At 35.5% G+C, this 72,089-nt stretch overlaps 1 protein-coding gene and 1 non-coding gene across 7 annotated transcripts; both read left to right on the forward strand.

Moving 5' to 3' along the window:
• The first annotated feature begins 12,506 nt into the window (after positions 1-12,506).
• On the forward strand, positions 12,507-24,928 carry LOC108486230 (cleavage stimulating factor 64-like). Of its 6 annotated transcripts, XM_053029769.1 has the most exons (11): positions 12,507-12,893; positions 13,068-13,146; positions 13,990-14,164; positions 20,588-20,624; positions 20,723-20,952; positions 21,034-21,111; positions 22,067-22,102; positions 22,190-22,678; positions 23,115-23,366; positions 24,438-24,608; positions 24,708-24,928. In XM_053029769.1, exons 1-10 carry the CDS (start codon positions 12,863-12,865, stop codon positions 24,585-24,587), a joined length of 1,557 nt encoding a protein of 518 aa, XP_052885729.1. In that variant the 5' UTR covers positions 12,507-12,862; the 3' UTR covers positions 24,588-24,608; positions 24,708-24,928. The 6 variants fall into 6 exon arrangements, with proteins under 6 accessions (XP_052885729.1, XP_017645650.1, XP_017645652.1 ...); XM_017790161.2 differs by having other exon boundaries at positions 24,438-24,928; XM_017790163.2 differs by having other exon boundaries at positions 20,735-20,952; positions 24,438-24,928.
• Positions 24,929-46,246: 21,318 nt separating this feature from the next.
• LOC128294705 (small nucleolar RNA R71) lies at positions 46,247-46,353 on the forward strand. Its single transcript, XR_008285012.1, has one exon. It is a non-coding gene; the product is annotated as a small nucleolar RNA R71 (small nucleolar RNA).
• Positions 46,354-72,089: the final 25,736 nt, after the last annotated feature.

Here is a 72,089-nt window from a genome sequence, read left to right on the forward strand (position 1 = left end):
CACAATTTGGCACACAGTCTACGACAAGGCTATGTGACCTTATTTTGATTTGCACACGAGTGGGCACATGATCTGCGACACGGCCGTGTGACTCAAATTTTGAATTGTACATGGTTTGGCCACACGACCATGTTTTTTAGCCACAGGGTCTGGGCTCTGTCACACGGCTGTGTGACCCTTATTTCTAAAATGTTTCAATTTTTTCTCTGTTTTTCTATTTTGTTTTAAATTGGTCCCGAATTGTTTCCAAACTATTTTTAAAGTCCTGTAACCTTAATTTAAGTCATATAAGCGTATGTATGCTATGCTTAATGTGTGGAGTGAGTATATATTTAAATTAATATTTGAATGGTTTTGCAATGTCATTTGATTGAATGTATGCCGTAATACCCAGTAACATTGATCTAGTAACGGAGACAGGTTAGGGGTGTTATAGAGTTGGTATCGAATATTTGATTGCTTCACCACCCAAAAGGTTGGTTCAATCCTACTCGAATACACAACAATATGGATGATCGGGAGAGGATTAATCAACCCAAGTTATGTAGCTATTGCAGGAACTTAGGGCATACTAGGGCAACATGTCAACTGCTGGGGGCTACATTGAGGTCTTCATCTTTCCACCAATGCTGTAACACCCCTAACTTGTATCTGTCACTGGAACAGGGTTAAAGGGCATTACCAGGGTTTACGAATCAGTCAGACAGAAATTTCAAACGTTTCATTACATATCAATATTCATAATAAGACCAATCAAAATCATATATATTTTCCCTTAAACGAGCCTTCGGGGCTGTAAATACGCGTTAGAAACAAGTCAGGACTAGATTGGAAACTCAGAGAATTTTTCAGAAATATTTAAAATTTTCAACACTGTAGGGGCTACACGGCCGTGTGACTCACACGGTCAGGAGACATGCCCGTGTCTCAGGCAGTATGGGAATTCAAAACAGGGACACACGGCCGTGTCCAGCCCGTGTCTATGCTCATGTAGCTCTCTGACTAGGGTCACATGGCCAAGCCTACACGCCCATCTGTTAGGCCATGTGAGCATGCTGACTTGTGAAATTTAAAAGATACAGGGGACACATGGCCAATTCACCTGGTCGTGTGTCACACACGGCTGAGACAGACGTCCATGTCTCTACCTGTGTGGACGAAAATAGGCCATTTTCTCAACCACATTTTTCACCAAAATTGACACCAACCTATCCTCAACAAATTACACATCAACAAGCCATAACAAGGCATTCAACACAAGCTAAAATCAAGTCTTAAGCATATATTATTACCACATACAACCAATTTACCCATAGGTATCTCTAATGACAACTTGGAAATATGTCCACTAATATTCAAACTTACCTAATTAATTTAGCTAACTAAGTTACCAAAGTTCACTATAACTCAATTAAATTCATACATATATCACTTATACTAATATCATAATCATATCTTACTTTCATACTAATATGTATGTTGGTTATATAAACAAAATATTGTTCATAATATTTACTTAAGCTAAACTTTGACTAAGTCCATACAAAAGCCTATACATGCCATATAAACTGTATTTAATGTTTCAAAAACTATCGAGATAAGTTGGATAGTGTGATTAGAGTGCTGATCTGATCGCTCAACCTTCCGATAATCTACAAAGACATTGAACTATACAAATAAGCTTAATGAAGCTTAGTAAGTTCTACGGGTTAAACAAAATCTTACTGAACCTACTATAACAAGTCAAATAAATAAAATCATTCATGTCAATTCCCTGTCTGATGCGAACCCGGTCGCATCATGTTATGACGCAGCTCGATGCCATCGAGATTGGCCTAAACTTTAGGGGCCCAAGTGCAAGATGAAACATCTCATAGGCCTGATTGATTATTGGGCCAATGTTTTAAGGACTTTTTAATTTAATAAAGTTTTATTTAAATTAATAAGTTTGCATATTTTAATTTTAACTTGCACTTTGTGTGTTCTGCATTTAACAAAGTAATGCATTATGTAACTTTAATGGTAGTTAAGTATGCATCATAAATAATGACTTGCATTATGTAACTCCCATGTTAGTTTAAGTATGCATTATTAAATTAAGTCTTGCATTAAATAACTCATCTGTTTATTTAGTTTGCATTTTAAACCATGCATTTAAGCATCTTAGTTAATTGAGTTGTTAGAAAACTTTCGATATTTTTGATGAATGTTTATAACATTTGTGAGTTATTCAACTCTCTTATTTCGTTTAAGACTCAAGCTGACTTATCTAGCATTGCTAGTGGCGTCTACCTTGTTTCTTTCGAACTTATCACTCATTCCGAGTGTGGCATTCTACCAAATTTATACCTTTGGTTCCTACCTTTTTAGGTAACGGTTCAAGGTCCACCTTAATCAATTTATAAGTCTCGGGTCAATACTCTACATAGTATTGGTTCATTCTTGTCCTTAAGTTCATCTATCCATCCTATCCAACACCTTAACTACTTTGTTTCTTCGTTAACCACTTTCATCATCATTCACTTAGCCCTTTGAACCCTTTTTGTTTAAAAAAAAAAACACTTAGACAAATCCATCCTTTGCTTAAACTAAAGAACGATACTTCTCCATTTTACAATCGGGCAACATAAATGACTCGAATCATCACCAAGGCAAGTTTGTATCACTGTCATTCACAACTTCAACTGATAAATACATCTATATTCAAATCAATAAAAAATAAATAACATGTCTTTCAAATTCAATAAATAAATCACTTTACAGAAATATTTACATTCGAAGAACGACTTATGGATTTAAGCATATCATCAACAGAAGCTCATAAGAGCTGGTCCTTTCAAATACACCAATAGAAGCTCGAAAGCTGAACAGAAGCTCGTAAGAGCTAAACAGAAGTCTTAAGAGTTGATTCACCCAATTACGCCAAACAGAAATTAAAATACGAAAGTTTGCAACAAATGCTGAACTCCAATTTACTTGGGAAAAATTTCGTCGTCTCCTTCCAATACCATCATACAACAAATTACGAATGTACTCAACTCTCGCGTTCTATTCAAACCAAAATCCAATTCAATATTATAATTTCAACAATAATTCATTTCCAAAAATAGAATAAATACATAATACCATTCATAAATTTATAAAAATATTAAATTTTTTAACTGTACGAACTTACTTGGACTCAATTGTAGTAACTGTAGAAGTTCAGGGACTATTCCGCTATTTTTCCTTTTTCACGAGTATCTACGGGATCTTGATCTAAAATATAAAAATTACTCATTTATTAGCATATTTTCATTTCCAATTCATTTCACAATTAATACCTTTTATTTTTTAAATTTACGCAATTACCCCAAACTTTTACAATTTTTGCAATTTAATCCTTTAATTAGTTAATCTATCGATTAACTAATTTTCTTAATCAATAATCTATCCAAATATTCTAGGCCTTCATACAGCCCTAATAAATCCAAAATTCACTATCAAACCTTAATATTTTAACCTTTTCACAATTTAATCCTAAAATCAATATTTAACAAAAATCACTTTATAAAATCATCATACAACAAAATCAAAGCTCTAAATCTATGTTATTCATCATAAACATCTAATATTTATCAATGAAAACTTTCAAAATTTTTAATAAAATCAAAAACAAATGTATAGTTTAGTTGGACCTAATTGTAACAATCTCGAAATATAAAAATTACAATAAACGGGTAAGAATTGAACTCACATGAAGTAAAATTTGAAAATTGAAGAAGAAATGTCTAGAAAACTATCCAAATCTAATTTCTTTTATTCTGATTTTATCAAATTTACAATTTTATCATTGAATGGCCTTATTTTATTTTTTTCTCTTATGGCACTTCATCACTTTATTTTAGGTTTAATTGCTTCTTAAGTCCTCCCTCATTTATTAATCAAGCCATTTAATCACTTAAATATTACAATTAACAAGTTTTGCACATTTTTTAATTTATTCATTTTTAATTAATTAATTATCAAAACGTTGACTTTTTTCAACGAAACTTTAATACTACCTTAATGACACTCTGTAAATATTTATAAAAATATTTATGGTTCGGTTTATAAAAACGAGGTCTCGATAGCTCACTTTCTAAAATCACTTGACCTAATAAATCATTATAAAACACAAATTACTAATTCAAAAACCTTTTTAAAACTATATTTGACTCCTAAATATTAAATAATAAAATTTACAAGCTTACTCTCCGGATTTGGTGGCCTCGAAGCACTATTTCTGACATCACTGAAAAATCAGGCTGTTACAAATGCACTGATAAGTGTGGGATCCAATTTACAGCCCCTGAGCATACGAGACGTATGTAAGAATCCAACATCTTACAAATGATCATGAATTGCATTGGGTGCGCTTTTTGAAAATTTGTGTATGAACCCCTTCAAATCCAGATCATCCACCTATTATATGAAAAAAATAATTTAAAAAATTTAAAATTAACTTAATTAAAATTAATAAAAATAATTTTTTTCTTTACCATTGCCAATTGTGCGGCGGAAATATGCTTGTCATCGAAATGAATAAAAGAACTTACCATTTGTGAAAATTAATCAAAATGAATAATTTACGAAATAATAAAGTAAAACTAGAATATTTTTATACATATTTATTGGAATATTTTGAATAGAATTTGAGAGAATAGAAAGAATGGAGAGAATTGAATTTGAGTGAAAATAGCGGAAAATAGTCTCGGTATGTATAGAAAAAAGTTACCATTAAACCATTTATAATTTTACCGTTGGTCTAATTTGAAATTTGACTGTTGGGAATTTACAGTTGAAAGAAAGCGCACGTTCACCTGCCAATTAAGAGGAAAATGCATCTAGTTGGGCACATTTTCCTGCCAACTGTGCAGAAAGCGCATCCAACTAGACATATTTTTAGTCACTCTCTATCTCTCCAAAATGTACCTAAAAAAATAACTATTAATTAAATTAAATCTATTAATCGAATTAAGGCTGCCTTTGGTTCACCATTTAACGTCAGTGAGGTGTAGTTAGGCTACCAACCTCACTGGCAACTTGTTTGGTTAAGCATTTTAGTGCAACCAAAATCAATTTTCACTGCACTGATATCCCAAAAACCAACTGGAGCTGAAAGCATCAATAAGTTCACTGGTGCAGCAGAGGTATTACTTTTATTTATTAATTTACCATTTTATCCTTGAAATTTTCTTTATCAATCTTATTTTTTTCAGATTTGGTAGCGAAATTCTACTGATAACGGGGAAGAAATACCTCTGCTTCAAGCTGTGTCAACTCCTCCTCAATCTGTGTCAACTCCTCCTCAATCGACGACCGATAAGCTTGTGATTGTAAGTGTTAAGCTCAAATTTATCCTTTTGGTTTCTTCTTGGTGCTTTCAGTGTGTCGTTTCTTTTCATTCTTTCATTTATTTACCCTTTTTTATGTTTTTATTTCTACTGGAATATTGGGGGTCTATACCTAACATTGAGATTTCTACTTGTATGGGTTGGAAGCTGAGATTTCTACTTGTATGGGTCTGTACTTAACATTGAGATTTCTACTTGTATAGGTACCAAACCCCCACTGTCTCCCAATCTGCTTTCCCCCTATGGCTTATGCCTTTAAGTAAAAATCCCTCATTTTTTCCATTCTTAAGACAGACTTCATTCATTGACCCAACTTTATCATCTTTCTTTGACCATGGCATTGGTTAGTTCTTCTTTCTTTTCATTTATTTTTTTAATTGATTTCTCCATTTGCAATATGATTTTTGTTCATAGTTTCTTTTCTGCTGTTTCTTTTGTTCCAAACTTTGGGTTTTCTTCATTTCTTTGTTGATCCAACAATTGGTGTAACTTTCTGCTTATTCTAAGGCTGAGGTTAATTGGATCCTTGGGAAGTACTTAATTAGTGATGGATTTTTTTATTAATGAGCTAATACTGCTGAAAAAATTGACTGTTAGATGTTTGACAAAGAATGGAGACTTGAATTTATGGGAATAAAGACAAAGAAGATTGATTGTAGTTTGCCAACATTAATAGCAAATTAGCAATTATAGCTTTTAATCCTTTAGGTGTTTCATCTTTCGCTTAGGCAGTAGTGTTGTTGAGGCTTAAGGTGTTGCGTATGTATAACTTTTTGTTTAATCTCCCGTTTTGGGGTTTTAATAAAAATTTTAATTTGCCAAAAAAAATCAAGGTTTTTGCTTCCATTATAAATTAATGCAATTTTGAAACTTTAAGGAATACTCTTGTTGTCTATTACAGGGCTAGAAATCAATAGAGACTTTTGGAACTCCCCTTTTCTGATTTTGAGAAACTATCGATATCTGAATCGTCCCAAAGAGGTATTTCTTTTCCCGATTAAATTCTGTTAAGAATAGATTGCATGTTCATTCTTGGACTTTATGCTAAGTGTCTAGCTTAAAGTTGATGTTGAAACAAAAACAGACTCCAAGTATATAATGTAATTAAGCCTATGTCCATTGGATCATTACAAGCAATAAGTTATAAGCATGAATAACTAGAGTTTCGAACCCCATCTCTTGGCCTAGGCACTGTGTTCACCGTAAAAACCCATTTCATGGTGAATCACAGAGGCAGTAGTCATGTTTCTGGTGTGTGAGTTAGTAGTGGTTCACTTACTGGTATCACTATTTGTTCATAACTACATCTTTCTACTGATGATATATTTTCTAAAGTTTGTCATACTTGGCTTATATCTTATAATCCATCAATATATCAACATGTTTCTTGGGCTAGTTTGGAGCTAAATGAACTCAGGTAACTAGATTGGTAAGATTAATGGACTTTGTTAGTTGCTTTTCTTAAAACATAATGCAAAAGGAATATTAATAGAGGGGACAACGTGAGGAACTAAACTTGATTCTTCTTTTACCTAGAGCTGTTAATTTAGAGTTTGCACTATGATTTACTTGTAACACTGCATAAATTTTAGGTATCATCCTTCTAAGGTTTTGCTATCATTAAAGAAAAAACTTCTTTTAGGAATTTTATGGCTCTTGATCAGGACTACCAGAAAAATAAAAGAGGGGGGGATACTATAACATTCAAAGAGAAAGCAATGGGCAGATAAAACAAGATTGCTATAATTAATGGTCATATTGAGAATCCAAATCCTGAGTTGATTCCGGTGACGCGAGCCAACCAGCAAATGGCTACAATTAAAGGGAATATAGAGAATCCAGATCCTAATTTTATCACTACAGAATGATGATCAGGGGTGAAACCCTAAAATCTAATCGAAGTAGCTGATAGGAATAGATAGGAAGTTGTTCAGTTTTTTATTTAAGAACATCAGAAATCAACTCTGCTACATGAAAATTGAATTAAATATGAAATGAAAATTGATTGTAGAGATTTTAGATAAACAACTAATCTAATCTATTCTAATCTAATATAATCTAGTCTAATCTCATCTAATCTAATCTAATGATTGTAGCTTAAGAATTGAATTGAATATTCCAGGTTTCAATTAATAAACAATCCCAACATTGTATCTTCCTCTGCTAAATGATCAAGAAAATAATAAAGGGATCAAGAAAATAACCTATTTACCATGGAATATTCCATGAAAATAATAAACAATCTCAAAGATTGTACTTAAACCATCTTTCTTTTGATACAATATAAATTTTTTCATTACAATTTATATTAAATATAGAATGTTGAAATAAATTTATAAACAATAGTTATATTAGCTCATGAAAATATGATTGCATCACCAACTATAATTGCAACTATAATCATAATTAGCATGCTAATAATAAATTATTAGAGTAAATGTAATAATTTTAATTTTAATGTATGTCCTCTATTGTTTCATTATTAAAAAGAGAGATTTATGTTTTTTATTATACTTCTATTTTATTTGGTAAAAAATAAAGACTAAACTAATTAAAATAATAAAAACAAAAAATTAAATCGATCCAAAATTTAAGATTACTCAAAGAATGAGTTAATTGCACTAGAAATCTTTAGACCATAACATTTATTTTAAGTTGGTCCTCAAATTTTAAAATATTCTAATTACATGTTTAAATTATTTATATTATATAAATCAAATCTTTTCGCTACCAAAATTCAATGTGACATAATTTAAAATAAAAGCTTTAAAGAAGATTGATATTGTAAAAGTGAATGTTATGAAAATCTTGATTACGAGGTTTTTGAAGTTTTTACTGAAAGCATATTTCACTCTCTTTTCTTAACTTCATTTTTAGTTATAAATTTTAAAAATTAAGCAACATTTTACTTTTATGTCATATGATTTTTCATGTCATTTAATGATTAAATTAAAAATAAAAAAATGAAAATACCTAATTGATATAACATAAATAGTTTGAGAATGTAATTAAAATTTTTTGGAATTTAAGAATCAATTTAAAGAATGCTTTGGTGCAATTAGGTCTTTAAAGAAAATTGTTTGAAACCCTATATGTTAAATACTATATTTTAACTTTCTTTTTTTGTCTGAAACCCTCATGTATCTAGTAAATTGAATCAAGTTGAACCTTTAAACGAGATAAATATTTTTTTCTACAGTCTCCACCTATCTCCCAAATACCAATCACCCATTAAATAATAAATTCAATTATCAGCTCAATAGCAATTGACACTTAAAAATAGCCGTCAAATAGATTATAGGTCATAGCTCATAATCAGTTATCTGTTGGTTATCACAGTTGTTTCAAGAAAAGAAATCAAGACTTTATCTTTGGTTATAGTTTTATCACATTGGTGTATTGGACAAAGCAATTCTTGATGACTAGTGTTGCTAAGAAAAACATAAGGAATGAAGTTTGCTTATACTTTTGAAAAGATAGTCATAATCAATTATCATTTCTATATCCTCGTTATTGTTTACCATGGATCTTTGAGAATTTTTTCTTTAGTGTTCATCTTATGGCTTTCATCTTTTTGTGATGTGTTATTCTTAATTTATTATGAAACTATATTATTTTATCTAATTATATATTTATGGTTTTATGTCTGTTGACATTTAAAATCAAAATAATAATAATAGATGGTAAAGACACGAAAATTTGTGGAGGGAGATAGTACCTTAGCAACAAAAGCTATTTGGGATGATGAGCTGACGTTGATATTTTGTGAACTTTGCGTGAATGAAGTCAATGCTGGTAATGGACCGAAAACTCATCTAAACTCAAAAGGATGGGAAAATCTCATTGCCCTTTTTCAAGCAAAAACACAAAAAAATTATGGAAAATCTCAATTGAAAAATAAGTGAGATACATTAAAAAAGGAATGGAGGTTATGGAGGGAGTTGCTTAAGGAATCTACAGGTATTGGATGGTGTCCATCTAAAAAGAAGGTCGATGCTACCGAAGAATGGTGGGCTGAAAAAATAAAGGTTTGTGTTAACTTTATCATTATTTTAATGCATAAAGTTTATTGAAATTAATAATTTACAAATATAAAAATCTGAGTATAACATTTAACATTTAACATGTTTTGTAAGAAAATCCTGATTTTAAAGGATTTAAGAAGAAATGAATTGAATCACGATTGAATGATTTAATGTGGCAAATGTTTGGTGGCATTGTAGCCACTGGAGAGAATGCATGGGCATCTTCGTCTGGTGTTCTTCCAAGTGGGGTTCCTATGGGAGATGATAAGATGATACACCTAATGAGGGATTTGGTGATTCAGATGAAAATAGTAATGAGAATGAATGTATCCCTTCTAATGAGGTACTATCAAACCCTTCTCATGAAATTCCTAATCGAAGAACGGAAACACTTGGGGTTGTACATGGTAAAGGAAAAAAATCAAGTTCAAGTAGAAAATCATCAAGAAATTCATTAGCTACTAATATTAAGAAATTGTGTGAGAGTATGGCTAGTCTAAGGAAGTCAGTGAATGAAATTATTTTTCCTCACTCTCAATATACTATTTCAAATGCAATGGATGCTTTGCGTGATTTGGGAGATGAAATTCCAAAAAAAGATGAAATGTACTATTTTGCCATCAAAATGTTCCAAATACCGGTGAAACGAGAAGTGTTTTTGAACTTAGATCCAGATGTTAGGGTTTTGGTGGCTTCGACGTGAGTATGCTAAACAAAATCCAATTGCATCGTTTTCATCCTTGGTAGCAACATCCTCATTTCCCTTCCAACCGTACCATCCACCACCTCCACCATAAAGCTTCTTAGAATTATTATTCTAATATAACTATACTACTTTTTTATATGTAAAACTAATGTATGATCTACTTTTTTATATGCAAAACTAATGTATGATCAACTTTTTTATATATAAACCTACTGTATAATCTACTTTTTTATATGTAAAACTAATGTATGATATTTTTTATGTTTGGTATTTTTATGCTATGCTTTTATTCAATTTTTGTGTTGTATAGAATGTCACAAGTTATTAATTTATTTTCATTTGATTACTTTTTTAGGTTATGGATGAATTTAACAATATGTATAATAGTTTTTATATGAATTATGATACCCCTAAATTAAGTGAAGAAGCTTAACTAAGAATAGCCACAATTGTTATACAAGTTGAGCACAGCAGTTATCATGAAGAGGAAGAACAAGTGTTAAGCAATGTATTGGTACACCATGAAACTTATTTCACTATGCAATTGTGTATGGATTCAAATTATACAGGTCAAATGTGGGTGGACGAAGTATTAAATGGGCATGATGATCGTTGCATGAATAGTTTTAGGATGCCAAAAAATATATTTCACAGCTTGTTGCATGATTTGCAAACAAATTATGGCTTAAAGTATGGGAAGGTATCTGCGATGGAGAAGTTAGCATTATCATTGTATATTCTTGGAAATAGAGAATCAAATTCAAATGCAGCAGAACGATTTCAACGATCTGGGGAAACTGTTACTCAATTTTTTACTGATATGTTGTATATATTTGCTCGAATGGGAATAGACACGATTAAACTCACTGAAGATCAATTCGAGGAAGTACCGAACCATATTCGACATGATACATGATATTGGCCTCACTTAAGGTAAAATTTACACAATCTTTATATTTTTAAAATATAAATTATTTCTAACTTTTATCTCATTACTTGTATTTATTTTAAAGGATTGTATTGGGACTATAGATGGAACACACATAAAAGCATGCATTTCGTCTTCTTGTCAAATACCTTATATCAGACGGAAAGGTGAACCAACTCAAAATATTATGGCAGTTTGTGACTTCAACATGTGCTTTATTTTTGCATTTCCAGGTTGGGAAGGAACAACACATAACAGTAGAATTTTTTTGCAAGCACTTAGAAAATAAGTGTTAAAGTTTCTACACCCTCCACCAGGTTGAACTTTAATTTTTTAATTAATCTTTACATAAAAATAATATTAAAATTTTTAATTTATTTTTAAACTTGATATTATGTTTTACTTTTTTGTAGGAAAATATTATCTTGTGGATTCAAGATACCCACAAATGGTAGGTTTACTAGGTCCATATAGGGGGGAACGATATCATTTACCTGACTTTCGTCAAGGTAATCATCGAGCATCTGGAATAAAAGAAATCTTTAATCATGCCCATTCTTTGTTACGCTCTATGATTGAACGAACATTTGGAGTGTGGAAAAAAATGGCCAATATTAAGAGATATTCTGAGCTATTCATTCGACAAGCAAGTTTTAATAGTTATTGCAATAATGGTTTTGCATAATTACATTCGAAGACATGCTTGGTCAAATGATGAGGATTTTCGACAATTTGAGAATATACTCGACATGCCAATCTCTTTAGGCCATTTTGATAGAGGTGAATCGAGTTTCTCTAACAGTGAAAGTGACCTTAAAATTGCAATGTTAAGGAAAACCATTGCAAATAGTTTAATGAATCAATATTTGTAAAAACAATTTTGTATCATAACCTAATTTCTAGTAATAATGAAACTTGTTATGTCTTATGTTACTATTTTTTTAATTAAAAATCATTCGTTTAGATACTTCAAAATTTGATCCAAGTATAATATTACTATTTACAAAAATAATATTTATTATTGTTATAAAAGAATATTTAACTATAAAAATAAAAAATAATTATCATTTTATCTAATAAATAATATAAATTGATTATATAATTCATTAAAATATTTATAATAAAATATTAGAAGATAAATTTTAATATTTTAGTAAATAAATTTATAAATTCATATATTTTAATAATTTTATATAAATAAAATAATTTAAAACTTCTATTATATATCAATTCTAATATGAGTCCTTAATAGTTATTTTTTATTTTCACCTCAACGCTACAGCTGTGTTTGAATTCAAACACATACTCTATCATTGTTACTAATCTCACCACTACAATATCTAATCTCATTAACACTATTATTTTTAACCTCGCTAAAGATAAACACGTTATCTATTCAAACTAAGCCTAAATTAATCGAGAAATTTTTACACCCTTGAAATGGGCGGAAGGGTAACTCTGCTTTTGAGTATGTCTAATTTTGAGAATTGAAAAAACGACTAGTTTGAAAAAACGGAAAAGCAAAATCCCCAAACTTATATTAGCGGAAGAGATTGTTTCTATCATTCAGATTTGGATAGGAAAAAGAGTAAAAACAACAGAAAATCTTCGTTTCTTTCCTTGCACTGAGAAAATAATAAATCCTTGCAGAAAACCCAATTGACCGCTGGAACCATCGAATTCGAAATACACTTGTATCTGTTCTTTTTTATCTCTTCATATAATTGGACTGAAATAAGCAGAAGAAAAAAGCGATGCGGAGTAAGAAGAAGATGAAGCTTCAGCTTTGCTTCACCTTCTCCTCCTATTGATTTTCGCCCCCCTTTTCATGGCCTCATCTCAACATCGCTGCGTTTTTGGTCTCTCCCTCTCTCCCCGATTTTCTTCTGATTTCTTAGATTGTTTTCTCTTTAATTGCCGAGGAAAATATGTTTCCATTTATTAATTGTTAGCATCTTTTGTCTTCTTTTTGCTTAATGGATTAATGAAGTTCCTGAATTTTGCTATTTCTTTTGTGTCATTTTTGGTGTCAGTGGGGAATATACCATATGATGCTACTGAAGAACAGCTTATAGAAATCTGCAGGGAGGTTGGCCCTGTTGTTTCCTTCAGGTTTGCGTTTTTGTTTTACAAAATTCCAACATTTAATTTAATTCTTGGGGTTTTGAAAGTTCAGTTTGCTTAAATTGATTGCAGTATCTTGTAATGTTTGTAACTATGCCAGAAAAGAATATGTACTGAATTCAATTTTTTTTCAATCAACTGTGTTGCATAATTGATTTCGCTGCTTTAGTTGCATATTTGACACTGATGGTTGGGAAAGGTATAATGGTTATGGAATTATGACGATATGATTGTAGAAAATTTAAAACTTTTTAATCTTGACACTTAGGATAGGATTTATATTGTCAGGGAACCCGGAGTAACGCTAACACAGTCATTCAGTAAACGTGCTGATGTAGATAGATGTTCACCACTCCCTTGTAAAAATAATTTGGGTGCATGAACTAGGAAATATCTCTGTTTCTTTTATTAACTTGTGATGAGAAGGAATTTTGGAAATTCTAAAGTTGAAACTAAGAATTTTGACCTGAATCATCCTTGGATCGACATGCTTCTTAACATTTGCATTAATTGCTGGTCCAGATTAAATGTTAAGGTTAGAAAAGTTACCTTTATGATTGTTGATGGTTCAAAACACATAGGTCCACTGAAAGTGGCTGGGCATATGATACCTTAGAATTTATACCTTTGACCAATATAAAGTTTAAGGGCATGAAAGTTCAGAAGTTAGAGCACAAATCAATTTGATTGTTTTTAATCTGCGTTTTTGTCCTCAGTTAACTACATATTTATGTGCTTTGTTTTTTCTATGGTTGAAGTTCCAGCTATGCTTTGTTTTTCTAAGATTTTCTTTATTAGCGTCTTTCATTTTTTAATTTCCCTCCATTTTAGACTGGTGATTGATAGAGAAACTGGCAAACCAAAAGGCTACGGGTTCTTTGAATACAAGGATGAGGAGACAGCTTTAAGTGCTCGACGGAATCTTCAAGGTTATGAGATCAATGGCCGGCAATTACGAGTTGATTTTGCTGAAAATGACAAAGGCTCTGAACGAAATCGGGAACAGGTGAACTATCCCTGGAACCTTTATTCTTCTCTGTATCTTTTGTTTTTTTGGAAAGAATCATGAATTTGTCTCTGTTGTAGGTTCGTTTGTTGCACTTCCATTGTTCTTAATGTGATCAGATGAACATTGGTTTATGATAGCATTAGGACAATATAGATAGCTTTTTAATATTTTTTATTTTATGTGATGATTTTCATTGATGATCTGATTTAATTTAAGCCTAGAACTGCCCAATTTACCTTCTCCCTAATCAACTTGTGTTTGTGTTTTATCCAGACTGTAGAATTTCAATTATCGTGGATTTATCTGTGTGATTTTTTATGCTAAAGCGTAGCTTTTGCTTTATGAACATTACAGTAATCTGTTGAAAGATAAAAGAGTATATATGCTCTTGCTATAAATTATTCAATACTGTTCATGTCAGATTACAGTTTTCTAATTAAGAATATTTGAGTGTATCAGATAGGATTCTGTAAATATTTTATTCGTAACTTTAAGGCTATTTTTTAGGGACAGCATCTTTAGAATTAGTCTGTTTCCTAAGTTAGGCTCATTATGTGTATAAATATTTATGAAATTTATTGTGAATAAACAAAATTGAAATAGCCTGTTTTTAACATGGTATTAGAGCCTTTTTAGCCCGATTTCTGAGATTTTTTTTTCTTTGTCTGGCAATTTTTTTACTCCCAATCAACCCTCAAGACTGTAGAATTTGTTCAAAAGAAACATGACTGAAACTGTCAAGACCAGTAACACTGGGTATATCTCAGAAGTCTCTATGAACAACTCAGACCCAACAAGTGAGTTTCAGAACATTCAAGTAGCTTACAGGTTAAATGGGAAGAATTAACTGAAGTGGTCTCAACTGGTTCGCATGTTCTTGAAGGGAAGAGGAAAGCTGAGTCACTTACTCGAAATTGGACCTAAAGAAGGAGATCTTAAGTTTGATGTTTGAGATGAACAAGACTCTATGGTAATGTCTTGGTTATGGAACTCTATGATGCCAGAAATCAATGATACATGCATGTTTCTTAACAAATCCAAAGAAATATGGGAAGCTGTGAAGCAGACTTATTCTAAAGTTTGAGATGCTGCTCAAATCTATGAAATCAAGACTAAGATTTCATCTACCAAGCAAGGAAGTCGATCAATCACGAGTATTCCAATCATTGCAAAGTTTATGGCAAGAGATGGATCATTACCATGCATTCAGATGAAGTGCAAGAAGATGCAGCACTCATGAAAAGGTTCGTTGAAAAGGATCGAATTTATGATTTTCTTGCTGGACTAAATGTTGAGTTTGATGCAGTAAGAGTTCAAATACTTGGAAAAGAAGAACTACCATAACTAAATGAGACAATTGCGATTGTTCGTGTTGAGGAAGGAAGAAGAAGAGTTATGGTTGAGAATAGTCAAGTGGATAGTTCAGCCTTGGTTACAAAAGCTGTAAATGAGAGGAGATTTGGCTTGGAGCAGCCAACTAGCGAAGATAGTAGACAGACAGAACGTACAAAGCCTATTAACAGGGATTCCGTATGGTGCACCTACCGTAAAAAACCTTGTCACACTAAAGAAAGATGCTAGAAATTCTATGGGAAGCCACAGACAATAAACAAAAAATTTTCAGAAAAAGGTGGACAACCAAAGGGACAAGGGCGAGCAAATACAGCAAGACAGTTGGATGGAAAAAATAATTCTCAAGAATCACCTGTTAAATTCAATAAAGAAGAAATTGAGAGGTTAAAGAATTTGCTGGGATCATTGGAGAAATCTTCTTCAACAGATACTTGTAGTTTGGTTTTTCAGGTATAGCCTCTTCTCAAAATTCTAAAGTCTCGGATATACTTACCAAAAGTTCTTGGGTCATTGACTTAGGAGCTACAGACCACATGACCCAGTTCTCACAAAAAATTGTTTCATATACACCTTGCCCTAGTAGTAGAAAGATAACAGTAGCCGATGGTTCTGTGATTACAGTGGCTGGTTAGGGTGATATTGTTATAAACAAAACCCTTACTCTTAAAAACGTCCTTCGTGTTCCAAAATTATTTACCAATTTTTTATCCATCCAAAGAATTACCAAAGACTCTAACTGTAGTGTCGTTTTCTATCACAATCGATGTCTTTTTCAGGAACAGAATACGAGGAGGATGATTGGACATGCTAAGGAAGTAAATGGCCTATACTATCTTGAAGAATCCAGTGGAGAAGTTAGTGCGCTGAATTCCTCACCATTATCTTTCATATCCGAATCTATTTAAACCAATAAAGACCAAATTTGGCTCCATCACTTTCGCCTTGGTCATCCATCGTTTAGAGTCCTTAAAATTATGTTTCATTCATTGTTCAAAGGATTAACTGTTGAAAAATTCTATTGTAATGTCTGTGAACTTGCAAAACATAAACGTACCTCTTTTTTGGTAAGCAATAAAAGAACATCCGCTCCTTTTAATCTTATTCATAGTGATGTTTGGGGACCATCCACTATTTCAAATATTTCTGGGGCTCGGTGGTTTGTATCCTTTATTGATGATTGTACCCGTGTGTCTATTTCTTTTAAAACAAAAATTTGATGTAAGGTCTGTCTTTCCAACCTTTTACAACATGATCAAAACCCAATTTGGAGCTGAAATAAAAAGGTTTAAGTCAGACAATGCCAAGGACTATTTCAATCAATTTCTCTCACCATATTTCCAAGAAAGAGGCATTATACATGAGTCATCTTGTGTTAGCACACCCCAACAAAATGGTGTTGCCGAAAGAAAGAATGGTCACATTTTAGCTATTACAAGAGCCCTCTTGTTCTAAAAAAATGTCTCTAAACAATAATGGGGGGAGGCTATTTTAACTGCTACTCATATGATAAATAGATTGCCTATAAAAGTCCTTGAATCTCAAAGTCCTATGCAAGTTCTAGCTAAATTCTTTCCTGATTTCAATACTTCAAGTAACTTTACTTCCAAAATATTTGGTTGTGTTGCCTTTGTACATGTACATTCTCAAAATAGAGGAAAATTTGATCTACAAGCTGTCAAGTGTGTCTTTCTCGGTTATTCTTCCACTCAAAAGGGGTACAAATGCTATCATCCAGCCACAAAAAAACTTTATGTATTAACGGATGTTACTTTTGTAGAACAAGAGAATTTCTTTACCCGTCCTTATCTTCAGGGGGAGATCTTATTTCCAGCTCCTGTCCAGCAACCAAACACTCACATTCCAGCTCCTGTCCAACAACCAAACACTCACATTCCAGCTCCTGTCCAGCAATCAAACACTCACATTCCATCTCTTGTCCAGCAACCAAACACTCCCACTCAGTCCTTGCCTGCTAACCAACCTGCTTGACTCAAAACTATGGCCCCTATGCAACTTGAAACAGAGCCTAATACACCCAAATCACAAAGAGGAATTCAGGACACTACTCGTCCTTTATTGGTTGGCACCGGTGCAAGTTCAATCATCTTCTTCTTCTATATGACCTGAGGTAATTGCTGAACGTACTTTGAATATTAATACTGAAACTACTGAAAATTTAGATGATTTTCCCGTTGTTATTAGAAAAGTGACTAGAGCCTGTACAAAACATCCCTTGTACTTGTTCATGTCTTACTAAAATTTGTCCCATAACCACAAAGCCTTTCTTACTAGCCTAAATTCTATCCCCATTCCCAAAACTGTATCCAAGGCATTAGAAGATGAGAATTTGAAAAATGCCATGAAGGTTGAAATGGAAGCTCTTGAAAGAAATAGGACATGGGACTTGGTGAAATTACCGAGAAGAAAGAAACCAATGGGATGTCGCTGGGTGTATACAGTGAAATATAAGTTAGATGGTTCTTTGGAGATGTACAAAGCAAGATTGGTTGCTAAAGGGTACACTCAAATGTATGGAATAGACTACCTTGAGACATTTGCCCCTGTTGCAAAGATGAACACTGTGAGAGTGTTGTTGTCACTAGCTACCAACCGAGGGTGGAAATTACAGCAATTTGACATCAAAAATGTCTTTTTACATGGTGATCTTGAGGAAGAATTCTATATGGATGTTCCACCCGGATTCGGTCCAAATATAGGACAGGTAGTTTGCAGACTAAAAAAGGCTTTGTACGGACTAAAACAGTCCCCGAGGGCTTGGTTTGGAAGATTTACCAAAGTAATGCTAAAGTTGGGGTATAAACAGAGTCAAGGAGATCACACTCTGTTTGTAAAACACTCATTTTCAGGGGGAGTGACTGCTTTATTAGTCTATGTAGATGACATTATAGTGACTGGTGGTGATTTGGAAGGAATGAAGAATTTAAAAAAATACCTAGTAAAAGAATTTGAAGTCAAAGAGCTCGGTAAGTTAAAATATTTCCTTGGTATTGAAGTGGCACACTCTCAGGAAGGAATCTTCATATCTCAGCAAAAATACATCGTTGATTTGTTGACAGAGACGGGCAAGTTGGGATGTAAACCAACAGAGACACCCAAAGAGGTGAACCACAGACTTGGAGATGCACTAGAATATGCAGCAGTTGATAAAAGTTCATATCAAAGACTTGTGGGAAAGCTCATTTTGTTGTCTCATACTAGGCCGGATATTGCCTATGCAGTCGGTGTTGTAAGTCAGTTTTTGCACAACCCAAAGAATCACATCTTAGAGCTGTATATCAGATTCTATAGTACTTAAAGGGCATGCCAGGTAAAGGAATCCTATTTAAAAAGGGGGAGAATTTAACCCTTGAAGCCTATACTGATGCAGATTATGCAGGGTCTATGGTTGATAGAAGATCAACCTCGGGCTATTGCACTTTCTTAGGAGGCAACATTGTGACTTGGATGAGTAAAAAACAGAATGTTGTGGCTAGATCTAGTGCAGAAGCTGAATTCAGGGCGATGGCTCTTGGAATTTGTGAGTTATTATGGCTAAAAATTATTTTGGAAGATTTGAAGATCAAGTGGGAAGGTCCAATGAAGTTGTATTGTGATAATAAGTCTGCTATCAATATTGCATATAATCTAGTTCAACATGATCGTACGAAGCACGTTGAGGTTGACAGACATTTTATAAAGGAAAAACTAGATAGTGGCTTAATTTGCACTCCATTTGTGTCCACTGATGGCCAATTAGCAGACATACTTACTAAAGGATTGTCTGGGAAGTTGTTTCAGAAACTAGTAAGCAAGCTAAGAATGGATGATATCCACTTCCCAGCTTGAGGGGGAGTGTCAGATTACAGTTTCCTAATTAAAAGGAATATTTGAGTGTATCAGATAGGATTCTGTAAATATTCTATCCCTAACTTTAAAGCTGTTTTTAGGGACAGCATTCCTAGAATTAGTCTGTTTCCTAGTATAAAGTTTCCTAAGTTAGGCTCACAATGCGTATAAATATTTATGAAATTTATTATGAATAAACAGAATTGAAATAGCTTGTTTTTAACAGTTCAGTTTTAAATTACAAGGTTTTGGATTTTTAATTTCCTGTAAGATTTTTATTTTACTAGGGAATATTCCAATTTTTAAACATGCTATTAGCAATTGCACTCATAAGAAAAACTGCTTCAAACTTGGTATGCCCACATCATTGTCCCTTCTCAGGAGAAAGTGATAGAAAGGACAATTGAAATTGATGTAATTCTCCAACATCAACATCCCTTTTGAAAGAAAGAAAGAATAATCATCATCTCTAGGGGGCCTTTTATTTTTAACTCTTATGCAGGGTAAGTGGAAAATGAAAATTATGATAAGAGTTATTTTTGTCTATGTTACTTGGACTCGGGTTTGAGTGTGAAATTTGGATATGTACCCAACACGGGTATGTTCAATCGTTTTCAAAATTTTTTTTATGTACTTAGATGGTCTTTAGAAGGCCATATTCTCATATCTATGTTTGGATATGTGTTAGTCATGGGGTGTTGAACATAGGTACTTCAGTATATAGTAGAAATTGTATCACATGCATAAAGTATGCATAATACAATTAAAATGTAAATATTATACTAAAATAAAAGTTCCATTTAGTGGTAAAGATAATATTTTATTAATGTAAATGCATGGGTTCAAATTCAACCACATGCAATTTTTTATTTGTTTTTTAAGAGACTAACATATCCTCAAATATTATAACTTATTTTAATTATGAAAAGGCATTCACGAAATTCCCCAAACCGAGTTGGTGCTTGATTAACTTGTGACACCAACTCAGCCAGGGGCTTAAATTATAGTGTATATATATATATATAATATTAGACCAGTGAAAATGTTTGCTAATGTGACTGCTGGCCCAGTGAAATTTTATCATTTGGCTTGAACCATTATATTGGAGGATAAGCCTGCTGCATACTTCATGCTTGTAAAAAATCTGTGTTCTGTAACCTTGGTGATTCTTGAGGCTTATTTCATTGCAATAAAAGCAAATCAGTGGATTTTGTTTTATAGCAGGGTCGTGGTGGACCTGGAATAGCAGCAAATATTGGTTAGTATTTATGTTTCTTTGGGCCATACCTCCCCCCCCTCCCCCTCCCTTTTTATTTTTCTTCCCTTAACTGAGACTTGTAGATCCTCAAAAACAAGTTGGTGGTCCAGCAATCCAGGGTGAATCTGTCCAGCACCAGCCTATTGGTCTCCATTTGTCTATTACTGCTGCAGCTCTCATGGCTGGTGCTCTTGGTGGCACGCAGGCTGGTCTGCAGCCTAATCAAAATGTTTTGCCAAACCAGTCTGCACCAGCCAGTGACCCCTTAACACTCCATCTTGCGAAAATGTCCAGGAGCCAGCTGAATGAAATTATGTCCGAGTTGAAGGTATGCTTTGACCAATATATACTGTTTACCAAGATCCATTTTGTTAATAATTTAATGGTATTTTATGTCTTTTCTTGACAGAAAATGGCTACACAAAATAAGGAACTAGCCTGTGAGCTGTTGCTTTCAAAACCCGAGTTGCTGAAAGCTATTTTTCAGGTTTGCTTCATTGTTGGAATTTAAAAAAAAAAAAAAAAGAAAAAGAAAATGCGAAGAGATAGTCTTTGTTCTAGTATAATTTCCATCTCATAATTTTCAACCTTTGTCCACTTTCTTTAAAAGCTCTAAATTCCAAAAAGAAATGAATTTATTGCTCAAAAATCAAGCCTTCTTAATTACAATCGATAAACCCTTTAATCTCTTTTAGGTTTTTATCTTAATTCTCCTCCACTAAATCTTATATCCCAGTCACAACTGGATTGAGGTCCTTTCTAACCTGACATGGAACTTACAATTTCCGTATAACGAGATGCCTCCCTAGTTCTTTTATCATGACAACAATCATCTGATTTGTCTTCCTTGTCAAGTGGAGAGAGTACTTGTTCTTTCTTATGTTTATTTTCCAAGCTTAAAAATACTATGAACAGAATAATGCTTCTTTCGTTCTTTATCTGGACTTCGCTATTTTTATGTGGGAAACAGATGATTTATCTTTGTAAGTGTATGCAATAATGTGTTTACAATGGTAGTTTCTTTTCTTCCTCAGCATACAACTAGGTTTCAGACTTGTATATTCTTGCATGCAACTACTGTGCAATTTTAGTTTCTTTTGCAGACTGTAACTTGTCTGCATTTGGTTGAATTATTAAATGTAAAGGTTAGAAAATTGAAGTAGTTTTGTTAATAAAACAATGATTTAATATATAAAAAATTGAATAATATTAATTTAGCACCATAGTCTTTGATTTGTGCCCTTTGTTTTAGACTCAGTTTGTAGCAGAATTAATTGAGAAATTATTAACTTTTTTAACAAAAAAAGGCATTTGTTAGAAAGTCAATCAAAATAAAAAGGTATTATTTGTCTTTACCAAGTTTTACACCCTTAACTTTAAGACACTTTTATCTGTAGGGAAAAATAAAGATCTGGTCTTACATCTTTCTCTTTGCATTTCAGGCACAAATAATGCTAGGAATGGTCACCACAGAAGTGGTTCGTTTCATTGTCTCAAAAATTTTTTGTTAGCTTGTTCATATAAAGTTCATATAATGTATAATATATGTATTGTTGTATTTACAGTTGCAGATGCCAAACATTCAACAGCCTCCTGGTCAACTAGCAGAGATTTCTATACAAGATGGTCAGCATAGTAAGCAGCCAATACCACAAACTCTACATCAGAAAGCTCAGACTGGCTTGATCCCTAAAGTACTAGAAGGTCAAATGTCTGCTATGCCTCTTAATTCTTTAGCTGACAACCAATTTTCTGCAACTGTGCAATCAACTTTACATCCTCAAACGCAGCTTCCACAATATTCCTGCAATCATGTTCTACCACCAGCTGCTGCACAGTCTTTTGTTCCCAAACTTCCTTCGCAAAACCCCCTTGTCAGACCACAAATTCAGGTGTCAAAATCCTCATCTTTGAACCAGCATCTGCAGACATCATTGTTACACTCGGGACAGCTTGCAACTGCTAATTTAAGTCACAACAATCTAATGGTATTGCCAAATGCGATCATGCAGTCAACTCCTTTGCCTACTCCCTTACCAGATTCTAGATTTCAGGTACAATCTTTTACCAACTTAAATGGTTTATGTTAATTATATGTTTGCATCTTAGATTGTGTTCTCCTTTGTTACTTTAGATCTAGGCTATGTTCTTTTGAGAAAAATCTTCAAATCATTGGATTTGAAATTCTAAGAATTTGCGGTACTGTAAATTTTAAGATCTCTCTTTTCTTCTTTTAGAGTAGCATGTTTTTAATAGTTAACAAGAAGAATTAGTTATTTTGATTGTTTTAAAATTCAAATAGTTAATAAGAAGAATTAGTTCTCTTTTTAGGGTAGCATGTTTTTGAGTAGTTAACTAGAAGAATTAGTTATTTCCATTGTTCTAAAATTCAATTAGTTAATAAGATTCTCACTCTCAATGTCGTATAAAAATGGTTGGTTGCTTTTAGTATCCTAGAATGTTGCATTAACTTTTTTTTTTTAATTACAGTCTGGTCCATCAATAACACCAGTCTTTGCAGAGAAGTCAAGTGCGGTTCACTGTCCTTCAGAAGCAATAAATAGGCCATCAAAAATGGTAAAATTAGATGATGGAAGAAGCAGCTCTTCCTCAACAGGGGCTTTGAATATGTCCAATGCAAGTGGTTCTCGAATATCAAAAACATTTGGTGTTGATTCAACACTTTTCAATAAAATAACTAGATCAGAAGAGGTGCAATATGCTGAGAATCCTGTTTCTCAGGTATAATCAGTGATAGCAGAAGTTACAACAATGCAGACTGTATTGTGAGTTCCTTTTTTATTTATTATTGCTTAAACCTAAAATGGCAGGTCATTCTTGAGGGTTAAGTGGAAGGGTTGGTATTGGTTTCATGCAAAAGAAATATAGTTTCTCAAATTATAACTTCTCCTTGATTTAGTTTGTTATCAGGGCTAGATGCATGCGTTGCATTCCTGATGTCTATTTAATCATTTGCTGAACTGCAAACATGAAGCGAATAAAAATTAACCATCCCAAACGTATTGATTAAGTGAATTTAATCAAGTTAATGATTGCATAAAAATCGTTAAGGTTGTAATTTAAATGTGGTCCTATGTTAAACTATTTCCTCTGATCTCATTGTTCGAAAGACTTAAATCTTTGCTGTTTTAATTATGCCTAAATAGATGGAAAGTGAAGTTTATACAAGTTTAAACTTGTTATCAAATGTATGGTTTTTGTAGTACTTTCAATTTCAGACCATTAGGTCCGATGTGTTTTGTCTGGTTAACCAACTTTAATATTATTATCTGTCTCAGTTTCTTGTAACTGTAAATCTCTTGACTTTTAGAGAGATGTAGAAGTAGGTTAAGAAAAATAGTTTATCAATGCTTTCTTGTGTCTTATCATCTTTCACTGTTGACTAAATAAGATATGACAGACCTAGGACTTCTGTCTATATATGTTGCCGCAAATGGATTCTAAGGTTACAGTTTGATCCTTCAAGGACTTTATAAAGCCTTTGCATCTTCTGCAATAGTAACTTTCTATGTTCATGCCATATATTCACGAGTACTAGGACCTGTTAACATATCTAATGACCAAATTGTCAAGAACAAGCACTAGTCACCACAACAGTTTTGTGGTACGGAAGTAATGCTATGCATATCTGTATCTGAAAAACATGGCATACTTTTAATAAAATTTGCACGATTTTGTGCAAGTCATAGTTCAATATGGTTGATTTGATAATAAATCGCACAATTCATGTTGAACTAACCAATGCTATTGTAGTATGACATGATCTCACATCCTGTTGTTGCTCTTTGTCAGCCACAACTCGCACCTGATATGGAGTCTGTTTTACTACAGCAAGTGCTAAGCCTAACACCAGAGCAGTTGAGTTCATTGCCACCTGGACAACGCCAACAAGTCATTCAACTTCAACAGGCATTGCGACAAGATCAGATGCAGGCATCATAGCCAGCAGACTTCCAATGCAAGGTGTTGTCTTCCATCATCTTTTAACTTACTGGAAGGAGTAGCACTCTGCTGTCTATTCATTGTTTTCTGAATGCGTGTAAAATTATTTTATTTTTGCAGAAGAATACAGTTCTAGATTTGTTAATCAAATGAGCATAGACCATGAATGTAACATTTATAAGCTTGTTACGAGAATATAGGAATAGGAGAAAAAAGAAGCAAAAGAATTTTGTATTATGTTCTCGTTGTTTGTTTTTGGAGCCATTTGGCTTTACCTTTTGCCTAACTTGGGACCTGTGGACTTAGGTAGTTAGCTATGTATCAACTAAAAATTTTCGGAATTTTAGTTCAATTTTGGTTTATTCTGTATGCATGTTTGATTCTCCCGGGTTCAAGTATGTGTCTGGAATGTTATTTGGCTTCTACGTATTGCCCGACTTTTAGTTAACTACACCATAAATTCCTAAAACTTTTTATTCAAATTAGTCTTCGTTTTAATGTTCGAAATACCTGATATTAGGTTTCTATGTTTGCAACAAATATAATTAATTTCAATTTGAAGGATTTAGCAACTTATCATGACCTTGGAAGAGTCAAATTTAATTTTCAACATAGCCTTTCGATATTGTATAATTTGATATTTTCTAGGTAAGTTAAAAAGTGTGGCATGATGTCTATTTTCGTTTATTCATGTTAGTCTTGTGTTAATCCGGATTAATTGCTTTGGTCAAGGATTTGTGGTTAATACTAATCAAGAGCATATTGGATAAATATCACTTGGGGTGATGGATTTTCCTTAACAACTAATAGGTGTTTATTTGTGATATATTTTGAGTCCTTTTGCTCGTGTTTTAGTGTTATTTTAATATTTAGTATTTAGGTTGTAACGTAATAAATATTGTTGTTTGATTTTTTTTTAACAGTATAGAAGGTTGCCAAAATTTTTTGGAAAAATCAATTAAGTTCTTCCAGATTATTTGATGTGGCACAATGGTTGGTTAATATTTTTTATTTCACGGGAAATTCCACGTGGATTTTTATTACAGTTGTTTAAAAAATTAAATCATGTTATATTTCAAACAAAAAAAACCCTTCAACCGCGTCGGGTAAAATCAGATTGAACCGACAAAATCTAAAAGTTGCGACACATTTCTATCAAAGAAATCGAACAGACTTATTGTATTCAAACCCCGATACGAATCGAACCTAGAACATAACCCATTCTATGAATCGAAACCTAATTAGAAAACTCCTTTGATTCGAAACCCAAAAATCCTAATCCCAAAATCAAGTTGTTCCTTCCAAAACCTAGAACGATAATTGATTGTTTGAATCGGACCCTAGTTTCTGAAACCCAAACAGCTAACTCCTTATTGAAATCAAAACCCTAATTCTCTAAACCTCCAAACCCCTTTCCTATTTTGAAGAAGTCGCAGGGTCGAAGCAAAATCGAATTGGCAGTGTTTGCTGTGGTTAAGTGGCTATGATAGCAACAAGATAAGCCTTTTTAAACAACTTAAAAGATTAAGATGCCTTCTGTTATGTCCGTTTCCAACAGACTTATAGTCCCAGCTTCTGCAAGTGGCTATACGCGGATCGTATCTATATGTTAAAGTTTAGTTTGTTTTAGTATATTCCAAAAGAACCAGTAGATTCTCTTCTTTAGATATATGGGAAAATAATATTAAAATAATCATTATTATATTATTTGAAACCGCCATAGTTTGTCTTTTTGTGTGTATGATAAACATGAAATTTTTATTATTTAATTTGAGAAATACTATAATATAATAATGAAGTATGTATTTTATCATGTTTGTTGCAGAATGATGGGGGATATAGGAAAAATATATGTATTAAGATATTTCTTTTGTGGGAACTTTGGTATAAATCCTAAATGGGATGATGTAGGAGGGACCATAGACAAAATTCCAAGTTGACCCTGATTTGTTATGTTATTGGGGCATAATAAATAATGTAAAAGACTTGGGTTATGGGGGAAAATTTTGTATTTACTATGAGGTCCCAAATGTAGTCTTTAATGGAAATACCTTAGTCCTAGTTCATGTTGGCAACTGTGAGGCAAATGTCAAACATTTTAGAACATAGATTTGATTTAAATCTTTGTGGCAGATAGTATTGATGATGTTGATGAGAAGTACCTGCAGGAATTAATATAGAAGTTTGTGGGGGTAGTGGGAATATTGATGAGGGAATTAATACAGAGGTTGGTGGGGGTAATAGATTTAATAAAGTTTAGGGACAGGTGGTGGTGAGGGAATAATGATGAGGTGGGTCAAGGAATTAATATTGATGTGGGTTAGGGAAGGGTAGCTGTTGGCATTGTTGAAGATGCAGGTGAAGAGGTGTGGGAAGACTGTTGAAAATAAGGTATTGATTTTGAAGCTAAGAGTGAAGAAACAGGTGCCGATAATGATGAAGGGGATAGGGTTGTGGGAGATGATTTTTTAGGGAAAGATATTGAAAATGTTCATGAGGGCAAGGTTGATGGGCATGAAAGTGAGTACATGGACTCATTAGATCCAAGAGAAGATAGGGACAATGAGAAGAGTGATGATTAACTGAGGACACCATACGATGGGTAGAACTCTATAGGACATATGTATGACTCTAAATGTGTAATCCCTATATGGGAAATAAGGCTTAGGTTCCTAAATATATTTAAGGATGCTGTCAAGAAATATGCCTTTGCTAAGCGAGTGTAGCTAAGGTTCACAAAGAATGAACCAGGAAGAACAAGGGTATGTTGGAACCAAGGGTGCCCTTGGAAGTTTATGCTAGTTATGTCAGTAGGGCATAATTGTGATATTGTCGAAACATACACTCCTGTTTGTAAGTGTTATAGGATAAGTAAAAACACTTTGTTGTCTTTAGATTAGTAAATATTAAATAATATTTATAGACTCATTCGTCGGATTTGTGTTCTTGAAATCACTATTTTCAACACAACATAAAATGGGTTAATACAACTCTCTCCCCTTAAAAAATTTCGTCATCGAAATTTTTACTTGAGATTAAGTTTGGATATAACGATTTCATTCATTTTTTAGTTTCCCAAGTAACTTTCTTGCTACTGTGTCAATGCCACAGTATTTTTACTAATGGTATACGTATATTTATCAGTTCTTTAACTTCTCGAGCCAGAATTTTAATCGGTTTTTCATGCATGGTCTGTAATATAGTTCTTAAGTGTTGAACGTGTAACAACCCGTATTCAGTGAAATCGGAATAGTGATTTTAGGATCACAAATTCAAGATCGAAAAATTTATTTTACTATTATTTTATTTCCTACAGCATGATAGTAATACCATATAAAAATTTCATTAAAGAAATTTTATCGTTTGCATGCTCAATTTGATGAAAAAGACTAAATCGCGTGAAGCGTAAAAGTTGAGTTCTATTAGCTAAATGTATTAAATAGCTATAGAGCCTTAAAGTTTAAGTTCTTATATGGTAATTAGACTATAAATAGAGATAGTGGATGCACACAGCTTGGTATAAGTGTAATTAGAAATGTTTTTAAAGGTTAATTAAGTAATTTGCAAAATAAAGATAAAACTAATAAAATAAAATAAGCCATCATCTTTATTTTCATCTCTTACAACTGAAATTAAGAAAGTATGGAAGCCATGGGAGCTTGAAGGGTAACACCCCATACCCGTAACCTACGCCGGGGCAGAGTACGAGGCATTACTTAACTTGATTTCATGCATGCAAACAATCTCAAGTCACCGAGACTCGGTCCAAATCAAGTTTTTTTCAAATTATACTTTAAACTTATTATTATGGGCCTAAGAGCCTTAAATCGACCGTTGAAAACTATCCGAGACGATTTCAGGTCATTACACTAACCTTAAGAAATTTGTCTTTAAAATAGGGCACACGCCCATGTGGACGGGTAACACGCCTGTGTGACTATTTCGACATGGTCGTGCTGTTGGCTTGTGTGGCTCACATGGCTTAAGCACCCTGGGACACACCCGTGTAGGACTAATTTCTAATTCACACCTACAGGGATTTTCATACGGCCAGACACACGCCCGTGTCCCTCACACAGCTACGATACGCCTATGTCCTAGCTCGTGTATGAAAACATAGACATTTTGTTTCTGACGTCAGCATGCTCAAAATGTCACATGGCTGAGGCACACGTCCGTGTGCTAGGCCGTGTCCTTTACATGGCTGAGACACACATCCGTATCTTTGCCCATGTGTTTATTACCATGCATAGTGACTTGAAATTTTTACGTGCAAGGGACACACGACCAGACAACACGCCCATGGGGTAGACCGTGTGTCACACACGGCCTAGACACACGTCCGTGTGCCTACCCGTGTGGACAATATAAAGCTATTTACCAAGCCTCATTGCCACCTTTACATAAGTGGTTCTATACAAATACCAACCAATACCAAAACAAGCATAATTCCTATAACCAAATCAGCCACAATAGACATTCATTCAACCATGGTAATGCATCTTTTATAAATTCAAAATGAATGGTAGCCATCATTCAAGGCTTAATACAAGTTGAAGGGTTTCCGACCCAAGCCAATACATATGGCCAATCCTCAATGACACAAAATAATAAAGCCTAAGTCCTATACATGCCATATTCAAAAATATAAATCCAACTATACCGAATGCTTCGGTTGATAGTGTGATCAATATCTCTGACTTCTGGTGATCCTTGGGATAGATAGGCAGCATTGTAAGGAAATGGAAAGGAAAGGGAGTAAGCATAAAAGCTTAGTAAGTTGCATATAAACAAATGTACAACAACAATATATCGATAATCAACATGCTCATAATACCAAGGTATGTATGGACATAACTTACTCATCACCATTCATACAAGTCACATATTATACAATGAGCTCATATCTCATACGTACCAATTAGGTACCTGTGCCACTCACAACACGGTTGTAATTTCCTCATTAGATTAAGAACATAACTTTCACCATTGAACCATTCGGAATACTACCGGATATTCATTAAACCTCAAACATGGGTAAGGTGCCAATGCCATGTCCCAGACACTGTCTCACACTGGCTCATATCTCAAGTCGATGCCATGTCCCAGACATGGTCTTACACTGACTATCATCTCGTAGCCGATGCATGTCCCAAATATGTCTTACACTGGCTTACTTCTCGAGGCCGATGCATGTCCCAGACATGTTTTACACTAGCCCTTGTCTCAATGCCGATGCCATGTCCCATACATGGTCTTACACTGGCTCTTATAATGTAGTTGTATTATTTAAATACAACTTACTTCGGATTACAAAATGTGGCGACTAGTCGATTTAGTCGGTTTGCTTGGCTTTCCCCTGATCTAGGTTTGGATTTGGCAATTCTTGATCTAAAATTGCAAAACGCACTAATTCAATCACTAAATAAAATTAAGAAATTAAAAATTCACATCTTCAGTAAAATAACCATTTTGCCCTTAGACTTTGGCAAAATGACCATTTTACCTCTATGTTCAAAAATCAATTTTTATCTAATTTCTTCACTTTTTAAGTCTAGCTGAACTCTTTTTACTCTTATAGCAACTCCAAATTCCCACTATTTCACACATTTACCATCTATTTTACAACTAATGCAATGCAGTCCTTTTAGGTGTTTTCATGCCAACACATTTCACAAAAGTTGTTTATAAGACACTCTAGACTTATTTTCTTCCATAAAAACTCAGCAAACATCACAAGTCCTTTCATGAAAAAACCTTAAACTCTTAATCATTTTACAAGATAGTCCCTTCATTTGAAAGCTCATGCTTCAAGAGTCTGAAAAATACAAAAATCTTCAACAAAGGGTATGGAAATCACTTACTTGTGAGTGCTTCAAGTTGCTAAAAAAATTTCAAGCTTTCAAACCCCTAATTTTGCTAAAAATTTGGTAGAGAAGAAGGTGGGAAAAGATGATATATTTTCCCTTTATTTTATTTTTAATCTAGTCAAAATTGGTCACCAACTCACCTAATTTTGACAATTTTGTCTCTTCTTTGACTCTATGGTCGGCTATGCCTTTTTCCAAGGGTCTATTTGCCTTTTAAAGACCCCTAATTTTGGTTCTCTAAATATTTAACACCTTTAGCTATCAATTCAAGACTTTTGCACTTTATGCGATTTAGTCATTTTTCATAATTGGGCTCATAAACGCTAAAATTAATCCACCAAATTTTTCATGCACTCCTATGATCATACTATGACTCTAAAATAATAATAAAATAATTTCTATGACTTTGGATTTGTGGTCCTGAGACCACTATTCTGATTAGCCCCAAAATCATGCTGTTACATTTTCCCCCTTAGGGATTTTCGTCCTAAAAAATCTTACCAGTGAATAAGTTCGAGTACTGATCTCTCATAGTCTCCTCTTGTTTCCATATGGCTTCCTCGACTTCATGTCTATGCCACAAAATTTTCACAAGCGTTATACTCTTATTTCTCAACTGTTTGACTTCTCGGGCTAAAATCTTGACCAGCTCTTCACCATAAGTAATGTTCGGATGAATCTCAACCTCTGATGGCGCAATCACATGCGACGGGTCTAATCTATATCGACGTAGCATGGATACATAAAACACATTGTGAATATTTTTCAATTCCGGTGGAAAATCTAATGGGTAGGCAACTGGCCCTATTCTTTCAGTAACCACACAAGGTCCTATAAAACGATGATTCAACTTGCCTTTCTTACCAAATCTGAGGACTTTCCTCACCAGAGATACTTTTAAAAATACTTTATCACCGACTTGAAACTTAATTTCCTTTCGTTTCAAATCTGCGTATGATTTTTGTCTATCTGAGGTGGCCTTCAAGTAGTCACGAATCACTTTAACTTTCTTTACAGTCTCTTTGACTAAATCGACCTCGTGAATCTGACTCTCTCTAAGCTCAGTCCAATATAAGGGCGTTCGACACTTTCACCCATACAAAGCCACACAAGACGCCATTTTCAAATTTGTCTGATAACTGTTGTTATAAGAAAATTCAACCAATGGCAAGTATCTTTCCTAACTTCCCTGAAACTCGAGAACACAACACTGCAACATGTCCTCTAAAATCTGAATCACTTTGTTTGACTTTTCGTCAGTTTGTGCGTGAAATGAATTGCTAAAGCTCAACTTGGTTCCCAATGCTTTTTGTAACTTCTTTCAAAACCTCGAGGTAAACCTCAGGTCTCGATCTGAGATAATCAAAAATGGCACTTCATGAAGCCTCACAATCTCAAAAACGTACAAGTCAGCTAGTCTCTCAAGGGAGTAGTCGGTACGTACTGGTATAAAATGTGCCTACTTAGTTAGCCTATCCATAACCACCCATACTGTATTCTTTTTCTTCGGGGTTACTGGCAAACCAGTCACAAAATCCATAGTGATATGATCCCACTTCCACTCGGGGACCATGATAGGCTGAAGTAGACTCGAAGGTACTTGGTGTTCAGCCTTCAGTTGCTGACACACTAGGCACTTAAACACAAACTCTGAAATATCTATTTTCATACTCGACCACCAGTACATTTTCTTCAGGTCGTACATTTTCACACTACCTGGGTGGACAGAAAAACGACCACTATGTGCCTCTCTTAGAATCTTCTGAATAAACTCATTGTCCTTGGGTACACAAATTTTTTCTTTAAACATTATACATCCATCGGTACCAATACAAAAATCTAATTCAATTCCCGACTCACACTAAATTCTCTTGGCTTGCAATTTCTCATCACCTTTTTGAGCTTCACGGATCTCTTGAAGAAACGTCGATCTAGCTCCCAACTCTGCTAGAACCGAACCATCATCAGACAAAGCCATATTAGCATTCATTGCTCTCAGCGCAAATAATAATTTTCTACTCAATGCATCGACGACGGCGTTTGCCTTTCCCAGATGGTAATCTATTACCAACTCGTAATCCTTTAACAGCTCTAACCATCAGCGTTGCCACAAATTTAATTCCTTTTGAGTCATCAAGTAATTTAAGCTCTTATGGTCGGTGAATACCCGACATTTCTTGTCATATAAATGGTGTCTTCAAATTTTTAGCGCGAACACAACGGCTGCTAGCTTTAAATCGTGTGTCGAGTAGTTCTTCTCATGTGGCTTTAGTTGCCTTGAAGCGTAAGCTATGGCCTTACCTTTTTGCATAAGCACGCACCCCAAACTATTTAAGAAGGCATCGCTATATATCACAAACTCTTTATCCGACTCTGGCTGTAATAACACCGGGGCTTCGGTCAATAAAGCCTTCAGTTTCTCTAAACTTTTTTGGCACTTTTCTGTCCATTCAAACTTGACATCTTTTTGCAGCAGTTTTGTTATCGGCGTAGCTATCATAGAGAATCCGTTTAAAAACCATCTGTAGTACCCAGCTAAACCCAAAAAAGCTTCGGACCTCAGTCACATTCCTCAGCGGTTTCCACTCTACAATAGCCGAGATCTTACTTGGGTCAACTCGGATCATCTCCCGACGCAATGTGTCTTAGGAATCCGACCTGCTTAAGCCAAAATTCACTCTTACTGATCTTGGCATATAATTGCTTGTCTCTTAAGGTTTGCAACATAACTCTCAGATGCTCCGCATGCTTGCTCTCATCACTCGAATAAACCAATATGTCATCAATAAAGACGACGACAAACTTATCTAGATACGGTCAGAAAATGAGGTTCATTAAATCCATAAACACCGCCGGGGCAATAGTTAGACCAAAGGGCATGACGAGAACTCATAATGTCCGTATCTTGTTTGAAACGCAGTCTTTGGCACATCTTTGTAACACCCCAAACCCGTGACCGTCACCGGATTTGACCACGAGGTGTTACCGGGCTTACTTTACTTATTCCTCTCTTGGAAATTTTTTTTTTGTTTTCCTTTTTCTGTTCCAGGCAGGCTAGTTAACTGCGTTACTGTCACCTTAAAAATAATATCTCGAGTTCCAGAACTCGAAAATGAGTTCCGTCAATTTTTCCTGAAACTAGACTCATATATCCATCCATGGATTTATTTCTAGAATTTTTGGTCGGGCCAATTGGTACAGTTTATTAGTTAAAGTCACCCCTGTTTCAGGGTTCGACTACACTGACCTTTACGCATTACGACCTGGATATCATCTCGTACAGAGCTCTAATGCTCATTCCGTTTGTTTCTAATGAAACTAGACTCAAAGGGGAATCTATGCATATAAGGAATGACTTCTAATTGTTTCTGGATAATTTATGGTAAATTTTCCAAGTCGGAGCAGGGGATCCAGAAACCGTTCTGGCCCTGTTTCATGAAAACCTGAATATCTCTTAAAATACAGCTCATACGGTCGTTTCGTTTCGTCCATATGAAAATAGATTCATCAAGGTTCAATTTCATAATTTATTCACTATTTAATTCTACTTCTACTATTTTTAGTGATTTTTCCATCTCACCTCACTGCTGCTGGCAGCATCTGGTACTAAAGCAAACAATGACTATTTCATAATTCTTCCATGGCCAACTATTTCATCATACATAATACAAACTATGGCCACCTTATCAAAATTAAGGTTTCTAAGGCTCGTGCCTATAGGTTTTAGATTCACACTCAACCGACCACATAGGCCATCTTTGCATGGCTTAAAGTTTACAACCCGAGATTCAACAAAACAAAATAGCCTATACATGCCAAATGTTCTCCTAGTTCAACTACGAAGACAATACCAAAAGATTTCCAGCCGGTGTGATGACTTCAACGACAGCCCGAGCACGCAAACGATCTGAGTCCAAGAGACCTAAAATGGGTGACAAGAAAACACCGAGTGAGTTTATAACTCAGTAAGTCATAAGCATTTCACAACCATCCGTTACTAAAATTATCATAAAATGAAATAATGAAACAAGGCCCATTGTTCCAAATGCATACCGAACTATACCATAGTTCCTTAGACCTTCGGATCAATCTCATACCAAGTCATACATTTACATTTCATATACTATTCAATAGGATATTTGAAGCAATTTCCATACATCATTTCATTTCCGCAACAATCATGCAATTGAAATCATCACATAGATTTAAAACTTACCGACTCAACTCCGAGCATGAACATAGTATCTATTAGCCACGAACTCAAGGTACTTACTCTTTCCGCTGTCCATACTCAACTCGATGAAGACACACCCTCCATATAATTGTTCGATCGGAGATATATATATATAGAGTACGCACACACAAGTGCTTAATACTCGATTTCGCACACTTAGTGCCATGTGATTTAAGCCCGCACACATAGTGCCATACCCTTCGAGCTCGCACACCCAAGGTCAGTATATTTCCAGCATGCACACTTAGTACCATATATTTCCAGCATGCACACTTAGTGCCATATATTTCCAGCATGCACACTTAGTGCCATATATTTCCAGCATGCACACTTAGTGCCAATCTCGTCACCGCATACACACGTATTGCCCAAGACACTTAGTGCCGAAAGCAAACTTTCTACACATTTCACTATTTCTTTTACATTCAACAATGTCATCATTCCATACACATACATTTTCATTTACATATCATCTCATTAAACACAATTGCATAGATATTATGATCATTTAAAACAATGCCAAATATATGCTTAATGACTTACCTTGTGTTGGGTAAAATGGTTCCAACTCGGCTATTCGATGTTCTTTCCTTTGCTTTTGCTTGATTCTCCCCCTCTAGCTTCTTGAGCTAATCAATAAATTAACTAGTTTAACCGTCTTGCCAAATATTTATACATATATACATGACATCAACAATACTATCATCATTAATTCATCAATTCACAAAGTTTTATTTCACGAACATTTGACCCATTTTTACCCCATGTGGCCGAATGCTACATTCATTACCCAACTAGCCATTCAACAATTTTCAGCCTCATTACCACCCTTTTTATGTCTAATCGTCTAAATGAGATCATAAACATGCCTAACTATAGCCGAATGTGCAACATTAATCTAGCGTTTCCATTGCATTTAACACTTAACATTTACCTCATCTAGGCCAAATTTTGCTAGCACACAAGCCTTTGGCCAAATGTCCTTGACCTCTAGTCACCCAAAATTTCTTTGTTCTTTAAAATTCATCCAAGACTACATTCGGCACTTCCAACTAATAATTTAGGTGCTCTCAAGCTCATTCACAAGTACTATTATATATCACATTAAGCATTAAATCATTTTGCAACATAAATTTTATAGCATGGCGAATACTCATGCACATACACACATAACAACAAGAACTCAATGGCACAAAAATCTCCTTTTGTTAAACATTCGAACTCACTCATCTCCATGCTTTCATCACAACAACATCAAAACACTAATTAGGAAATACAACATTCTTGGCGAAATTTAACTCACCTAACAACTTAGTTTCGATCCAAGATTCAAGGAAAAATTTGAACCAATCCTCCAAACTATGCATGCATTTTCAAGAGTGGCATAAAACATACCTTCTTGTATCAAAACACCTTAGTCTAGTAAGCTCCCATGGCTGGTTTTCTCAAGCTTCCCCCTTTCTTCTTAGTACATTCGCCATGCAAAGAAAAATGAGAGAATGGACACTTTTTTTTCTTTTCAAGTCATGGCAATTGTAACAAAATGAGAAAGGATGAACAACAAAATTTTTCTCCTTTCTTTTCCTCAACTCACGGCAACAAGGGGGGCATCCACACTCTTTTTTTCATCATTTTCCTTTTTTTCATTTCTTTATTTTCCTTCCATAATGCACTAGGCCAACATGTCTAGGACATGTTTTCTTTGCCCATCATCATGTCATGGCCAGCCACTAACCTTAGGAAATGGGTTATTTGACATGCAACTCCACCCTTGTGTTAACATGCACTAATAAGCCATTTAAAATTAGCCTATCATATTTCACCATGTTTCACATTGATCCCTATTTAATAATTTCTCATAAAATTGGTAAAATTAGAGAATGAAACTTCCACATATGCATGCACACACATAGTAAGCATAGAATATAACAATTAATTATTTTTATGACTCGGTTTAGTGGTCTCGAAACCACTTTCCGACTAGGGTCAATTTAGGGCTGTCACAATCTTGCTCTTTCACTCTTAACTGGTAGTATCCGGATCTCAGGTAAATCTTGAAAAATATAGTGGCTCCCTTTAACTGATCAAACAGGTTATCGATCCTTGGCAAAGGATACTTGTTCTTCACTGTTACCTTATTGAGCTGTCTATAGTTGATACATAACCTCATCAACCCATCTTTCTTTTTCACGAAGAGTACCGGAGCATCTCACGGGAAAAAACTTGGTCTCGTAAAGCCCTTGTCCGTTAGCTCTTGCAACTACGCTTTCAACTCTTTAAACTCCGTTGGAGCCATCTTATACAGAGCAATCAAGATGGGTGTCGTACCGGGGGCCAATTCAATTCCAAACTCAACTTTCCTTACTGGAGGTAATCTGGGTAATTCTTTCGGAAACACGTCTGTAAACTCACAAACTATCGGCACTGATTCAATCTTCAACTCAGACACTTGAGTATTCAACATAAAAGCTAGGTAAGCCTCATATCCTTTCCTCAAATATTTCTCGGTAGTCAAAGACGATATTACTACAAGCAGATTATCTGACTCATCTGGTCCAGCTCAAAGAATATTCCCGTCTTTACATCTCAACTCAATAACTTTTCTCCTACAGTCCACTACAACACTATGAGCAGTCAACCAGTTCATCCCAAAGATTATATCAAATTCATTAAACGGCAATAACATCAAGTTAACTGGAAAACAATAACCCCTAATTGTCAAAAGACAATTTCTACATACTTGATCGACTAGCACATATCTGCCTAAAGGATTGGACATTTTTATTACAAACTCAGTGGACTCTACTAGCATACTAATACGAGGTAACAAATCCATACAAATATAAGAGTGAGTAGATCCCGAGTCAATTAAAGCAACAACATGTATTTCATGGATAGAAAAGGTACTCGTGATCACGTCGGGGGACTCTGCCTCTTCCAGAGCTCGAATAGCATAAGTCCTTACAGGCGCTCTGCCCTCGGACCTCACCGCAGCATCTTTTGGCGTCCCTCTACTGCTAGCCCCACTTGCGGGGTTCTTTTGTGGTCTACCCCTCAAGGGAGTGCTACTTGCTTTCACATCTTGTTTTCTCTCTCTCTCATCCAATTCAGGACAATCACGGATGAAGTGTTCCAATGATCTGCACTTGAAACAGCCCCTCTCATTCCCTCGGCACTTGCCAAAATGATGCCTACCACATTGCGAGCATTTTGGCCTATTTGGCCAAGTGCTACCAACGCTTGCGACCGAAGTGGTCTGGGCTCTAGAAGTTGTGTTCTACCAGTTCTTGTTCCTATTCGAATACACCACCAAAGCATTTGATCGGTAGTGAACTCTCTCGATCTTTTAGATGAGGAATAATGTGATTTCCCCATCTATCTTTTTTTTGAATCCCGTGACTCAAAAGTCACTTTCCTCCTTTCTTTAATCAATCCTTCGGCCTTGCAAGCTCTTTCAACAAGTTCTACAAATTTTCGCAGCTCTAAGATGCCAACAAACACTCGAATATCTTCATTGAGGCCGTCCTCAAACCTCCTACACATGGTGGTTTCTGTAGATACGCACTTCCGCGCATACTTGCTAAGCCTTACAAACTCAAGTTCATATTCCGTCACTAACATTCGGCCTTGCTTTAGCTCTAGAAATTATTTCTTCTTTTGGTCTATGAATCTTTGGCTAATATACTTTTTTTGGAATTCCTCCAGAAAGAATTCCCACATGATTCTCTCTCTTGGTACAACGGACACTAGAGTGTTTCACCACTGATAAGTCGAATCTCGTAGAAATGACACTGTGCATTTCACGCACTCTTCAGGTGTGCATGATAGTTCATCAAATACCCTAATGGTATTTTCTAGCCAAAACTCTGCTCTCTCCGGGTCATCATCTATGCTAGCTTAGAATTCCTCAGCCCATTGTTTTTAGATCTTGTCTACCAGAGGCTTCGCTCTTCTAAACATGTCTACGCCTTGCGGAGCTACAGGGGTATACTGAGGAATCGGTGGAGGTGGGGGAGGTGGAGTGTTCGGATTCGCACGAACAAACTCCATGTACCAAGCATCCATCATTCAGAGGTAGGTTTTTCTAGCCCCTCTACCTTGGCCTATATTCACGGGCTTACTCTCAATTGGCGCAGTCCCTTCTGTGGGAGTCGGCGCATTACTTTCCACGTCATCTGCCGTGCCTCTATCAGGATTCATTTACTATATAAAAACATAATTTATAATCATCAGAAATCGCCACACTATCAATATACACTTATGGCATGTATAGCTAGACTCGTACTCCTCCTTCTAGGTTAGTCCTAGAACTGACTAAACCATAGCTCTGATACCACTAAATGTAACACTCCAACCCAGTAACCCACGCCGGGGCAGAGTATGAGGCATTACCTAACTTAATCTCATGCATACAAACAATCTCAAGTTACCGAAACTCTGTCCAAATTAAAACCTTTTCAATTTCTACTTTAAACTTCTTAGTATGGGCCTACAAGCCTCAAATCGACCGTTGAAAACTATTCGGGACAATTCTGGGTCATTACACCAACCTTAAGAAATTTTCCTTTAAAACAGGACACACGTCCGTGTGGAAGGGTAACACGCCCGTGTGACTGTTTCGACATGGTCGTGCTGTTGGCCCGTGTGGCTCACACGGTCTAAGCACCCTAGGACACACCCATGTTCACATCCGCATAGAATTAATTTCTAATTCACACCTACAGGGGTTTTCACATGGCCAGACACGTCCGTGTCAATGGATAGTGTCCCTCACACGACTACGACATGCTTGTGTCCTAGCCTGTGTACAAAAACATAGACATTTTATTTCTGACGTCAGCATGCTCAAAATGTCACATGGCTGAGGCACACGTCCGTGTGCTAGGCCGTGTCCTTCACACGGCTGAGACACACATCTGTATCTTTGCCCATGTGTTTATTACCATGCATAGTGACTTAAAATTTTTACGTGTAGGGGACACACGACCAGACAACACGCCCATGGGGTAGACCGTGTGTCACACACGGCCTAGACACACGTTCGTGTGCCTACCCGTGTGGACAATATAAAGCTATTTACCAAGCCTCATTGCCACCTTTACATAAGTGGTTCTATACAAATACCAACCAATACCAAAACAAGCATAATTCCTATAACCAAATCAGCCACAATAGACATTCATTCAACCATGGTAATGCATCTTTTATAAATTCAAAATGAATGGTAGCCATCATTCAAGGCTTAATACAAGTTGAAGGGTTTCCGACCCAAGCCAATACATATGGCCAATCCTCAATGACATAAAATAATAAAGCCGAAGTCCTATACATGCCATATTCAAAAATATAAATTCAACTATGCCGAATGCTTCGTTTGATAGTGTGATCGATATATCTGACTTCCGATGATCCTTGAGCTAGATAGGTGGCACTGTAAGGAAATGGAAAAGAAAGGGAGTAAGCATAAAAGCTTAGAAAGTTGCATATAAACAAATGTACAACAACAATATATCGATAATCAACATGCTCATAATACCAAGGTAAGTATAGACATAACTTACTGATCACCATCCATACAAGTCACATATTATACAATGAGCTCATATCTCATACGTACCAATTAGGTACCTGTGCCACTCACAACATAGTTGTACTTTCCTCATTAGATTAATAACATAACATTCACCGTTGAACCATTCGAAATACTACCGAATATTCATTAAACCTCAAACATGGGTAAAATGCTGATGCCATGTCCCAGACACGGTCTTACACTGGCTCACATCTCAAGTCGATGCCATGTCCCAGACATGGTCTTACATTGACTATCATCTTGTAGCCGATGCATGTCCCAGACATGTTTTATACTAGCCCTTGTCTCAATGCCGATGCCATGTCCCAGACATGATCTTACACTGGCTCTCATAATGTGGCTGATGCATGTCCCAGACATGTCTTACACTAGCTCACACACGAATGACCCAAATGTCATGGCATGAATATCCGATTTACTTCTTAAGGTTCCAACGAAAATTCTACTATCTCATTTATCATTAAACATTCTCAATTTCAAATCAAGCAATTTATGCCATAATATTTCAAGCACATATAATAACAATGTAGTTGTATTATTTACATACAACTTACCTCTGATTACAAAATGTGGCGACTAGTCGATTTAGCCGGTTTGCTTGGCTTTCCCCTGATCTAGGTTTGGATTTGGAAATTCTTGATCTAAAATTGCAAAGCGCACTTATTTAATCGCTAAATAAAATTAAGCAATTAAAAATTCACATCTTCGATAAAATGACCATTTTGCCCCTAGACTTTGGCAAAATGACCATTTTACCCCTATGTTTGAAAATCAATTTTTATCGAATTTCTTTGTTTCTTAAGTCTAGATGAACTCTTTTTGCTCTTATAGCAACTCAAATTCCCACTATTTCATACATTTACCACCTATTTTACAACTAATGGAATGTAGTCCTTTTCGGTGTTTTCATGCCAACACCTTTCACAAAAGTTGTTTATAAGACACCCTAGACTCATTTTCTTCCATAAAAACTCAGCAAACATTGCAAATCCTTTCATGTCAAAACCCTAAACTCTTAATTATTTTGCAAGATAGTCCCCTTATTTGAAAGCTCATGCTTCAAGGGTCTCAAAAATGCAAAAATATTCAACAAAGGGTATGTAAATCACTTACTTGTGAGTGCTTCAAGTTGTTGAAAAATTTAAAGCTTTCAAACCCCTAATTTTGCTGAAAATTTGGTGGAGAAGAAGGTGGGAAAAAGATGACATCTTGTCCCCTTATTTTATTTTTAATCTAGTTAAAATTGGTCACCAACTCACCTAATTTTGACAATTTTGTCTCCTCTTTGACTCTATGGCCGGATATGCCTTCTTCCAAGGGTCTATTTGCCTTTTAAAGACCCCTAATTTTGGTTCTCTAGCTATTTAACACCTTTAGCTATCAATTCAAGACTTTTGCACTTTATGCGATTTGGTCCTTTTTCACAATTAGGCTCATAAACGCTAAAATTAATCCACTAAAATTTTCAAGCACTCCTATGATCATACTATGACTCTAAAATAATAATAAAATAATTTCTATGACTTCAAATTTATGGTCCAGTGACCACTATTCTGATTAGCCCCAAAATCGGGCTGTTACATGAAGTTTTGGCAAAAAAAATTACCTTGCATTAGTACGAATTTTTGTCCTGTTTTTAATTATTTCTATATTTTCAAGATGTAGCTTAATCTAGTTAGTCCGGGGACTATAATCCATCAGAGTTTTACCATTAATGAATATACATGAGTTTTGATGTTGGATAATAGAAAATGAATATTGGTTGTTAGATAAATAACTTTTGTTAAAAGATTTTTGATAAAATTGTCAATTAGGGACTAAATTGAAAAATAGAAATTTTACATTGTTACTTTATGAAATAAATGAAATATAGGGCTTGCTAGGGACCTAATTGATACTCGGTTATAATGGGTTGTGGTGGAATTTCATGAATTTCCATTTTTATAAGCTAGGGACTAAATTGCAAAGGAATTAATAATATAGGGGCAAAATGGTAATTTTCCAAAATATATTTTTAGGCTAAATTGAATAATTATATATTAAATTGAGTTAAATTTATCCGTATAAATCAAGACAGACATTGTACGACTTTAGATCAGGGCAAAGAGAAAGTCTCGGATTAATCACCTCTGTATCTGCATATACTCGTCGAGGTAAGTTCGTATAATTAAATCGTGTTTCTATGTTTAAATTGAATTATACATGTGTTATGAAATGTCATATATATATATATATATATATCGATTGCATATCGAACAATGTACGATGATTACTGAACCCCATTTGAACTTTAAGAAGTCGTAGGATTCAAATGATATGTAATTAGGGTTTACGTGATTTGAGTACTGGTCCTAAACGTCCTACCGATGGCTAAGGTCCTGCATGTGTTGCAGATACTCTATAGCAAACTCAACTTCCCACTCAGGCGGTAAACCCGACAATTTCGCAGGAAATACATATGTGAATTTGCAAACTATCCATACTCGACCAACTTTCATTTCATATACTTTAGAGACTAGAATATAAGCTAAAAATGCATCACAACCTTTTCAGATCAATTTTTTTGCAAACACTGCTAAAATCATACTTGATGCACAATCAAGTTTATTGGATTTAATAGAAATCAATTCACCATTCCGACATCTCAAATTAATTCATTTCTGTCTACAATTCACTACAGCATCGTGTACTGTCAGCCAATCCATTCCCAAAATAAAGTTAAATTCATTAAAAGGCAATAACATCAAATCAACGAAAAACTTGTAGCCCTGAATTTTCAATGGTCATTGTTTGCAAACTAGATCAACTATGACACTTTGACCTAATGAGTTCGTTACTTTAATGACACAGTCAGTTGACTCAACTAGTAAAGTCTTTTCCGTTATTAACATAGTGCGTATATATGAATATGTCGACCCAGGGTTAATTAATGCATACACAATAACATGAAAGATAGAAATTGTACCAGCAATAAAATTAAAAGTCGGGGTCTCCTCGTGTTCACGAATTGCATAAGCTTTGGCAGGAGCTCGAGCTTCAAATCAAACTATTGTATCTTTGGTTCTGATTGTACTAACTTTTGTTGATCCACTATTTCCTGGTCGTCTGTCTTTCATAGGAGTAACAACAGGATTTACATTCTAGTCTCCATTCAAATCAGCTCAATTCGGGTAGTCTTTCATATATTGATCAAGAGATCCACAAACAAAATAGGACCCACCTTTCAATCTACATAACCTAGAATGATTCTGGACTCAATGGCTGCATTCAAGTCTAATAATATTCCAAACATTACCTACACTAGCTATTGAAGTTGTTAATGGTCTCATATTAATATGTTTTGATCTATCTTTTCCAGAAAACCCTGATGGTGTTGAAAAATGACTACTAGATTCTTTCGTTTTCTCCAATGGGGAAGTATAAAACGCTCTGGATGTATACTTTTTCTTTTCATAACCCTGATGGTGTTGAAAAATGAGTTTTCTTTTCATTCAGTTTCTTGTGGTTGTATACTTTTTCTATTTTTCTGAGCTCGATTAGATAAAACTACGAACTCATGGATTTCTATTGCACCAACCAACATATTGATCTCATCGTTTAATCCATCTTCAAAATGGAGACACATTTCTTTTTCAGTAGACACAATCTCACAAGCATGTTTACTGAGTTGTACAAACACACGCTCGTATTCAACAACTGATCTAAATAACGTATACAACCTGTTCATTTGCCACAACAGTTAGAGTCGACCACCAATGAAAATTCTCATCTTTTAATAGATATTGCATACCTCAGATGATTCTCGAGAAGACATAACATCTCATCTAAAACTCTCTGTGTGTGTTCTAACTAGTATTTGGCTTTAGCTGGACCATCACTCACTTTATCGTAAAACTCTTCGGCCCCACATTTTTGAACTTTATCAATAAAAATCCTATGGATATTCTATCGTATAGGGCTTTGAGGACGGGGAGGTTGTTGAGCCACGAGATTAACTCTCATATAAGCAGTAAACATGTTATTCATCATACGGAGAAAGACACCTTGAGCTTCCTCCCTGGGCCTTTGAAACTTAGGCAAATTTTAAGCAGCTCATTAATCGATGGCTAGACTATAAATCTATACCTCGTCAGAATCTGCTCGATTGGATTTAGTTGACATATTTTATGTATACAAAAACAAGTCAACTGATAAGGAGTCATCACGCTATCATAAGTTATAAAGTGGCATGTATTACTAGACTCAATACATGCTACGTTCAATCTTAGAACTGACTAAACTGTAGCTTTGATACCACTAAATGTAACACCCTATACCTGGTTCAGTCACCTAACCCAAGCTATAAGGTATTACAATTGTAAAACATCAACATTATTCACTATCTCAATATAAATGATCAAACATTTCATAACATAATATAATCATAATCATTTAATGATAATCCACCATAATCGAGCCTTAATCGAGTAATAAAATAACTTGAGAATAAATCTGGACTAATCCAAAACTTTTACAAAAATTCAGGTAAAAAGTGTAAACAAGGGTCACACGGTAGTGTGGTCAGGCCGTGTGACAAGGCGAAGGCCGTGTCGTCCCATATCATGGTCATGTGCCTAGGTAGTGTAACTAACTATTACCGTGTGGACAAACCTGCACCAAAATTAAATACACCACATGGCCGTGTCATGTAACCCTATAAGACACACGATCATGTGGCAGACCGTGTCTTAGGCTGTGTGTGTATGAAAGTACCTTCTAAACAAGAAATTTCAACCTAAATTACTTATACCATAAGTCATGCAATTGTTAGCCAACAAACCTACAAAAAATGTACCAAAACATGCAAAAACATACCAAATAACAGTGCACCTAGGTGTCTAATCAATATGCCCTCATTGGTACCACAATTCAAACATAAGCATCAACCAACCAAACCTAAACAAAACTAACTTTAACCACTGAATTTTTAGAAGACACTGTTTGCAACCTGGATCAACTATGACACTTTGACCTAATAGGTTCGTTACTTTAAGGACATAATCAGTTGACTCAACTGGCAACCTCTTTTCCATTATTAACGTAGTGGGTATATATGAAAGTGTCAACCCAGGGTCAATTAATACATACACAATAACATCAAAGATAAAAAAGTTATCAGCAATAACATTAGGAGTTGAGGCCTCCTCGCGTGCATGAATTGCATAAGCTTTGGCTGGAGCTTGAGCTTTAAATCGAACTACTGTATCTTTGGTTCCACTTCTACTAACTTATGTTATGCCACTATTTCCCAATTTTCAGCCTCCCATAAGATACTTAATAAAAATATTTAAGGGTTCGGTTTACAGAAATGAGTCCCTATACCTCATATTTTAAAACCACTTTACTTTAGGGACAAACCACTTATACTTAACTATTCGTCCAATTATAAAAATTATCATATTAAATTCCTATATAATACTATATTAGACTCATAAATATTAAATAATCATATTTACGGACCCACTCGTCAGATTTGTGGTCCTAAAACCATTGTTTTTGATACCATTTAAAACAGGTTGTTACACTGCTCCTACTTTGGTTTTAGTTATGCATACAGTAGATGGGAAATTTTCAAACTTATGACTATATCCAAAGAAAACACATGAAATATTCTCAAATTGATTCAGCTGTTGTCCTGCCATGTTAGTATTGAAACCATTATTAGTAAAATTCTTCAGCATATTATTCATAGAAAATACTTGAGCTACTAATGAAGTGAATACATCAAATTCATGTACTCCTGCTACTCTTTTTCCAGTGGCTGATCAATTGGTCGACCATTAATAATTGTTTCTAGAAATTCTCTTAAGAATCTCATAAGCCTCATTATATGATTTTGAAAGAAGGGCTCCATTTGTAGACGCGTATTTTAGTGTGTGTGTTAAGATTGTTGTAGAAAGTCTCCAATTGGATACAGTACAGAGTACCATGATGTGGACACTTCCATAACGACTCCTTGAAATGTTCCGATGCCTCATATAAGAATTCATCATCGTATTGTTGCAACATAGTAATTTCATTCCTAAGCTTGACATTCTTACTTGATGGAAAATATTTCATCAGGAATCGTTCAGCCAATTCCTACCAAGTACTTATTGAACCAGACGGTAAAGAATTTAGCCATGCTCATTCTTTGTCCCTTAATGAGAATGGAAATAGTTTCAACCTAAATGCATCTTCTATGACTCCTGTCAATTTAAATGAATCACTCACCTCCATAAACAATCGAAGGTGAAGGTGTGGATCTTCAGTGGGTGTCGCATTAAATTGTCCCACCATTTGAAGCATTTGAAACATTACTAGTTTCAATTCAAACTGTTGTGCCTTAATCTTGGGTCCTATAATCCCTGGATTGAACTCATGAAAGAGTGGCACAATGTATTGATGTATAGTAAGGTCTTTGTCATCAACAACAAGGATTTGATTTCGAGTATTACTCGCTACATTTTCTCTTTAATTAGGATTCATATCTGCAGTTTGTATCTGGGTTGCTTGTCTTCTTCTTTGTTGAAAGGCGCATTCTATTTCAAGGTCAATTGATAATATATCAATGATTCAGTTTATGTTCATAAAAACATGAAAAATAAAACAAATAAATAAAAATAAAAATAAAAATAAAAATAAAAATAAACCGAATTGTAAAATAAAATTCACAAATAATGAGTAAACAATAAAAATCCTCGACAACGACACCAAAAACTTGGTTCCCGAAAATGTGAAAGTATAACAATCAGTAACAAGTAATAAAGTGATAAGTATCAAATTATCATCTCCACAGGGATTGTATATGAAAGGTAAAATATTTATAAAATTAGTAAATACAATTTGGTAAAGGGAAATAATAAGAGGTGATTTGAATCTACTATCACTAAATTAATTCTAAAAAATTATCAAGGCAAACAAAATATGATCGCAAAACTAAAAATAACAATCACAAGATTTACAACTATGACATGAAAAAGCCAGATTACTTACTTTTCCTTTAATTAATAGTATTTAAAACTATGTTGACAATGTTATGGTAAATCCGTTGGCAAATCAATCGAACATGCACCATTCAAATATTTTTTCCACTAATTACCATCTTGTTTGGATGAAATAATTAATTCAAATGTTTTCAAACACTTTATAATACAAGAATAACATACACGATTTTATTTGAACGAGTAAACAAATGATGCATAGAACATATCAACAAAGTAGAAGTAATATTAAACAAAGAAATGCAATTAATCTAGCATCAACCAAAATTAAGCCATAATATTTTAATTGAAAACAAAAGAATAAAAAGCAATCATGTTTATCAACTTAACAAAAGTAAAGAGAAAAAGAGAGACGCTAGAGCCAATTGTGTGGATTTATTGACACTATCGTGTTTATAAACTTGTTGAAGACCTTTAGCATCTAATCTCCCTTTGTATATTTGTTCATTATCATCCATGTTGATTTTCTATTTGAAGACCCACTTGCACCCTATGGGTTTAATCCCTTCAAGTGGGTTAACTAATATCCATACCTGGTTTTCTGACATGGAACCATCTCAGACTTCATGGCCTCAAGCCATTTATCAGAATCTGGGCTCCCCAATGTTTCTTGATAGGTCTTAGACTCATCTTGATCTATAAGTAGATTATCACCATGTGTTGTAATAAGAAATCCATATCTCATAGGTACATGGCGTTCCCTTAAAGATCTTCGTGGTTGTTGTGTTTCGAGAATAATTGATTGTTCCGCAATAGTTTGTGGAACCTGTTGTTATTTATTATTTGGTTTAGTGATATACTATTCTTCTCGAATTTCTCTGAGTTTAATTTTTCTACCACTTCCTTTTTTAGAGACAAGTTGTAACAACCCATTTTCAGTGAAATCAGAATAGTGGTTTGGGGACCACAAATCTGAGCCAGAAAAAAATTATTTTAATATTATTGCATGGTTTTCATTATGATAGGAATGTTGTATGAAAATTCTGATAAGAAAATTTTACCGATTATGTGTTTAATTATGGAAAGGACCAAATTGCATAAAATGAAAAAGTTGAGTTCTAGTAGCTAAAAGGATCAATTAGCTATGGAGTTCAAAATAAGAGGTCCTTATATGGAAATTAGACCATTAAATAAAAGTTAGTAGATATTTTTGGTGATTCATCCATGGAAAATTAGAAAAAGGCAAGGACTAAATTGGAAACAAAAATAATTAAAAGATGATAAATGAATTAAGAAGAAATAATATCATTTTATACCATCTTATTCCCCAAAATATAAATGGAAACCCTAGGAAAGAGAAAGCAAGTTGGGTAAGTATTCTTGTCCCATTTTTAATAATTTTTATATTTTTGAGATCGGGATAGCTTAATCTATCTATTTTGGGTATTAATTTGAAAAGATATCAAAGTATAAAAATTTTTCCATGGATAAATATGCTAAAATTTTGAAATTTATGGTAGAAAATGAAAGGTTGTTAATAAATAAACAGCTTTTACAAATAGAATTTTCATGAAATTGTGATCTAGGGACTAAATTGAAAAATTGTAAAAACCCATGGAAAAATTTTGATTTTTAAGAAATTTATGGACTGTTATTAAGACACGTAAAAATTGGTTAGGCTTAGAATAAGGATTAAATTGCATGAATTTTATTTTCCGAGCCTAGAGACAAAATTGAAATTTATGAAAAGTGTAGGGGAAAAATGGTAATTTTTGCCTAGGATGTGAATTGAATGTAATTGAATATGAAATGTAAAAAATTGATGATTAAATTCATTTATATAGATCCAGATAACTCAAATTCGAAGCTAGATCGAGGAAAAGAAAAAGTTTCGGATTAGTAGATATTCATACACAAACAAGTGTTGAGGTAAGTTCATGTAACTTATTTATGTATGTTAATATGTTTGAATTCAATGTTGTATTTGGGTGAATTATATAAGTTTTTAAAGTATGAAATAAATCACATGCTCGATATTGCTTGATAAATGAAAAGTTCCATTTGAATAATGAAATTCGGTGGATATATGATTTCCAATATTGAATGTGGTCCTGCATATGTTACGAGCAGAATATAGCTCAGACGAGCAATCCTGTTATAGCCCTCTCGAGCATCCTGTTATATAGTTCCTACGAGCATCCTGATTAGTAGTGATTTTTCATGTGTTGTACATTACCGTAGCTCTTTGTGAGCATCCTGTTACATGATTCGACCAGTTGTGATCCAACATATAATACGAACACAAACGCAGCTCTACGTGAGCGTCCTAGTATAGGCTCTTATGAGCTTCCTGACATGGCTTGCTTGAACTCTCTGTTATCTTATCTGGTGCTCATTGATAATAACTCTTCAGAGTTACCTGATAAGCTCTATGAGCTCCCTGATTAATACTGTTATGAGTTTTCTATTTATCCCGTATAAGTGTAACATCCCGAATTAGGGCGTCGGAACAGTGGTTTCGAGACCACAAATCTGAGATGGTAATAATTATTTTATGATTATTATAAGGTCTATGATATGTCTCTATGCTCGTGTGAAAATTTCATGAGGAAATTTTATGTGAAAAGTGCTTAATTAAACTTTAAGGACTAAATCAAATAATTTGTAAAACTTGTGTTCTAGAAGCAATTTGCATGAAATTAAATTAGAATATTAATTAGGGGTCCTTAAAGAGTAATTTGACCAAGTTCTAAAAATTTGGACAAAAATGACCTTGGATAGGTAAAATTTGAAAGAATAGTAAAAAGGGCATTTTGGTCATTTAGGGGTAAAATGAACTAAAAGACAAAATAAAAGCCAAATTAGTGTCCATCTTCCTCCCATGGCCATGTGAATCAAGAGGGGAGCCATGGCTAGGGTTTCCAAGCTTCCAAGCTCAATAGTAAGTGATCCTGAGCCCCGTTTTTAACGTTCTATACATTTTTGAAGTCCTGGTAACATGACCTATTCATTTCTACCATTATTTTGAGCTAAGGTTTATATTTAAAAATTTACCCATGCATGATATGCTAGTATTTTGATGTTTAATGGTAGAATATGAAAGACTGGAGTGTGTTTAACACCTTTTTCTAAGTGATTTTTCATGAAAAAGCCTAAAAAGGACTAAATTGAAAAAAAGTGTAAAATAGGTAACTAAAAATCTGTTTTAATGAGAAATGTGGGTTGCCATAAGCTTGAATATGGTTCGGTTAGGCTTGGGTAATCAAGAAATTAAATACATTCCGTTTTACGAGCCTAAGGACTAAATTACAAATATGTGAAAGTTTAGGGGCAAAAATTGTAAATTTACCAAAATATGATTTTTTGGTTCAATTTGAATAATGTGAGTCCTAAATAGGCTATGTATTTGAAATGATAGATCAAGGAAATCGAGATTCAGGCTTAAATCGAGAAAATACAAGGTTATAGACTAAAATGGTAAATTTGCCATTTTCGTATTCGAGGTAAGTTCCTATGTTAATAATAGTGCAATGTTATTTAAGGATTAAATTCTTTGTTAATAAGACATGAATTGTATGATTAAGTATATTGAAAAGGTGATGGAATGAATTTATAATGTGAGAAAATGCTATGAAGGAATGGTACACGAAACTTGTGATAATAAGGGTACATGACTAGTAATGCATGAAATGTTTGATAGTTTATGTAATGATGACTTCCTTTATGATAGTGAATATATTGTGAACATAATGCTTTTTGAATGCTTACTTGATAATTTTAGGATAAATGTTAACTTGGTTAATGCAATAATGTATCATGTTATAATGTTTTGTTAACATGATGAATTAAACTCTTAAATGCTTGAAATGTATGTTGTTGACGTGAGTATGAATTAATGCTCATTGTATAAGAAATTTATGAAATAATGATGTAATTGATAAAAAGAGGAAGAAAAACCCAGTTGAATGAAAAGGATAATCGATGGATTTCTAGAAATGAATTGACGGTAAAAAGGATCTAGCCCGGACCGGTGTTCCTAAAGTGATCTAGCCCCCCGAAAAATATGTGTGCAATATGGATTTAGCCCGGACGGGTAATCCGATTTAGGATCTAAATTTAGCCTGGACTAGTTATTCAGATCCGAGCTCATTAGAGTAATTGTCGTTGCAGGGGATTTAGCCTAGACTGGTAATCCTACTGTAAGGATTGAGTTTCGCGAAAGTGCGTACTTGAAATGATCACTTGTATGCATTGACGGTAAATAGGATACCCATCGAGATTCTGAGAAATTCAACAGGAATTAATATGAGAAATGGAATGGAAATACTTGAAATGATAAACTCATCGATGCTTAGATGATACTAGTATGATGCATATGGTTGTCATGTTTGGATGAGTGATTGTACTAAGAGATAGCACAGGTACGTACTCAAAACCCATGAACATGTGTTTGACATGTGAAATGAAATGGTGAGTTCATGATTAGTTGAAAATGATCTTATGATAGTGATCATTATATTGCACTAAAATAGCTTTGGACAGCAGCAGTCGTCCGAATTGAAAATCCATCAAAAATTGTGGAAATTGAATTAGAGACTGAATAAAATATAAAATTAAATCTTGTTGAGTCTAGTTTCATATAAAAGAAACAATGTAAGTAAAATAATTTCATATTATGAAATATTTTAATTTTTATGAGACATGGTCAGAATGAGTTTGGAATCCCTATTCGACTTGGGAAAATAACTAGAAATTGTAAAAAATAATTATGAGTTAGAATTCATATGAATAAGTCCATAATGAGTCTATTTTTAATATAAATAGACAAGAATATTATTTGAATCCGTACTAAGAGATAAATAAATTTTAGTAAAGAAAGGTCAAAGATGTCAAATAGCAGAATAGGGGTAAATTTGAAGAATAAAATGTACTTATTGGCTAGAAAAAAAATTATGAAAATTTTATCATTATCATATATGTGAGTCTGGTTTCAAGGAAAATTAACGGATCTTAATTTGGAGTTCTGTAGCTCTAGATATAAATAATTTAGTGACCATGACTCGAGAAAATAGCTTGATTGGACATTGAATAAATAGAAAGAATTTGAAATTGGCATGATAATACATTGCTTACTATTTTTCATGCGAGCTTGCTAAGTGAAAAGCTTACTCCCTCCTTTCCATTTCCTTAGTGTTCTTAGGTCGGCTCAGGGTTGGAGATCGTCGGAGGCAACATCACACTATCAGGCAAATACCTTCGAAGTATTGATACATATGTTAGAAATTTCAAGTGAGTGGCATGTATAGAGACCTAGTTCTATGACATGAGTTATTATGGTTTCATGTCATGTTTTAATGCATATGATAGGATGATTTGAATATGTTGTTTGACATGCATGTTTGGTAATATGATATGTGTGTTGGATGTATGATCTATGACCAATTGAGGTGGTCATACTCATGAAGTAATTGTACATTATAAAAACAGCATGATAATGGTTGAACATGAGTGATTGATGGATAAGTTAGTAACCATAGTATAATGGTAAATGTAATAGCCCGATTTTGAGCCTAGTCGGAACAGCGGTTTTGGAACCACTATTCCGAGGCCGGAGAAAATTATTTTGATGTTATTTTATGTGTTATAATATAATTTTATAAGTGCATGTAAATTTTTGGTAAGTTAATTTTAGCGATTTCTAGTCCAATTTCGGAAAAGGACTAAATCACGTGAAAGGTAAAAGTTGTGTTTTGATGCCTAAGGTGTTAAATTTCTTTGGGTCTTAAATTGTGGGACTTTAAAGTGAAATTAGACCCCTCAATAAAGCATGACCGGTCATGGGGGACAAAAATTGTTGAAAAGTCAAAATTAGGTGAAATTGGTCACCAATTTTGACTAGTTTTATTATTAACAAACCAAAAAGAAAAAACTATCATTTTTCTCTTCTCCTCCACCAAAATATGCAACAAAGAAAGGGTTTTGAGAGCTTGAAACTTTCAGCCACTTATTTTCTCTTCTAGTAAGTGATTTTAATGCTTTTTCTTGAAGATTTTTATGTTTTTGTAACCCCTAAAGCATGAGCTTTCATAAGAGGGGATTATTTTGCAAAATGATAAAGAGTCTAGGGTTTTACCATGAATGTATATGTGTTGTTTTCTCAGTTTTTATAGAAGAATATGAATTGTAGTTGTCTAATAAACAACTTTTGTGAAGGAAATTTGCATGAAAATACCTCAAAAAGGTTATTATGCAAAGTTGTAAAATGGGTTGTTAATGTGTGTAATAATGATTTTTGTGAGTTGTCATAGTTATAAAAATGGTTTATCTAGGCTTAAGGAGTAAAGAAATTGAATAAAAATCTTGTTTCGAGCCTAGGGGCAATTTGGTAATTTTGACAAAATAGAGGGGCAAAATTGTAAGTTTTTCCAAAGTGTGTCAATGGACTAATTTGATTGGTACATTGTTTTAATTAGCTAAATGTGATGTTTTAGATGTTGAAAAATGCGATTTGGGCCTAGAACGGGGAAAATCAATTTATGGACGATTACGTCTTTTTCACCTTTGTGGTGTCGAGGTAAGTTCGTATGTAAACAATACGATGCTATACATGTATTTAAATATTATTATTACATGAATTGTATAGATATTAAGTGTATGTGATTAATAGAAATATGATAGGACAAAGCCTTAATAGACGAGGAAAAATCCCGTTTGAACCTTAGGAATAAAATAGGATACGAGTGACATGTCACTAGGAATTATAAATCTAGATGACTAGCTCAAGAGTGACCATTTTAATGTCATGAGATATGAGGTAGCTTTAGCTACAATTGAGGCACTTATGTGCAAAGGTTTTTCCGAGTATCCAATTAGTATTCCGAGTGTTCAACGGGTAATCCGAGGAAAGAGTTGATGATGGTCCCAATGAGGTAAGTCATTGGTGAGTGTGTATGTATATACACTGAGCCTATCAGAATGCCTTGGTATGTGAATGATCTATGATGCATAAATATGTGTTCTTACCATGATGGATGAAATGATGTTGTATTAATTTTGTGAACAATGATCATGAATGAGTAACTTAGCCTTGATAGATTTGAGTTACTGCAGTAGTGTAACTTTGAAAATACACTAAAAATAGTGAAAATGAGTTAGAAGCTGAATAAAATATGAGAATAAGGTTTATTAAGTTTAGTTTCTTGTAAAAGAAACCATGTAAGCAAAGGAATTTCATATAATGAGATATTTGAAGTTGCATGGGACAGAGTCAGAATGACTTTGAGATCCCCTATTCTAAATTTAGAAAATCATTACAAATTGTAAAAAAAATGGTTATGAGTTATGATTTATATTATTAGAATACTTAATGAGTCTAGTTTCAAGAGAAATAGACAAAAGCATTATTCGAGTTTTGTGCTATGAGATAATTGAACTTTAGTGCAGAAGGGTCTGAATTGTCAGACAGTGAATCAGGGGTAACTTTGAGGCATAAACTGTACTAATATGATAAACCAAAAATTCTGTAAATTTTATGGTAGAAAGGTACATGAGTCTAGTTTCAAGGAAAATTAACATAACTTAATTTTGAGTTTTTTAGATCCAGATATAAATAATTTAGTGACTGTTACTCAGGAAGACAACTTGTTGTGAACTTGAGAATATGTTGTAAATATTGATAAAACATGTTAATGAGTTGCTTATTGTTTTCATATGAACTTACTAAGCGTAAAGCTTACCACCCTTTGTTTCCCATATTCCCTAGGGTTGCCAGGTTAGCTCGGGTTGGAGGCCATCAGAGATATTATCACACTATCGAGTTAACGCTATCAGCGTAAGTAAATCCTAGTGTTTCGAGTCTATGACATGTATAGGGTCTTAATGTTGAGTATGTGATATTATGATTTAGCCAAAGGCATTGGCTTGTTATTAAGGTAGTATGTAGTCATGTAAATTGGCCTATGTCGGCTAATGACATTATGGGCCTATATGATTATTCTGATGCATGTATGTTATTATCTCTTGTGATGTGGCTTACAACATGTATGCTTAGATATTGAATTGAGATTCATTGATGAGTTAGTAACTAATGAAAGATTAAGTGACTGGTAAATAGTTAATAATGCCTCATGAATGGTTTGTGGATATGATTATGCATGCCTAGTGATGGACAAGAAGTTGGTGACGTATTGATAGTTATGACAAGTATGTGGTAATGATGAGAGTAAATTCTATGACATTTATTGCATAAGAAATTGACATGAGCATAACATGTTTGTAGATGTCTAAGAGCTCATTTGTGTCATGTTGTATGTTATTGGATAAGTATGTGTGCATTTGTTGTACAGGTGACAAATGGCTTGGAAAATAGCCTTGTAATTGTCTACACAGGTAGACACACGGGCGTGTGTCTAGACCGTGTGTCACACATGGTCTACCCCTATGGGCGTGTGTCATGGCCGTGTTTTAAAGTCAGTGTTGCACACGGGCTAAGGGCACGGGCGTGTCCCAAGCCACACGGGCGTGTGTGACTACACGATCTATATCCACACAGATGTGTGGAGCCTTAAAACATGAAAATTTTCAAGTTTTTCTGAAGTTCTCGGTTTAGTCCCGAACCGCCTCTGACGCATGTTTTGGGCCTCAAGAGCCCGTTTAAGGGACAAAATGTATGTGAAATGAAAAGTTTTAAATTGATTCAAATTTTACGGCCAGTTTTTATGTGATTGATTGAGTTTAAGTCAAGTAACACCTCGAACCCTGTCCCAACGTCGGATACGGGCGATGGGTGTTACAGTAAAAGTGGTCATCAATATGACAAGTCTTATGAATGTGAAGTAAGGAATCTAAACTTGGTATTTCATAAGTAGATGCATTGTATGTAAGAGGACATGTAAATGTTACGAATATGTCTTGATAAAGAGTGTTTAATCACTATAGTGAAGCCACGATTTGTAGCTTTAATACGTATAAGGTTGTAAGGGTTTATGGGTAATATGAAGGCTTGAAAAATAACCTAAGTATTGACTACACGGGTTGAGACACGGCCGTGTGTCTCAACTGTGTGAGGGACACGGCTTGGTGACACAGGCGTGTGGCCCTACCGTGTGGTTCAATTTGTTTGATGACGTCATAAATAGAGAGTTACATAGCCTGAGGACACGGACGTGTTGGTGGCACACGGGCATGCCCCTGTGTCCATATGTGCGTGTGACGCTGTTTCATGGGGAAATTTCCTAAGTTGTCCTGAAACTTCCCAAGGTTCTCGGTTTAGTCCCCGACCATTTTTAATTCATGTTTTGGGCCTCATAGGCCCATAATAGGGACACTATGAATATCTTTGATTGGTTTTAATTTGGAACAAAATTTTATGGCCCGGTTTGCATGATTGTTGCATTTAAGTTCAGTAATGCCTCGTACCTTGTCCCGATCTCGGGTACGGGTAAGGGGTGTTACAAGAAGTGTCCTATTACATGGCTCAGTTAAGCATGCTGATATGTGGCTTGAGAGTGTGCTCCCTGATTATGTGCCTTAATGGTTACCCCTGATTATGGGTTGACGGTTTACAGTTTTGTACACCTTGTGTGTACTACTTGAGTATCCATCGTTATTTCAATAATTCAACGGATAAAACTCATGATATGAGAAATTATGAGATTAAAAGAATTATGTCGTTAATGTTTTTGAAATACCTGAAATTGTGAAACATGATGAGCTCATTCATGTTTATTTGATATACATGTGAATTATGTAACTAACTTGTTTAATTGAATGTATATGATTAGACAAATAGTCAAGTTGTTGGAAAGCATTTAATTGTTATGCTTATTTAATTGAATATGATTGGTAAGTTTAATTCCTGTTATACAAACTTACTAAGCATTAATTGCTTACTAGGTTTTCTTTCTTCTATTTTATAGTGCTCGAAAGCTCGCAAAGGTTGGAGATCGATCGGAGTATCATCATACTATCTACTGGCTCGTCTTGGTATAAATAGTAAACTCATTTTGGTATAATGGCATGTATAGGCTAACTATGCCAATGTCGGCATGTAAATGGTTGATTGTAATCTAGCCATTGGAATGACTATAATGGTATGTTTTGATATATAATTAAGGCCATAACATGTTTGATGTGTTTTGAAATGGTTAAGTAGTAGATGATATATGAATCAAATGGTAAATAAATTTGAGTTAGTATAATTGATACAAATTTATCTAAGAATATAAATGAAAATTTGGTAAGCTTAATCATTTGAATATATCTTATACAACACTAGTATTTGCTTGATTTATATGACTTGAATTGGTTGGTAAATGTATGCAAATGTTGTTGTAGGTTAAAGGTTAAATTTGGGTGAGAAACAAAGCTAAAAAATTGTCTTATGCGTGTGTCTAGATTGTATATGACACACGGCCTGGCATATGGGCATGTATATTGGTCGTGTCACTTGCATCTTAAAATTGAGAAATAGAATGCTCAGAATTGGGCACAAGTGTAGAGACAGGGTGTGTGTCTCAGCCGTGTGTGATACACGTCTTAGAACACGGGCGTGTGTCTAGAACACGGGCGTGTGTCTTGGCTGTGTGAAACTTGCACCTAATTTGTGAAAACTAAATTGACCACACGGCCTAGCAGACAGGCCTGTGGCAGACCATGTGGCACAAGTTAGAGAGTTACACGGGTAAGGACACGGGCTGTAACACCTCAAACTCGGCCTAGACGTTATGGCCGAAATTGTGATGTCACATTGGAGTGTGTTTGAAAAGTGTAGTTCCGCTTGAAAAGTCTATTTTATGATAAAACCTCGTTATGATTTTGGTAAGTCAAGGTATCTTGTTCATTGTTAAAACTCTGGTTGGTTTAGTAAAACGTAAGTCTTTTTAGATTGTGATTACCCTTTTTTGAGAAAAACAGTGTTTGTTGCGGAAGCTTTTTAAATGAAGTTGCGTAAGCGTGACATTGAAAATCATTTATCTTTTGAAAACTCGAGACCTACTACTATCAGGTATAAATAAATATAATTAAATCCCCAAATTAAAAATAAACTTAAAGCGGCCTTATTACATAAAAATTTCCCAAACCAACTTAAATTATAACATTAAAAATTACTAAGTCGAGTGGCCACCACTGAGTCCTCCGTCGTATCAAACTGCCTAAGTCTAGGGATTACTTGAACAGTTAAAACAGATGGGTGAGTTTACGAAAACTCAGTGTGTAATCCCATATAAGCAACAATCAGAGTAAATACAACTTGGGCCTAAGCTCTTTAGTTTCAGTTAGGGCCATAGCCCATTTCAGAACCAGGAACAGTGTGGGCCTGAGCCAAATCCAGTAATAGTATCAGTGGGGCCTAAACACATTACAGAATTAGTATAGTATGCAGTCAGAAAATCCTACCCAATCCAGCCTCTACACACCATCTCCGTACAACCCTACACACCATGTGGGGATAAAATCGACCCATCCAACCCTACACACAAAGTCGTACCGGCTACGGCACTAAAACAATATTTACAGCAGAGCTACCAGTAATAGGCTTATAGCCTTTCAGTACACTTCCTCCAAAACCATATATCCCACCCCATGTAATGCAACATAATATCATACGTGTATGCAGAAATGTCATGCTCAACAACAGTCATACATAATACAGGGGTATTTTAGTCAATTTACCTCACAGGGATATAACGGTCATTTTGTTAGTATGGGGTCTAAGTATACTTACCGACCCAACAGTAGGTTCACAGTCATCTTGAGCGACCCGTGCAACCTTAACAGTCAATCAGTGCTAATTGGCCTATAGCCCGTATTGCAGGCCTATATGGGCCCACACTCTCGTATGGCCCGCATAGCCCAAAAATGACCTCAGCCGTGTAGTTCACACTACCTAGCCCACAATTTACCTTACTTTGTGCAATTTTTCCATGTGGGGCCCACAAGCCCATTGGGCCCACACGGCCTAGTTCGGCCCAGAATGGCCAAATTGTTTCAGCCCATGAAATCGCTCATGTCTATTTTGTCGACAACACGGCCTCGTTTTTCTACTAGATCTGCCACCTAGGTGGCCACGTGCCCGTGTGAAGTCGACGGTGCACTCCACGATTTTTTGGCTTTTGCCGTTCAACAATGTTTGTAGTGTGATTACACACCTGTTGATGAGAGAATACCAATCTCCGCGTACTCCAACCTATTTCAATAAAAGCTTTGGTTAGACACCTAACTCACGAGTTGAAAGAAACTTTATCCGAACTTGTATAAAGATCACTTACTATCGCCTTCCTTGGGCAAGTGTAGCCTTAGTCCGTTTAGATCGCTAGCAATAGTTAACGAAAGACTCATTGCTAACTATTTGCACGACAACTGAAACTATTACTCGTGTTTTCCCAATCACATGGGTTGATTCAATGTATATTAGTCTAAAGAAATGCAACCCCAAAACAAGGGAAGGACTATTCGGCCAATACCAACCCAAGCCAAAATAATCTTAGTTCAGATCAAAGACAAGGAATAACATTACCTCTGGTCAAGAACGCAAGAAAGTCTCCAATCGTTTCTGTAGCACTAGAGGGCTCCTTCACTTTCGAAAGTTACTTAAAACCCGAAGACACCATAACGAAGAGAATATGTTAAGACTCGGCATGCCTAGAAAAGGGAAGAAAAGCCCAAAAAGTAGAGGCAATACGGGGACTTACCAGACAAAAATTCAGCCAATGCACTAGTGAAAAGGGGAAAGATCTCAAGTAAACAGAGAGAAGAACAGAAAAGGGGAAATAAAGTATTTGGTCCAAGGTACAACCAATTGTGGAAGGAAGAAGATAGAGTCCATAACCGAAAGTGACAATAAGGGAGTGGTGGAGAAATCGGTCAAAGCTCAAGAGAGGGGAGAATAGATAGGGATCGGCTTAACCAAAAATAATTGCAAGAATGAGTCAAGAAGAACGACAGCAAAAGAAGTTAGCTAAAAAATTTCCTGAAAGGAAACCAAATAAAGTTGCACAACTATAGTAAAACAAAGTACCTGAAAGTCACCCTAAACAAAAGTTGGCCAGCAAAAAACGAGAGAGCAAAGAAGCAAAAAAAGGAACAATCGATAACTGACAAAATGAAGAGAACCACACACTACTCTCTAGCTGAATTCCCTAGTGCATCTAGAGTCCTCAAACGGCACTAACTCCCTTCTCCAAAATACTTCAAATTTAACACAACTACCCCTACACCTCAGTCACTATTTCCTTCCTTTATCCTTCCACTACATCCTAAAATTGATCACCACCCAATCCCCCTTTCTTCTCCTTAATTTTGGCTAACATGATCCCTTACTTCACTCAACAACTCAACCGACCAAGCAATAGAGTCCCACTGCCCTACAACCTCCCACACCACTGCTTGCAAAAATAAACGCACTTGCACGCAGCAAGACTCGAACCCCAGTCTTCTAGCAACAAATAACACGCCACTAACTCCTTGACCAGCAAGCTTTTTATGTCAAACAACCTTCACAATAACTTAAAAGTCTACTAGCTGGAGACAAGGGTTAACACAAGTAGAAGCACAAATTTTGCTCAAGCCAAGGCTTGAACCCATGACTCCGTAGACACTCCCAGAGCACTAAACCACTAAGGTAAGCATACAACCACGCCACAACACACGAAACTAATTTTAACTGGGTTTTCAAGATTTGGGGCGTTACAACTAACTGCACCCACTCAAGACTTAAAACTTCTAGTCCCAAAATTTGGGGCATTACAACTCACCCCTCCTTAAAAAGAAATTTCATCCTTGAAATTTCCAACTATCGAATCAGTCGCATAACACAGACTATGCCACTACGATCTAGCTGCGCACTCTAATTCCAAAACACTACCACATTTAACCGGAGGTTTCAGGTATAGTACACGTTATGTAGGAATGCATACCCAACATCAAACAGTGCAGTGTAAGGTACATTATGGATAAAGAACGTACCCGCATCAACATTTAGGGCGTGTTTGTCCTTTCAGTGACGTGTAGCATAAACCAGTGCTGGCTGTCTTGTCTCAGTATAACCAGTACCTCTGCCCTCTGCTCTACGACCACGGCCTAGACCATTTTCGCCTCTGGCCTGACCACGGCCTCTTGGTGGCTGTTGAACAACTCTCGGCGGCTGAATAGTATCCACACCCGTAGCTTGCATCTGATTGGGCCTCCGTGGACAATCTCTGATACGATGCTCCAAAGATCCACACCTAAAACATGCCCCAATCCTTCTCCAACACTCGCCTTGGTGGCGTTTCCCACAATTGACATAGGGTTGCGGTCCAGCAACAGCAACAGGGGCCTTAACTCTGTTCGGCCCATCAAATCTTTGCTTTTTCTTAGGCCTCAGTAATCAACTCGAGCGCTGTGAATCCCTTTTGTTCCTACCCCTTTCCTTTTCGCAGTTCTGACACTCAGCGCGCTTCATATCCTCGGCGATCTTCGCCTTATCCACTAAAGTAGCAAAATCTCGCTCCCTCTGTAGAGCTATTAAAACCCGTAGACTATCTTTAAGGCCGTCTTCAAAATGAATGCAGCGCTCATATTCAGTTTCCACCATCCCACGCTCATAGTGGCTAAGTCACAAAAATTCATCTTCGTATTCAGCCACTGTTCTATCTCCCTGAGTTAAATTCAGAAATTCCCTTCTACGAGCATCCACATAGCTAGCACCCACATATTTAGCCTGGAAAGTAGTCTTGAAAAACTCCCAGGTCAATCAATTGGCTTGAGTGTCCTCTTTGACGGTAAGCCACCGCTGATAAGCCTCGTCTCTTAATAATGACACTGCACCTTTTAGCTTCTGATCAGGGGTGCAGTCAAGGTCATCCATAATCCTTTCTGTGGCCTCAATATAATATTCAGCCACATTAGGGGCAATTCTAGCAATACCCCTGAATATCTCCGCCCCATTAGACTTGAGTCATTCGTAACTGACCCACAGCCCACAGAACCAATACTAGGCCCAACGACCCTTTCTAGAATCCTCAACATCGCTTGGGAAAGTGCGTCATCCCCAACCTTTCTACTTTGAGACCCTGTCTCAGTCATAGGTAAAGCTGGTGCCTTTCTAGCTTCCTCATTAAGTTGGTGTCCAGAAGACGAAGACCCAGCCCGAGCACTTCCACAGACTCTGCCGCGACCTCTACCACGAATACCCCTAGTTCTCATTATCCAATCATGCTTTTATCTGTATTAAAAATTTTATGCCATTTAGTTCATTGTTCCTGTGTTTATTACAAATATTTTATGAAAAATATTATCTCAGAGTTTGTTTTCGCGGTTCATAATCTTGCCACGGTTTGAAGTCTACTCTAACTAGAGAGTTTCAGTACAGTTTTACCACCTAAAGTAGTCTCAATATTAACATTTCAGTATAGACAGTTAGAAGAAATTACAGGATCAGCGCGGAGACTCGGTGTACCGCTCCTTCAGTAAAATATTTCCAAATTATATTAATCACTTTAAACCATTCCAAACAGTTCTTTTAAAATTTCCACATTTTTGCAAAAGCCCAAAATCCACAGTCGAGTTTTGTAACCTGGCTTTGATACCACTAAATGTAAGACCCCAAACTTGGCCTAGACATTATGGCCAAATTTGTAATGCCATATTGGAGTGTGTTTGAAAAGCGTAGTTCTGATTGGAAAGTCTGTTTTATGATAAAACCTCGTTATGATTTTGATACATCAAGGTATATTGTTCATTGTTAAAAATACGGTTGGTTTAGTAAAACGTAAGTCTTTTTAGATTGTGATTACCCTTTTTTGAGAAAAACAGTGTTTGTTGCGGAAACTTTTTAAATCAAGTTGCATAAGCGTGACAGTTGAAAATCATTTATCTTTTGAAAACTCGAGACCTACTGTTAATAGGTATAAACCAATATAATTAAATCCCCAAATTAAAAATAAACTTAAAGTGGCCTCATTACATAATAATTTCCCAAAACAACTTAAACTATAATATTAAGAATTACTAAGTCGAGTAGCCACCACTGAGTCCTCATCGTATCGAACCGCCTAAGTCTAGGGATTACCTGAATAGTTAAAACAAATGGGCGAGTTTACGAAAACTCAGTGTGTAATCCCATATAAGCAACAATTAGAGTAAACACAACTTGGGCCTAAGCCTTTTAGTTTCAGTTAGGGCCATAGCCCATTTCAGAATTAGGAACAGTGTGGGCTTGAGTCCAACCTAGTAACAGTATCAGTGGGGCCTAAGCACATTACAGAATCAGTATAGTATGCAATCAGAAAATCTTACCCAATCTAGCCTCTACACACCATCTTCGTACAACCCTACACACCATGTGTGGATAAAATCGACCCACCCAACCCTACACACAAAGTCGTACCGGTTACGACACTAAAACAGTATTTACAATAGAGCTGCCAGTAATAGGCTTATAGCCTTTCAGTACACTTCCTCCAAAACCATATATCCCACCCCATGTAATGCAACATAATATCATACATGTATGCAGAAATGTCATGCTAAAAAACAGTCATACATAATACAGGGGTATTTTAGTTAATTTACCTCACAGGGGTATAATGGTCATTTTACTAGTATGGGGTCTAAGTATACTTACCAACCCAACAGTAGGTCCACATTCGCCTTAAGAGACCCGTGCAACCTTAACAGTCAATCAGTGCTAATGGGCCTATAGCCCGTATTGTAGGCCCATATGGGCCCACACTCGTATGGCCCACATAGCCCAAAAATGGCCCCAGCCGTGTAGTTCACACTACCTAGCCCATAATTTACCTCACTTCATACAATTTCTCCGTGTGGGGCCCACAAGCCCATTGGGCTCACACGGCCCAGTTCGGCCCAGAATGGCCCAATACCGTTTCGGCCCATGAAATCGCTCATGGCCATTTCGTCGATAACACTGCCTCGTTTTGCTACTAGGCTTGCCACACGGATGGCCACGTGCCCGTGTGAAGTTGATAGTGCACTCCTCGATTTTTCGACTTTTGCCGTTCAACAGTGTTTGTAGTGTGATTACACACCTGTTGATGAGAGAATACCAATCTCTGTGTACTCCAACTGTAACACCCCGAACCCGAGACCATTGCTGGTGTCAGACACGAGGGGTTAACAAGCCAAAACCACTTATGGCACCGACCAATTTGACATTCCCAGGCAAGCTGGAAAACTGCATCGCTGTTGCCTTAAAAAGCATATCTCGAGTTTCACAACTCAGAAACTGATTCCGTAAATTTTCCCTGAATTTAGACTCATATATCCATCCATGGATTTATTTATAGAATTTTTGGTCAGGCCAATTGGTGCAGTTTATTAGTTAAAGTCACCCATGTTACAGGGGTCGACTACACTGACCTTCGCACGTTACAACTTGAATATATCTCTGTACAGGGTTTCAATACTGATGCCGTTTGTTTCTAATGAAACTAGACTAAAAAAGGAATCTGCACATATAAGGAATGACTTCTAATTCATTCTGGATAATTTATGGTAAATTTTCAAAGTCGCGACAGGGGACCCAGAAACCGTTCTGGCCCTGTCTCACGAGAACTTTAATATCTCTCGGTATACTGTTCATATGATCATTTCGTTACTTTCATATGAAATTAGACTCGTCAAGGTTCGATCACATAATTTATTAACTATTTAACACCATTCCTAAAAATTTTGGTGATTTTCCACATCCACATCACTGCAGCTGGCAGCATCTGTTTTTAAGGTAGGCTTTACCTATATTGTAGTTCCCATGAACCAACTATAGTCTAGTCATACTTAGGTCCACATATGATCATATTTAGCCATTCCAATGGCTGATCATGTGACCAACTCTCTCATTCCAAACCATAATCACATCATGAAACCAAATATAATTACAAACCACAAATGGTCTAATTCCATACTCCACTATTACGAACCATTTTCGCATGGCCGTACACATATACATCACAAGTACTTAAAAACAACCGAGGGTAGTCCTATACATGCCATATCCAAAACTCAACTAAAGGAGTACCAAAAAGGGCTTTGATAGTGTGGTTGACTTCAACTTCTATGATCCCGAATCCGATCGCTAACGAGCAAAATCTATAAACAGAGAAACAAAGAAACGGAGTAAGCAATTTATGCTTAGTAAGTTTGAGCCATAATATACACACAACCAAAGCATAGCATTCAAGTAGCTAAACAATAATTCATATGCACAATTTCTCAAAGACATGCTTACTTCACAATCCCAACTCTTATATTCATACACAAATAACGGCCTAGTTAATGCCGATAGCTCATTTATCATTAGAGCGAATATTCATACGCACTTACTCATAGTGTGCAAAGCACACACAAAACATACCTTGTTGTTGGGAATTTCACAAGTGCATTAACTGAAAATTTTCCAGCAGCTTATAAATTTCAAATCACATACCTTCGGAGTTTATCCGGATATAGCTACTGTTCAAAACACCTTGGGACATAGCCCGTTATGGTAACCCGCACAAACGCCTTCGGGACTTAACCCGGATATCACAACTCGCACAATTGCCTTCGGGCTTAGCCCGGATATCATAGCTCGCACAATTGCCTTCGGGCTTAGCCCGGATATCACAATCGCACAATTGCCTTGGGCTTAGCCCGATATCACAATCGCACATTCATTCACATCTTTGTTTCAATTTCATAACAAACTTTTATGCACATTTTACTTAATCAAAATATCATTTCGGCTCAATGGCCATATACAAGGGCACAATTTCGATTGCTTATTACTTCATTCAATCGAATCAAAATCTAAGTTTCGATACTCGAAAACTTACCTCGGATGTTGTCGAACGATTCCGATGGCTATTCGACTACTTTTTCCTTCCCTTTATCGGATTTGGTCCCCCTTTGCTCTTGAGCTTAATTTAACAAATAATTTGATTCAATAATTTGAGTATCGAAAAGAAGAACTCAAGGCACTTAGCCCACATATATTCACTAGACATTAAAGTCACATAAGTACGAATTCATGAATCGACTCAACACACAAAGCCTTCAACATGCTTACTCATGGCGAACAACACAACCTCTTAGGCACTCATTCATGGCCGATTATGCATGTTGATGTTGAGGCCAATTACATGTTTAACACCACACATGAATGGCACACATTTTACTAGTTAATGCTTTACATATTGTAGCTCAATACTTATAATATAGCATCAAGCACTCATATGGCCGATTATACTTAGTCATACTTGCACCAATCAACAATAAATTCCAAGATTTTCACATCATATGAGTACTAGGCCGAATGTACTTGCAATTTCACAACCATTCTTCAACATTTTCTTCTTTAAACAAACATATTTATCACTTACTTCATAACCAAAACATCATGTGCAAACATAAACACACATATAGGTGCAAGGCCGAATTCTCAAGGTGTTCACAACCATCTAAAACACAAATTTTTACCAATCAAGTAACAAGCATAAATCATGCTCATGAATGTGACAGCCCCAAATTGACCCTAGTCGGAAAGTGGTTTCGGGACCACAAAACCGAGTCATAAAAATAATTAATTGCTATATTCTATGCTTATTGTGGGTGTACATGCACATGTGGAAGTTTCATTCTCTAATTTTACCAATTGTATGAGAAAGTATAAAATAGGGATCAATGCGAGACGTGGTGAAATATGATAGGCTAATTTTAAATGGCCTATTAATACATGTGGAAAAGTGTTTGTCCTTGCATGTCAAATTAGCCAAATTGGAGCATGATGGCCGGCCATGCTATGGGTGGAAACATGTCTCCAACATGTTAGACTAGTGATGCATGTAGGAAACAATAAAATAAGAAAGTTAGTATTAAAGAAATGGAAAAAGAAAATGATGATAACAAAAAAAATAATAATGTGTAGATGCCCCCTTTGCCGTGACAAAAACAAAGAAAGAAAGAAAATAAAATAGTTGTTCATCCTTTGGTAGTCTTGGCCGAATAGAAGCAAGGGAAGAAGGGGGAAGAGCTTGAGAAAAATCGGCTATGGTGGTTGCTAGACTAAGGTATGTTTGATGATATTCCATGAGATGCATGCATGCTTTAGTTGTTAGTTTAAGTTCTACCTAGCCCATGGTTTAGATTTCTTTTGCTATTTGATGGAGATGAAATTGACCATGGATGTTGTCTTTCTTGGTTGGTGTTTTGATGTTGTTGTAATGAAGAATGAAGAGGAGTGAGTTCAAATGTTTAATAAAAGGAGATTTTTAGGTCATTGAGTTCTTGTTGTTGTGTGTGTATGTGCATGAGTATTCGCCATGCTATAGAATTCATGTTGCAAAATGATAAATGCTTGGTACATTCGGCTATAATGGGCATTAAGAGGGTGAAGTTTGAATTAGTTAAATGTTCATATAGGTTGTCTTGATGAAAAGAGAAAGAGAAGAATTAGATATCATATTTGGTGCTAGTGTGGTATATAAGGGTGTTGAACTTAAATAAGTAATATTCGCTAGCATGATAAGTATGAAATATTAAGTAGATGAGATAATTGATGGTGAAGTGGCTAATAGGGACTTTTAATGAAATCTATGCTAAGGCCGAATGTATCAAATGCTAAATGTGCTTATGTATATTCGCCACCTAATTAAGCACATAGGTGGTGTTGAATTTAATCTTGCACATTCGCCATATGGGTGTACACACTTGTGATACTATCCTTGATTAGGATAGTTGGCAATAGGGTGATAGCCTAAGGTTGTGAACCAAATAGTTCAAAAGCATGGGGTAGAAGGATAAGAATTTGTCATGTGTATCCTATGAAATGAAATTTTAATGTGTGATACAAATATTTTACAAAGTGGTTGAATGGGTTGATTTAATTGTTTAAGCTCAAGATCCTAAAGGAGAGGTCCAACAAGGGAAATCGAAGGTCATCGAGTAGCCGACTTGGGATTATTTGCCCAACACAAGGTAAGTCATTAAGCATATATTTGGTGTTGATGTAAATGACCATAATATATACGCAATTGTGTTTAAATGAGTTGATGTGTAAATGAAAATGTATGTGTATGGAATGATGCCATTGTTGAATGTATAAAGGCAGCAACATGCATAAGGTATTGGTCTCGGCACTAAGTGTGCGGGTATAAATGGACACGGTGACAAGATTGGCACTAAGTGTGCGGGTTTAAAAATTGTACAGCACTAAGTGTGCGAACTGAAAATATATAGCACTAAGTGTGCGAGCTGAAAATATATAGCATTAAGTGTGCGAGCTGAAAATTATATAGCACTAAGTGTGCGAGCTGAAAATATATAGCACTAAGTGTGCGGATTCACTATATGCTCTTGCGTTACAATTGGCAATCGAGTGTGCGACATTCTCGAGTTAATCCGGACAGCGGATCGGGTAAGTACCTTGAGCTCATGGCGAATAGGCACTATGGTCATGCTCGGGGTTGAGCTTGGTAAGCTTTAAATCTATGTGATGATTACAATTGTATGATTGTGGTGAAAATGAGTTGGTGTATAAAAATGACTCAAATATCTTATTGAATAGAATATGAAATGTGAATGTATGACTTGGTACGAGATTGAACCGAAAGGTCTAAGGAACTATGGTATAGTTCGATATGGATGGAACAATTAGCCTTGTTTCATTGTTTCACTTTGTGATGAATTTAGCTAATGGATAATTGTAAAGTGCTTATGACTTACTGAGTTATAAACTCACTCGGTGTTTTCTTGTCACCCATTTTAGGTCTCGTGGACTCGTCTCTTTTGTGTGCTCGGAACCGTCAACGAAGTCATCACACCGGCAAGCAATCTTTGGTATTGTCTTCTTAGTCGATCTAGGAGAACATTTGGCATGTATAGGCTATTTTGTTTTGTTGAAATTTGGGTTGTAAACTTTAGCCATGCGAAAATGGCCCATATGGTTGGATGGATTTGGTTCCAAAAACTTATTCATGAGTCTTAAAAATCTCAATTTTGATAAGGTGGTCATAATTTGTGATATGAATGATGGATGATTAGTTGGGTCATGGAGGAATTATGAAATAGGCATTGTTTGCCTTAGTAACAGATGCTGACAGCAGCAGTGATGTGAGATTGAAAAATCACTAAAAATAGTAGAAGTAGAATTAAATAGTGAATAAATTATGAAATTTAACCCTGATGAATCTACTTTCATATGGAAGAAACGAAACGGTCATATGAGTCGGATTTTAAGAGATAATCAGGTTTTCGTGAAACAGGACCAGAACGGTTTCTGGATCCCCTACTCCGACTTTGAAAATTCACTATAAATTAACCAGAGAGAATTAGAAGTCATACTCTATATGTACAGATTTCTTTGTGAGTCTAGTTTCTTTAGAAACAAACGGCATAAGTTTTGGAGCCCTGTACAGGAAGATATCCAAGTCGTAGTGCGAAAAGGTCAGTGTAGTCGAACCCTGAAACAGGGGATATTTTAACTAATAAAATGTACTAATTTGCTCGACCAAAAATTATAGAAAAAAATGTGTAGATGGAATTATGAGTCTAGTTTCAGGGAAAATTTACGGAACTGATTTTCGAGTTCTGGAACTCGAGATATGATTTTTAAGGTAACAGTGACGCAGTTAGCCAGCCTGCCCGGAACAGAAATTAATTATTTCCAAGAGAGAAATAAGGGAAGTAAGCCCGGTAACACCTTGTGGTCAAATCCGGTGACGGTCACGGGTTTGGGGTGTTACAATGAATGCATCATGGCCGAATACATCACATTCATACCCCTTTCAGCTTCGGTCATGGTTAAACAAAGAACTCAATGTCCTACTCAAGAATACTAAAAAGAAATTTCAAGAGTAGTCAATCCTTCATTACATGCATCATCAACAAGCTTCACATTTAGGCCAAACACCATTTTCATGGCATAACAAGGATTTGAACCATGGCTAACATGCACATCAAGTTAGCAACCAAAACAAGCATGAATCTCATGACACAACCTCAAACATACCTTAATCTTGATGCAAGTATGACCAAATCTCCTTCTAGTTCTCTTCCAAGCCAAGCATGAAGCAAAACTCCTATCTTCTCCCTTAGTATTTTCGGCCAAGAAGGAAAGAACAAGGATGAACAAATTTTTTTTCTTGTTTTTGTTTCACATACACGGCAATGGGGGAAATGCCACACTCACACACATTTTTTTTTCTCTTCTCTTCCCACAACTTAATTATTAAATCATTTTCCTCATCATCCATTAACAAAACATGTTTCAACATGTTTTCTTTGCCCATAACCCTTGTCATGGCCGGCCACTAAGCTTCCTTTTGGGGAAATTTGACATGCAAATCCCTTATTTTTGCATGCATGATTAACTAGTCATCACACATTTCCCCATCATACTTTCAAAGTTTACTACTAGGTCCTTTCTAGTGAAATTCACCTTTATAACACTAAATCGAATCATCAAAAATGCCACACACAAATTAACACATATCATAGGCATCAAAATAAATTTTAAATTATTTTTATGCCTCGATTTTGTGGTCCCGAAACCACATCCCGACTAGGGTCAATTTTGGGCTGTCACAACTCTCCCCCACTTAAGAAATTTTCGTCCCCAAAAATCTTACCGGTAAATAGGTTTGGGTAACGCTCTTTCATAGGGCTCTTGGGTTCCCAAGTAGCTTCTTCCATCCCGTGTTTGAGCCATAACACTTTTACTAACGGAACCCTTTTGTTTCGCAACTCCTTCACTTCACGAGCTAGGATACGAATCGGTTCTTCTTCATAACTCACATCGGATTGAATTTCAACCTCTGATGGACTAATTACGTGCGACGGATCAGATCTATAGCGTCGAAGCATCGAAACATGAAAGACATCGTGAATCTTTTAAAGTTCAGGGGGCAAAAATCAAACGATATGCAACTGGACCGACTCGCTCGGATATCTCATATTGCCCAATGAACCTCGGGCTCAACTTGCCCTTACGGACGAATCAGAGTATCTTTTTCCAAGGCGAAACCTTGAGAAACACTTTATCTCCCACCTAATGCTCAATGTCTTTACGCTTCAGATCCGCGTATGACTTCTGACGATCGGAGGCTATCTTCAGATTTTCACGGATCACTATCACTTTCTGTTCAGCATCTTTAATCAAGTCCACCCCGAAAATTTTGCTTTCACCGAGCTCCGTCCAACACAATGGTGTACGGCATTTACGCCCGTACAAGGCCTCGTAAGGTGACATCTTAATACTTGATTGAAAACTATTGTTGTAAGCGAATTCAATCAAAGGCAAATACCGTTCCCATGAACCACTGAACTCAAGGATGCAACATCTTAACATATCCTCAAGTATCTGAATCATCCGCTCGGATTGACCATCGGTTTGGGGGTGAAAGGCGGTGCTGAAATGCAACTTCGTACCCAGAGCCTCTCGCAACTTCTTCCAAAATCGCGAGGTAAATCTCGGATCTCTATCCGACACGATGGAAATAGGCACCGCGTGTTATCTCATAATCCGAGAAACGTACAATTCGGCTAGTTTGTCCATTGAAAAATCCGTACGTATGGGGACAAAGTGAGCCGACTTAGTCAATCTATCAACAACGACCCAAATCGCATCTTTCTTACTCGCTGACAATGGCAGTTCGGATACAAAGTCCATTGTGACTCGATCCCATTTCCACTCGGGTATCGTGATCGGCTGAAGTAATCCTGAAGGCACTTGATGTTCCGCTTTCACTTGTTGACATATTAAACACCTCGAAACGACGTCGGAGATGTCTCGTTTCATACCATGCCACCAAAACCGACGTTTCAAATCATTGTACATTTCCGTACTCCCCGGGTGGATTGCCATTC

Source organism: Gossypium arboreum, chromosome 6 (genome assembly GCF_025698485.1).
Source record: "Gossypium arboreum isolate Shixiya-1 chromosome 6, ASM2569848v2, whole genome shotgun sequence".
Classification (NCBI taxonomy): domain Eukaryota; kingdom Viridiplantae; phylum Streptophyta; class Magnoliopsida; order Malvales; family Malvaceae; genus Gossypium; species Gossypium arboreum.

Bases quoted from the DNA above. Each gene is read 5' to 3' on its own strand.
- LOC108486230 (XM_017790161.2), top strand. From the start codon at position 12,863: ATGGCCTCATCTCAACATCGCTGCGTTTTTG. The intron at 14,165-20,587 runs GTGAACTATCCC...TTTGTTTTATAG, and splicing joins CTGAACGAAATCGGGAACAG to CAGGGTCGTGGTGGACCTGG. The intron at 20,625-20,722 runs GTTAGTATTTAT...CTCAAAAACAAG, and splicing joins TGGAATAGCAGCAAATATTG to TTGGTGGTCCAGCAATCCAG.